Here is a 72,089-nt window from a genome sequence, read left to right as displayed (position 1 = left end):
AATAGTTAAGATCACTCCAGTATGGCTAAACATTGGTTGGGTTCCCTTTAACCCAGACTAGGAACTCAGCTAACTGTCTAAACTTGGACCAAACAGACCATGTTCGAGAGAATTGTTCTTCCCTTCCCACTTGCCGTGCCATCATACCTTCTAGATCTTTAGTAGAGAGAGAGAGAGAGAGAGAAAGACTTGTAAAGCGCAACACATGCGAACTGAATCGCCTCTGGGCGCTGTATCCATTTCATGGGTAAGGAACCCCTTGACCTCAGAAGAGATGGGTTTTAATCTTGAATTCAGTCAATGACGTGAGAAGGTGCGTTTTTGGGCCTGGTGGTCTATAGCAAAGTAGCATATGGACCGTATCTTGGGGATTTGTTTGCAGCTGCAGAGTGAGGGTTTCCATGAATGGAAGCGAGTTTTGAAGGACTGGTTTGGTGATCGAGAGGTGAGTCTTGTGGATCACCGCCAGGCCCCCCCCCTCTTTGACATACTCTGTTTTGCATTTGAATGTGATAATTTGCTGGCACCAATTCTGCTAGAATGGTGTTGCAGTCGGCTGTCAGCCAGCTTTCTGTGATGAAGAGGCAGTCTAGATCGTGTTGAAGGATGAAATCATAGATTTCTTGTCGGTGTTTTACTGCCGATCTTGTGTTGACCAAAGCGCATAGTATGCGCTTGGGCTGGGGTACCTGCGCGTAGTTTTTGACTGTTGATCATCGATTGATTCTCAACAGTCGCTCATTCCTTAGAGCTTTTTTGGTGACAACTGGGAGTATAGAGGCAAATGGTTTTAGTTCCCAGATGGTTTCTGCAGAGTATTTTAGGTAACCCATGGTCGCAGAAAAAAACGCAGGGAAGTAATGTTGATTGGGGGGGTCTTATATGGTGATGGGTGGAAGACTGTCCAAGTGAGCCGTCACTCGTTGAGTCTTCTCTCCCCGATTGGTCCAGAGGAAGGGGAAAAACCCCAGGCGTGCTGTGCCAATCTGCAGCGATCGGGGGAAAAATTCCTTCCTGACCCCTTAACGGCGATCGGTGCAACCCTGGATCAATTGGCTAGGGGGGTGTGGGAGTCCTGTTTTTTTGTGCTGTGTCTGCAGCAGCCGAGAGCTGGGAGGACCCTGCCTGGCTGCACTATCCCTGGGGAGAGCCGACTCGTTTGAGAGCGTCCTGCTCTCACTATCCCTGGGGTGAGCAGACTAAGATGAGAGCGTCTGCTGCACCGCTGAATGTATATATCAAGAGTTCCAACTTTATTAGCTGCAAGCTTGTTCTGGATCAGTGATTGAAAAAAATAATGAAGACTCCTGTCTTACCTCCTGTTTCAAACTCCTGGTTTTTAACTCAGGCATTTTTGATCAAAGAATGCACTTCTGGTCAGAGAGTCCACATGTGAAGCCACCATCAACTGGGAGCCAGCTCCTCTGGGAGCTTGTACAGCCACTTTATACTCACCTGTGCAGACCTGTGAACAAACACACACCTGTGAACAATTAAACCCTCCCCTTAATTAGCAGAAAGGAAAAAGAAAAAAAAACTGTTTAAAAAGTGTCAGAGAAAAAGAGGGGAAAAAAATCTGCAAGCAGAAGCAGATGATAGCAAACTCCTGGTTTTTAACTCAGGCACTTTTGATCAAAGAATGCACTTCTGGTCAGAGAGTCCACATGTGAAGCCACCATCAACTGGGAGCCAGCATAGAGTCCATTTCAATTGCCCATTCCCCCAGGGAGGGTACCGTTGTCAATTTCCAGTGTCGTGGAATAACTGCTCTGGCTGCAGCAAGGAAGTGTATAAGTACATCCTCTTTTGCTGTTTTTAAGGATCCTGGAATCATGGTTAGGAGAGCCACCCTGGGTGATGCGTGGGTATTTATATCCACTATTTTTTCATATAGGTCAAAAATATATTTCCAGAACCTTCTCACCGGGGGACATTCCCACCAGATATGGAACATATTTCCCTTTGATTTATGGCAACGCCAGCTTATATCAGATATATCCTGGTTAATTTGATGCATAGTAGACTGGCACCTGTACAATCTACTCATCAATTTATATGCCTTCTCTTGCGTTCTTGTGGCTATCGACCTTCTATGGGTCAAAATAAAGCTTTTTTGCCATTCTGATATGGTTACAGGCTCTTGAAACTCTTTTTCCCATTTCCGTGTAAACGGAGGGGGCTCTGAATGATTTGATAAAAGAAGAATAGAATATATTACAGAGATCAAGTGTAATATAGGTTCTTCTTGAAAAAGCAAAGATTTGAATGCAGTTGGTTTAGCATAGATTTCTTGTTTTAATGAGATTGATCGTATATAGCATAAGGCTTGATGTCTCTGTAGCCATTTCGCCGGATTATGAAAAGTTATTATGGAATAAGAGTCTTCCATTAAGGATGGATCTGACTGAAGAACTTGAACAATTCTTCTGTGCTCCTGTTTATACCAGGGGCCAAACGTATTTGAGTATAATGCTGGTAAAAAATCCGGCGTTCCAAAAAAGGGGGTTATGGGACTCAATTGTTTTGATTTTCTATAGGTGGATATAACCTGATCCCATATGTGTAGTGTTTGCCTGGTAAGATATGCTGGGATTGAAAAGCCCTTTCGTAGAATATATGAAAACCAAGGAAGGGCGCAGAGATCCATAGGATTTATATGACCTTCCAATTGTACCCATAACTTGGATGCGGAGTGGTGGAACCAGTCGGTGATACGTGTTAGTATGGTTGCTTTATGATATATGGAGATATCTGGTAGCCCTACCCCACCCTTGTTTTTCGGAAGGGATAATATCCCAAAGCTGATTCTGGATTGAGTTGAATTCCATATGAACTTCGAAAATAACCGATGGATTTTACGAAAGTATGCGGCCGGGAGATGGATTGGGATCGCTTGAAACAAGTATAGAAAGTGGAGAAGTATATCCATCTTGAGAGTATTAATTCTACCAAACCATGATAATTTTTTAAATCCATAAGATGTCAGGGTCTTTTCAATTTTATGGAGCATTGGAAGAAAATTTAGGGAGTATAATTTTGATGTTGAGGCTGGGATATTAATCCCGAGGTAGCGAATTGACTCCGTACAGGCCCTAAAAGGGAAATTCTTCGATATTCGCTTCATATTTGTTTGCGATAGGGATATATTGAGAAGTTCAGATTTATTATCGTTGACTTTGAAATTGCTGACTTCACTGAATTTCTCAGATTCTAGAAGTATTGAAGGAAAGGAAATTTCCGGTTTTGTTACAAATAGTAGCAGATCATCTGCAAAAAGAGACAATTTTGCGTGTAGGGGGCCGACCTGGAGGCCCATTATATTTTCGTTTTGTCGCAGTGCATTAGCCAAGTGTTCCATCGTGATAACATAAAGCAAGGGAGATAGGGGACAACCCTGGCGTGTTCCATTAAAACTAGGAAAGGCAGAGGATAGGGATCCATTCACCCTGATTCTGGCAGTTGGAGATAAATATAGTGACATAATCTTTGCCATCATATAGGGACCTATGCCTATCTGTTGAGGAGAGGATCGCAGAAACTTCCAACTTACACGATCAAGCGCCTTTTCGGCATCAACCATTAACATGCAAAGAGGAATTTCTTGAGTGCGGGCATAGTCCGTCAGCAGGAGGGCTTTGAGCGTGTTATCTCTAGCCTCTCGACCACTGACAAAGCCAACCTGGTCTAAATGTACTAACTGGGGCAGGAGTGGTTGTATGCGACTAGCTAAAATCTTAGAATTTTTTTTTACATCTACCCCAATTAGAGATATAGGTCTGTGATTTGCACATAACGAAAGATCTTTATCTGGTTTCGGAATAAGTGAAATATGTGCTTCCATTGTTTGTGTAGGAAAGTTAGACCCATTCGATATGGAGTTAAATACCTTAGTCAGAAAAGGAGCAAGAAGATAAGAGAAGTGCTTATAAAATTTAAGCGTAAAGCCATCAGGGCCTGGACTTTTACCCGCCGGTGTGTTAGCGATAGCATTAGTGACCTCTTTCTCCGTTATTGCAGTTTCTAATTCTTCTACAGTGTCTTCATCCAGAGACGAGGTATCTGTTATATAAGATGCCACATTATCCTCCTTAGTGTCAGATGAACTTAGAGATTGGTGTGCAGATATATTATATAGAGATTGATAGAAATCGCTAAATGTTTTCATAATTAAAGAAGGTGATGATATAATTTCTCCTTTTGGTCCCTGAATCTGTGGGATAAAAGTAGAGGTATGGTGTGGATTTAGAGATCGAGCCAACGATTTCCCACATTTATCACTAAATTTGTACTGATACAGTGCCAGTTTACCCTCATATGAGCGAGTCGAAGATTCATATAAATTGCGCAAGTATGTCCGGGCAGAAGTAACCTCCAGTAAAGTTTCTATCGTATTTGAACGCTTATGTTCTGTTTCTAAGGTTCTAAGGTTGAACCGCCGTTGTAATGGCTGCTAATCGCTTCTTTCTTAATCGGGCGCCTAGTTGGATAAAAGACCCTCTCAAGACTGCTTTTAGGGCCTCCCATTGAATAGGAAGGGCAGTAGAGTCTAAGGCATGATCTGCCAGGAAATTTGAGATAGTTTCCGCAATATAAGTAGAACATTCTGGGTTTACCAAAACCTCATCATTCAGACGCCACGTCCATTCTCTGGTTGAACCGAAGGAATTTTAAACGTCAAAAAAAGAGGTGCGTGGTCTGACCAAACCATAGTGCCAATATCACAAGTTGGTGACCAATCAAGACAGTTATGGTCCACAAAAAAATTGTCAATTCGACTATAAGATTGATGGAACATGGAAAAATAAGTATAATCTCTTGATTTAGGATGCAATATCCTCCATAAATCTATTAAGTGCTGATCGTAAAGAATACTCTTCAGCATCTTCAACTTAGATAATTCATTATCTAAGTTGAAGATGCTGAAGAGTATTCTTTACGATCAGCACTTAATAGATTTATGGAGGATATTGCATCCTAAATCAAGAGATTATACTTATTTTTCCATGTTCCATCAATCTTATAGTCGAATTGACGTTTAAAATTCCTTCGGTTCCAACCAGAGAATGGACGTGGCGTCTGAATGATGAGGATACTGCAGTTCTTGATGAAGATGTATCCAACTGCGGGTCCATTGGAAGATTAAAATCGCCCCATTAATGAATCTCCCCTCTATGAAACCAAAGAGTATCTCCAGATATCTCATCGCTGTTTGACTTTGATTAGTATTTGGCAGATATATGTTAGCCACTGTAAATTTGATTCCCCACAAGGAAAACTTAACAAAGCCAAACTTTCCCTGGGGGTCTGCAAGACAGTCAGTTAAATCAATAGGTAACGTTTTGTGAAAAGCAATAGAAACTCCCTTGGTCTTCTGGTCAAGATTAGTGCTATGAAACCACCGATTGAAGTATCTGACAGGGCAATTGGGGAGATAATCAGTCTAAAAATGCGTTTCTTGTAAGAGAAGTATATTAACTTTATATTTATGCATTTGATACAAAATTTGTCCTCTCTTGGAGGCTATATTTAAGCCTTTAGCATTATAAGAACATATATTCAATAGTGGTTGATTGACCATTGTAGTAGCCATAGTGGAGAGAAGAAAAAAGAAGAGAAAAAAAAGGGAAGATGGCAATAGAGGGGAATATAGGGAATATAAGGTAAGAGAACCCTCCAAAAAAAAAAAGGAGAGTTCATATAAAGGGAAATCCTATTGTACTTACAAGAACGTAGTACACTGTGTGATACGTCACACAATAGGCACCAATGTGCCTGTCCTATGTAGGAAGTAAGAGAAGAAAAAGAAAAAAAAAGAAAAAAAAAAAAACAACAGGAAAAAAAAGAATGATGGGACCACAAGATGTGTTCCTTGCATCATAACAGACATAGTAACATCATTAATAATGGGATACAGAATATAGCCAGTCAAATCTCTAATTATTTGGATAACTAGATATCATGCCTCATATCTGCCGACTCCCCAGTTAATCAAAATATGTTAAAATACCTTTTAGGGCATATTGTTTTCTATTTGAACCCCCCCCTACCTTTCATCTGTTCACATATACAGTATGCATGTACATATTCCCACATATTCACATATTCACCTATACGTCTATATATGCCCACACATATGTACTCAGGAACCCACCAGGTTTTGGAAAGATAGATCCCTTCCCCTTCCTCTTCACTCTCTCCCCCCCCCCAATTAAATGAATATCAGATCAACACTTCTTGTTAATCTCAAAGTGAGTCATAATGGCTCTAACAAATAGGGGAGAGGGTAGAAAGGTGAAAGAAAAGAAAAAAAAACAGGGGGGAGGGGAGGAGGAAAGGGGGGGGCTTATATAACGCATTTATTCATGTATCTAGTAGATGAAGTAAATCTTGTCTTACCCGTCGCCATCCTGTCTTTCTTTAGCGCTAGAGCCTGTTACCTGGAGCCTTATATACTTGTTTAGTATTGCACCAAAAAGACAGAGGAAAAAATGTACATCCTGACTGCAGGTCCCTGTAGCTAGCAAAGTAAACCAACATACACAAAATAAGACATACATTTTAGCCAGAGCATCCCCCCCCCCCCCCCCCCCCCAAAGCAAACTGTAGAAAAAAAAGTAGGGGTTCATGCAGAACAGAAATAGAAGAAATACAACCCTAACACAAACTTTCTGTTCATTCTGCTAGCAGGGGATTATAATCCTGCTGGCAGGAAAAAAAGGGAAACTTTGTGCATGGAAAAGCCTCTGAAGGAGGAGCTCCCTTACAGTAGTGAGGCAACATGACACTAGGCCTCACCCTAAGTTCTTCTTCTAGAACATGACATCCCCTCTGGAGATAGATCAGTGTGTTGGGCCAGCCTAGTCAGTGGAAAACAGAGACAGCAGTCCTTCACTTGCTTTCCATCTCTGTGGCATTCAGGCTGAACAGTTTACATTAGCCCATTCACAAGAATAGATGGGGAACAATCTCCCGCCAGCGTGGCCGAGTGGCGTACAAAAAGTCCTGCCTCCCGGACCCGGCTCCTATGACGGACATCACACTTGTCCAATGCCAAGACCGCGGGATGCGTGACGTCCATCATAGGCTCTGCCACGTCCAGAAGGAGGCGGGAATGACACTGCAGCTGCGCTGGCCACTGGGAGATTCCAGCTAAGGCGATCACTCTGTGTAAATGGGCGGGTGGCTCTTCTAGCCTGGCTCTGGCTGTCTAGTGCCTGCAGGGCTTTCTGAGTGGTGGTGAATGCCAGGGCCTGGGATGAGTGTACTCGCACACTACAGGTAAGGCTGAGCACTGAGAAGCAACAGTCTGTATATGTCAGATAGTTCAGTCATGTATGTCAGGTAAGTCAGTCATGTATGTCAGTCAGGTCAGTCATGTTTGTCGGGTATGTTAGTAATGTATGTCAGATAGGTCAATCATATATGTTAGTCAGGTCAGTCAGGTATGTCAGGTAGGTCAGTATGTTAGTCAGGTCAGTCAGGTATGTCGGGTAGGTCAGTTATGTGTGTCGGGTAGGTCAGTCATGTCAATCATGTATGTCAGTGTACGTCAGGTATGTCAGTGTAAGTCAGATAGGTCAGTGTATGTGTCAGGTAGGTCAGTGTATGTGTCAAATAGGTGAGTGTATGTGTCAGGTAGGTCAGTGTATGTGTCAGATAGGTCAGTATGTGTCAGGTAGGTCAGTGTTTGTCAGATAGGTCAGTGTATGTGTCAGGTAGGTCAGTGTATGTGTTAGATAGGTCAGTGTATGTCCGATAGGTCAGAGTATGTGTCAGATAGGTCAGTGTATGTGTCAGGTAGGTCAGTGTATGTGTCAGATAGGTCAGGGTATGTGTCAGATAGGTCAGTGTATGCGTTATGTAGGTCAGTGTATGTCTCTGGTAGGCTTAGTGTATGTGTCAGATAGGTCAGGTAGATCAGTGTTAAGAAAGTGAGCCTATCACCCTCCCGAGCCCATCCCCGACCACCCCACCTCACTCCCCCCTCCGGCTTTACCTTCAGGCTGAAGCCCCTGGTCTTTTTCCCACCTAGCAACACCCCTGCCGCAGAGGCTTGGGGACATTTATGAAGTACTAGATGATGTCTCTCTCCCATTTGGCCCAGGAATCTTCAATAATGTCCTTAATGTCCTGAGGGACATAAGGATAATACTGTCAGGGCTGGGTTCAACCCCTCCTTCTCTGAGCTGGCCGCTCAGCTGTTGGTTAATTGCTAGCTCCTATCTCTCCACAGTGACTCACCTATTGATAATTTCCTGCTCGTCAGTCCTATGCTTAAGCCATCCAGCCCAGATGATCTCTGCCTTCGCCTGATCAACATCACAGAGATTATCTCCTACATTCCTGTTACAGACTTGCTTGGATGCTGTCTCCAGATCCTGCTTGATTTTCCGCTATGCTGATCCCTGGCTTCCTGATTTTCTGGCTTGTCTGACTATCCATTCTGGTTACCGAAATGTGGCTATGTTTTGACTATGTTTGTTCTATTTACTTTTTTTTTTATTAAACAAGTGTGATTTAACTGTACTTCTGTCTCTGTCTGATTCATGGTTTCTGACAAAGGCCCCCAGTCAAGTTCTGTCCTCTGCTGCACTTCCCTTTGTAACCTTGAGAATCTTGGAATTTCCGTGGCTTGCCTTTCCCAGGTGCCATGGATATGCAGTAATGTTTGTCTGTCAGCTTACCTCTCCTCCGTGTGTTCAGCTTTAGAGGCCAGCCACTCTCACCTAGCTGTTAATTAATCTCTCCTCAAAGCATGGCTCCACCCCAGCCCCTATCAGAGAACTCTATATTAACCTATGCACTGCAAGCCAGCCCTGTTGATCAATATTGTGTGTTTAGCTTTTATGTTCGACTTGCTGTGTCTTCTACGTCTGATTTCAGTTACCAATCTTGGCTTGTTCTCGACTATCCTTACCTGCTTGTTACCCCAACTTTTGGCTATCACCTGACTATCCTTACCTGCTTGTTGCCCCTGACTTTTGGCTATCTCCTGACTATCCTTTGTTGTCGCAGTCTATTGCTTCCACTGTAGTGAGCTTGGTGACCCTGGGGGCTGCGACCTGGAGCCAGTTTCAGCACAGTCCATCCTCACCACTGGAGGCTCTGGTGAATACCTGCTGGCTCTTAGACTCTGCGCCCTGGGGAATATATGCTCTAGCTCCCAGTGGGATCTGTGTTGGTGCTCCAGTGGACCTGCCTCCCTGAACCTCCCAGAGTTCCATTCGGTCGGTCCTAGGGTCCACTACCTTAGCGGTGCACTCCTGACTCAAATGGAGTGCATCTGTCAGCTGGCCTTAGATGAACTGACACCATGGAGGACACAGGCCATGGGTGACCTCACTGCCCACTGCCTGTACTCAGCACTTCTGGCCTGGGTTGTAGATGGTCTGTTCTGGAATCGTCACCAAACACAAACAGGAGTCTGCATGGATCTTTCAGCCCTGTTGTTGCTGATGTATTCTAGTTTAGAGTTCAGGAGCCACTTGTTTCCAATTAAGCACAATTCAGCATCTAGCAACAGCATTTGTTAGATAAGTATGTTCATCAACCAGGGGGAGTCAGTGGGAAAAGGGAGTACTAAAATGAAGTGAGCAGGGTCAAGGGAGATGGTGCTGTAAAACGTATGTTTATTATCTCTGACCATGGACCCAAAGGGTCTTATATTATTACAGTGTCAATATACAGTATCTCACAAAAATGAGTACACCCCTCACATTTTTGTAAATATTTTATTATATCTTTTCATGTGACAACACTGAAGAAATAACACTTTGCTACAATGTAAATTCATGTGTGTACAGCTTGTATAACAGTGTACATTTTCTGTCCCCTCAAAATAACTCAACACACAGGCATTAATGTCTAACCTGCTGGCAACAAAAGTGAGTAAACCCCTAAGTGAAAATGTTCAAATTGGGCCCAATTAGCAATTTTCCCTCTCCAGTGTCATGTGACTCATTATTATTACAAGGTCTCATGTGTGAATCAGGAGCAGGTGTGGTAAATTTGGTGTTATCTCTCTCACTCTCTCATACTGGTCACTGGAAGTGCAAAATGGCACCTCATGCAAAAAACTTTCTGAGGATCTGAAAAAAAGAATTGTTGCTCTACATAAAGATTGCCTAGGCTATAAGAAGATTGCCAAGGCCTTGAAACTGAAGAGGATTTGATATGTATTGGGGAATTTTTTAAGTGTGTTTGTTGATTTTATATGAATTATTACAAGAATTTTGGAAATAATGTTTCAGCCTTAATTTCTGTGTACCCTGAAAGTCCATTGACTGATATTTATCGTTTCCATATATTTATGAGATGTGGTACCTCTATTATGTTCCTACTTACCCACCAATATTGATTACTTTGATTAATGATATAAATACTATTTGTTCATGCCTTTACCTAAGTACTGTATATCTGATTAATCTTCCAAGACAGGACTCCAAATCCCCTACCTAGGTGACCTGCATCAGGCGCTGTAACAAATTTGCATGCTAATAATTATTGGCCCATAACAGGACTACAATTGGGAGCTTATAAGGACTATAGTCACAATAAGTAGTCTTACATATGACCTTCCATAAAAAAGATTCTTTTTAAAATAGAACTGTGGTAGACTATGGAGATTTAAATATTCACATATTCAGTAAGCTTGAAAAATGTATCATTGATCTCTGTAGCTGCAGGCACTGCGGAACAATTGGAACATATAATTCTCAAAGTTCACAAGAGATGCAGTGAAGTAGCTTAAGTTGGGGTCTCATAACTCTGCTCTCCTCTCTTTGGATAAAAAAAAAACATATGATAACAATAGAAGATAAAATAACCCACATATGAGTAAGCTACCTACCGTATTTATCGGCGTATACCGAGCACTTTTTTGCCCTGAAAAATAGGGCAAAATCGTGGGTGCGCGATATACGCCGATACCCGCTTCCGGCACTTTGTTCGAACCACTGCGCCGACATATACCGAGCGCAGTACACTCGGGTATAGTCAGTAGGCTCGGCTCCTCTCGCGGTCACGTCGTGTGCGTCCTGTGCGTCGTTTACGCCGAGCCTGGCCGACTATACCCGAGTGTACTCCGCTAGGTATATGTTGGCGCAGTGGCAACACAGCGCGGGAATCGGGGATCGAGCATGGATGGCCGCAGAAGAACGCCGGACCGGACGAGGCCGCCGATGGACGCGCTGGACGACGGGCAGGACGCGCTGGACGACGGGTAAGACACCGACGAGGGGCATCCAAACTGTAAGTATTTTTTTTTTTTGCAGGAATCTTCCTTCAAATTCGGGGGTGCACGCTATACGCCGGGGCGCGTTGTAGCCCGATAAATACGGTACATTGCGGCTTTAAGAGACAATATATTTCACTGTACGGACCTTTTCAAGTGAAAGAAACAACCCAGAGTAATGATGGGCAAATGGCTCAAACCGAGCATAAGTTAGGGTCAAACATTGGCTGTTCAGAAGTTCTCCGAACAACCAAATAAAAAGGTCGGTCGACCAATTGTTTGGCCCGAACGACCACAATGCACTGTGCCACCATGGCAGTGCAGTGCATTGAAAGCCTGGATTGGCTGAAGCAATAAAAGCATCACGCAATCAGGGCACAGAGCACTGTCAGAGCCATGATTGGACACTGTCGTGATGACTGCATCCAATCATGGCTCATAGCTCTTAATCCCGCCCCACACTATGAAAGTATACTTTCTATAGTAGCCATTTTTATAGTGGCGTGGAGAGAGATAGAACAGGGCTCTGTTCAGTGCTATTAGACAGTTAGTGTGCTATAGTGTACTATTCTGATTCTATTGTCAGTGTGAGTGTAGTGCGACCATTTATCTTAAAAATCGACAGTAAATATTAATCTTTTTTAATTAACCCTTATCAATAAAGTGGTTTCACTCATCATTTCTAAAGTAAAATTCCTAGGTCAGTGGCTTGACTTTCACCCTAGTCCAGTCCATTAAAGTTGTAAAGGCAGAAGATTTTTTATCTTAATGCATTAACATAAAATGCCTTCTGTGTGTGGCAGCCTCCCCAGCACCCCCTATTACTTACCTGAGCCCCCTCTCTGTCCAGTGATGTCCATGAGTCACTTGGCCATCTCTGACTCTCACTCCTGGTTGGTTGAGACACAGCAGTGTGTTCATTGACTCCTGTTTCTGTCAATCAAATTCAGTTAATCAATCAGGGGGCAGGGGCCGAACGGCAGCTCTGTATTTGAATGGACACACAGAGCTGCAGCTCGGCACACTGCTGATGCTTGCTGTGGGGGCACTCGACAGAAGGGACCCAAGAAGAGGAGGATCCAGGCTGCCCTGTGCAAAACCATTGCACAGAGTAGGTAATTTTGACATGTTTGATATTAAAAAAATTGAATTAACAATCACTTTAAATAAAAAAAATGAACACTTTTTTATATACAATTGTGTGTTGTGGTCTGGTCTGGGGCTGGCCTAGAAGAAAACTTAGAAAGGTTTATATATTTTTTTTTTCACTTTCAGCAATTTTGACATTTTAGAAGTCTATTGCTCTTAATGCAGCCCTACAGGTGAGCTTTACCCAAACACGCCTTGTTGTCTCTCACACACAGAAAATCCAATTTAAAAAAAAAATCTGTATTAAGACATTTTTTACAAACAACAGATGAAAAACCTTGCTTTGGAAGTATGAGTATTATTAGTGAGACAGGAAGCATAGAAAAAATAAGTTACTCAACATAGGATTCCAGAAGTACCAAACCATTGACTCATTGAATTATTGTTAGTATTGGGTAACAGAGCTTGTTTTCAGAAAGAACAAATCCGGGACTTTAAAGATATCAAACTTTAATCATAACATTTCTAAAACCATTATTTTATTTATCTACAACTCCATAAATTTGTACAGAAATTCCATAAAACATACATAAAAGAATAGAGAATGTTTATTGTTTTCTAATACCACAATTAAATATATATTGTGGCAGAGCGTTGCCTTGCCAGGGTCTAGAAAGAGATTTATGACCCAGAATTCTCAACCAAGTAGGTTGAAGGGCTCTAGGGAACTTGTATTATGAAGAGGAATCTGGCTTTTCAGTCTCCTCAGTGTTTGGTAAAGTCCATTTTGAAATCTCCAATACTGGGTCCAGGTATTCAGAACAGCCAGCACACTAATTGGTCAGATGTGTGCTGGGATGTTTGTAGTGATCTGACCATGGTTCTGGGATTCACCCTGGCAGACAGAATGTCATTGCCCAGAGGTCAGGAGAGCTCCACCTAGGAGAGAGGTGGGAGCCAGTGCAGCAAGAGGCTGCTAGCTGTGCGCACTGAGTTGGTAGGTGACCTGTCTGTGGCAGACAGACAAAGGTCTAAAGGGTAAGGCCAGAGCAGGAGTGCTGCATGTTCAAGCCTGAAGGCTGAGTGATCGTTTGTTTTGAAGCAAAAGTAAAATGCTGAAAACCCCTGTGAGGGAAACCTGTTTTTTGTTTGTGTTTGCTGAACCTTCTTTTAATAAAAATGGGCAAGAAAAGCCCTTAAAAAGAAAAAGGCAGTGACCTTAAAAGCTCTACATTTGATGCTAGTTCTCACATATATATATATATATATATATAGTTGTGCTGATAGGACTACCATTTTTTCTCCCTCTCTTCCTGTCTTTATTGGTTACCACTAATGAAGAAGTTTACATACCCTGGCAGAATTTATGATTTCTTGGCCATTTTTCAGAGAATATGAATGATAATGTCAGGGTCCCAGCTCTGCTGGCCTCCGTGCGGCGCACATGCACGGTAGATCTGCGCTCTGGTGCATTCCCGGGCGTGCACGAGCGCGTGCCCGGGCGCGCACCTTCTCTGGGCCAATCAGAGGCATGACCGCCCTATTTAAACCAGCCCCTGTCTTTAGACAGGTTGCTGGTTTATCATCAGCTTGTATGTGTTCCTGTTGCTGTTCCTCTGTGCCTTTGACTCGGAATTCCTCCCGACTCAGCTCTCTCCCGGAACTTGACCTTGGCTTGCCTCTGACTTCGCTGTGTTCTCCTAACCTTGACCTTTGGCCTGTGACCCGGATCTGCTGCTATCTCTTGACCCTGAACCCTGGCTTGCACCTCGGACTTGTCTCTGCCTGTCCTTTGAACTTGAACTGTACCCGCATTCCGGACCAGTCTCCATTTGTCTCCTGTCTCTGGCTGCCGCCCTGCAGGATCTGCTGCTGCCTACCACAGTCACCATCAAGTTCTGCTATCCTGCTGGCACCGGTACCTCCTTGTGCCTCTGCCTCCTGTCTCAACTTCAGGGTGCGGGCACGCTGGGTCGTAAAGATGAGCCGCCCTCAGCATTTCGGTCTCGGTGAGTACTTGAGTCCTGATAGATAACATGGAAAAAGACAGTGAAATATGGGGGCAAAGGGGACAGTGGGACTTTATATGAAATGCAAACTTAGGGCAAGCTGAATCAATCAATAAAGGAAAGCAAGATATTTATTGGTGACAAAAATTGAGCATAGTGCATTAGATGATATACATATTAAATCAATAAATATGATACAAAGTATGATAATACATGATTAATGAATCACATAATAGAAAAATTGAAAACATAGTGTTCATACTAGCACATGATTAATAATGATATTGGCAGAATACCCAAAATGTGTACAACCATAAAAAGTATTGTATGAAATTATTTGATGACTCCAACATTTCAAACCCATGTTTTACACATGATACCTATGATACAACATCAAATATAAAAGTCTGATGTGTTTCGTGGAATTGTATCCACTCATCAGGAGAAGCTAGTTGGGAATACCTAAAATAAATATAAAAAATTCTTCATTAGCGGTAACCAATAAAGACAGGAAGAGAGGGAGCAAAAACTGTAGTCCTATTACTCATACCTGTGGGGTATATTGTATAATAATTGTAAAAAAGAGTAGATGATTTTGTTGAAGCTTGGAGGCACCAGAGGATGATAAACAGACCCCCCCCTCGGGAGCTGAGGCGGTAGTAATGCGGTGACCGGGCAGGACAATCCAAGTGCCAAGAATGACAAGAAATGCATATTTGAACCCAACGCTATAATGATATGTAAAAACCCATGGGACTTTTGTAACAAATATTAGAGAATAACATAATGAGCGTGAGAGTAATATGGTAAGAATGAGAAGAAAGAAGGTAGAGGAATAGAATAGAGTGAGAGAGTGAAAGTGGGAGACAAAGAATAAAACACCCTATATTGTAGATAGAAAATAGAAAAAGACAAACTAAGAAGGGCAAAGATAAATCAAAGACAATACAGCAGTATACGTGACCTGAGGCTAGGAGTGAGGCAAGGTTAAGATGATGTGAGAGTGCCAAGGTGGGTGTAAAAGTGATTACCATAGAAGTGAATTTGACAGCCCACCCGCCAACACAACCACGCCAATGTCACACTCAGGCGTGATGTGAAAGAGGAAAGGAAGTGACCACGTAATGGCGAACATCGCCTATAAATGGGCTCCCGATGCCTCCATCACATTGCACGCAGATGGCTGTAACCAACATCAGCATGTGGCGTCAAAATGACGTCAATCGTGCAGGCGTATTGGGCGTGGCATTGACGCGCACCGGGTGAAAGCCCCCAGACTTCAACCAACAAGATAGAGGGAGTGGGGGTAGCCATGGTGCACACCACAGCTCCCGGGGTGAATGATTTGAACATCCCCCAAGTGCTGATCTCAAAGCAATCTATCAAAAGAAGATAACACAAAGTAGCGAGTAACCTGTACTGGCACTTGATGGATATCAAAAGCAAAACACGGAATATTAAAATTGAATAAGTATGTGTTTCAATCCCTGTTTCGTTAGGATAAAAGAAAGAAAGTTGTGACTTTATTTGAGACCATGCCTGTCCAGTACACAGGTCTCCATCCTTAAGTATATGGAAAAATGGGAGCAGTGGGACTTTATATGAAATGCAAACTTAGGGCAAGATGAGTCAATCAATAAAGGTAAGCAAGATATTTATTGGTGACAAAATTGAGCATAGTGCATTAGATGATATACATATTAAATCAATAAATATGATACGATAATACATGATTAATGAATCACATAATAGTAAAATTGATAACATAGTGTTCATACTAGCACATGATTAATAATGATATCGGCAGAATACCCAAAATGTGTACAAGTATTGTATGAAATTATTTGATGACTCCAACATTTAAAACCCATGGTATACACATGATAACTAAGATATAACATCAAATATAAAAGCTCAACATGTTTCGTGGAGTTGTATCCACTCATCAAGGAACAGCTAGTTGAGAATACCTAAAATAAATATAAAACATTTTTCATTAGTGGTAACCAATAAAGACAGGACGAGAGGGAGCAAAAACTGTAGTCCTATCACTTGTACCTGTGGGGTATATTGTATAATTGTAAAAAAGAGTAGATGATTTTGCTGAAGCTTGGAGGCACCAGAGGATGACCTCCCCGGGAGCTGAGGTGGTAGTAATGCAGCGACGGGGCGGGACAATCCAAGTGCCAAGAATGACAATAAATGCATATTTGATTAAATGATAACATGAAAATGTTTCTTTCACCCATGGTTAGTGTTTGGATTAAGCCATTTATTATCAATCAACTTTGTTTACAACTTTTAAATCATAATCACAACAGAAACTACCCAAATGACTCTGATAAAAAGTTTACATACCCTGCTGATTTTAGCCTGATAACATGCACACAAGTTGACACATGGGGTTTGAATGGCTATTAAAAGATAACCATTGTCACCTGTGATCTGTTTGCTTGTAATCAGTGTGTGTGTATAAAAAGGTCATGAGTTTATGGACTTCTGACAGACCCTTGCATCTTTCATCCAGTACTGCAATGATGTTTCTGGATTCTGAGTCATGGGGAAAGCAAAATAATTTTCAAAGGATCTGCAGGGAAAAGGTAGTTGAACTGTATAAAACAGGAAAGGGATATAAAAAGATATCCAAGGAATTGAGACTGCCAATCAGTAGTGTTCAAACTTTAATCAAGAAGTGGAAAATGAGGAGTTCTGTTGAAATCAAACCACGGACAAGTAGACCAACTAAAATTTCGACCAAAACTGCCTGGAAAATTGTTTGGGATAGAAAGGAAAAACCCACAAATAACTTCAAGTGAAATACAGGACTCTGAAAACATGTTGTGTGACTGTTTCAAGATAGACAATAAGGAGGCACTTGAAGAAAGATGGGCTGCATGTTCCAGTTGCCAGAAGAAAGCCATTACTACACAAATGTCACAAAGTATCCCGCTTACAATACGCCAAACAGCACAGAGACAAGCCTCAATACTTCTGGCATAAAGAAAATAGGACCTTGAAAGGGGATTGACCATGTGTATGCTGAAAAGGATTCATTAAGGTTTATATGTTTCTGGTGAAGCAGGACTTAATGTCTTGGATATGATACATATGCAACAACTAAAGTGAATGTCTGGCATACAGTATATAGAGCTTTTGTTGGAAGGGAACAGTCCACCTAACCTGTGTATGTCCCTTACAGTCCCCCCCCCCCCGTGGTGGTCTGGGATACCCATATAAAATACTGCACATGTACACTAACTGATGTATATGTTATGTAGCACTATTCTTTTCTCTCTCTGCGGCTACTGAAGTATGATGGTGCCACCTGTATAGTATTTTAGAAGCAGAGTCTTCATAATCTGTGTGATCAGGACAGGATCTCTAACACGCATAGTGCCTCCTCTCAATTGGGGCTTGTGAATAGAAAGTGAAATCCCAATTAAGAAATATATCTTCACATAGACAGTAATCCACACAGCATAGCATTTGAAAGTACATGTATTGAAGAAATAACATTCAGTGAACCATCCAACATAAAGTATTTTCCAAACAGGAACATGAAATCATTAACAGTCTCTATGTACCGTATTTATCGGCGTATAACACACGTCGGCGTATAACACGCACTCCAAGTTTAGGAGGGAATTTTAAGGAAAACATTTTTTAGGAGGGAAGTTTAAGGATAAAAAATTACATTTAAATGCCCATCAAGGAGAGAGGCGCATGCGCGGACGGCGGAGGTGGATGTTTCCCTGAGCTGCTCCGCACACCCCCGGCACATATAGCTACCTTGAGCGGCTCTCCCAGCGCACCCATCCGGCTTTACTGCTCACCCGTGTCCCTGGACGAGACCGCGATCTGCCACATGTCGAATCGGCAGACCGGGAGGTCTCAGGGCGGCTGTCGCAGTTCCACTCGAGCAGCGGGTAAGGATTCCAAGATGGCGACGGGCTCCAGCTCCCACATGTCTCCGACGATCGGAGGCAACACAGTGTCCCAGTTTTCACAGCCTCCGAAGCAGAAGGCAAAGCTGAACCCCCTCGCACAGGGAGGCTGTGTCTCAGGCTCCTCTACATCCCCTCCAGCTGCAGGTGAGAGCATAACCAATCCCTGCATGTCTCTAAGCCCTGTCAGCACTTCCTCTCAGGCTGCAGCCCTGTCTCCAGGCCATGAATCATATTTCTCCTCGGTTATAGATAAGGAGATGGCTGATATTATACTTAGCCAAGCTAGCAGCCATGACCCTATATTGGACAGTTCTGCTGACCCCTCTGGGTCCCCCCCAGCTCAGCCTCAGTACTCAGGAGATCCTATAATCCTTGCCCGTTTTGCTGACTTATTACAGAGGGAACTGACTAAAGCTACTGATAAATTGTCTGCTGAGATAAGACAGGATTTCCAGGAAATAGGCAGCCGCTTGGAGAGCATTGAATCAAAGGTGGATGACACTATCCATAGAGTGTCCCAAAATTCCAATATGATCACGGATCTGCAAGATCGCCTTGAGGAAGCGTACACGAAAATTGATGACCTTGAAAATCGCGCTAGGCGCTATAATTTCCGTATTAGAGGTCTTCCGGAAACTGAAAAGGACATTTCTTCCAGTGCTTATGCTCTTATGCAACTTGCTGTCCCAAATGTTGACGAAATTCATATGGAGAAAGATCGTATACACAGAGCTCTGGTTCCTCCAAAACCCGATGGCCCACCCAGGGATGTGATTGTGAAACCCCATTTTTTCAAGGTCAAAGAGGCGGTTATGCGCTATGCCAGGGATCATCCAGATCTCGAAATCAACGGTTATAAGGTTCAAGTTTTTGCTGATATTTCTCAGGCCACAATCCAAAAACGACGATCTTTCAAGCCTTTGCTCACTCCCCTGATTGACCGGAATATCCGCTACAGATGGAACTATGCTTTTCGGCTGCAGTTCACCTATAATGGCAAGTCTTATTCGTTCTCAACCTTCAATGAGGGCGAAAATACCCTCCTGAAGTTAGGTTTCATCTCGCGCAGCCCGTCACCTCGGAATCAGCATGGATCCAGCAGCTCTCCTCCACCGCTTTCCCCTCTTTGGTCCTTCCAGTCGAAGAAGAATTCATCAACTTCCCGTCGAGTGACCTGAGGGTGGTACTGTCATTGCTGATGTTTTTCCCCCTTTTTTTTTTCTTTTTTGCAGCGGCTTCTCCGAGGTCTAAATATAGACATTAGTTGCTGTATGTGTTCTTCTGCCTGCCTCCCCCCCCTCCCCCCCTTGTTTTAATAATTTTTTGTTTCTTGATTTTTGTTTTTGTTTTTTGGGGGGGGGCTGGTATGTTTTATATACTTGAATGCTATTTGTTACCACAAATGTTCGAGTTTTGGTGTTGCATTATACTCAGGTATTCTGAAATTGGAATTTGCCTGATATGTGAACTGTTTTATAGCAGGTTTTTTGTTTTTGTTTTTTTTCTACTGATTTTATAGTTGGTCCATTCTATCTACGATGGGTCTGGGCCTTTAATATCTGATTTCATGTTTGTGCCGGGGGGGGGGTCTATGCACTCTCTCTATTGGTAGGACTCTTTCCATTACCTGGTTTTGGCAAAGACTCCTCCACCCCCAGAACTTTTGTTCTGGGACATTATACTACTGGTTCTTATATGATTGTAATGTCTTGCTTTTTTTCTAGATGCTACTCGGAGCCGGGAGCTTCCTGGCCTGAATATCCTCTTTCTTTCTTTTTCCATTACTTTTTCTTTTTCTCTTTTTACTTTGTATTCTTGAGGGTCAACCAGAGGTCTGCCCAGTCCCTCTGGATTGTTCGGATTCCGGAAGGAGGGGTGAGTTTACATTTTGATACTTTTGTTGCACTTTTTTCATGCCAATTTTGTCCGCCTACTTTCCCATAATGTCCAAGGTTTAGGGTCTCCCTCCAAGCGTATTAAGGCTCTCACACACTATAGATCAGTAGGGGCAGATATCATTGCCCTACAGGAGACTCACTTTGGCCCTTCTTTTACCCCACGGTATATTGATAAAAGTTTTCCTACATGCTATCTTGCCAATGCTTCGGAAAAAAAAAAGGGGAGTGGCTCTCTGTTTCTCCAATCGAATTTCCTTCACTGATACTAAAGTCGTTAGAGATCGGGAGGGACGGTACCTTTTAGTAAAGGGATATCTGGGAGAAAATTTGGTAACTTTTTTGGTTTATTATGCTCCTAACACGAATCAGGTGGCGTTTTTCCGTTCCCTCCTACAAACTTTGGCCCCTGAGTTTGAGGGAGATGTTATTTTGGCGGGAGATTCTAATTTGGCATTAGATCTTATAATGGACAAATCCCACACAGTCTCTTTCAAATCCCCTTCTAGACAAAGTCGTAAGTTTGCTCAGTTGCTGTATCACTTTGACCTTGTTGATGCCTGGAGGGAAGCCAATCCAACCTCTAGGGATTTTTCCCACTTCTCGAGGGCCCATAATCGTTATTCTCGCATTGACCATGTTTTTCTCCTCTCGGGACTCCTACCTAAATTACGCTCGGCCAAAATAGTCTCCACTCCGTGGTCTGACCATGACCCGGTTTTACTGCAACTTTCTGACCTAACGACAAAAATAGCTAAATCACATTGGCGCTTGAATGAATCCCTTCTCAGTAATGAATCCTTCTGTCTGGATATTTCTATTCATTTAAAATCATATTTTGAGTTCAATAAAGCAGATGATACTTCCCCGGCAATTAACTGGGCCACGCATAAAGCGTCAGTTAGAGGGTTTCTTATACAGCTGTCCTCCAGGATCAAAAAAGCACGGGAAGAATTGGTTGCTACTAAAACTAAGGAATATGAAACTATTGCGACCCTCCATAAACAATCTCCTTCCCCTGTCTTGTTGACCAAGCTTGAGCAAGTGCGATTGGAACTTAACATCTGCCTCACTACGAAAGCGGAAAAACAATTGCGCTGGTCTAACCATAGGTTTTTCACCTGGCGTGATCGCCCAGGATCACTATTAGCGCATAAACTTACTCCTAGATATTCTCATTCGGCTTTGCCAAAAATACGGCTTTCAGGGGGACATATTTCCCAAAATCCCGAAAAAATTCTTCAAGAATTCCATAGGTTTTATGTTGATCTTTATGGGCAACCCCAGGAGGCTTCTTCCTCATCTATCAGGGGGTTTCTGGGGAGTCTATCTGTTCCCTCTATTGAAGAGGCACACAGAGAACTAATGGACCAGCCTTTCTCTTGTGAAGAGATTAGCGATACTATTAAGATGCTGTCACTCTCTAAATCGCCAGGACCGGACGGTTTACCTAATAAATACTACAAGAAATTTTCTGAACAATTAGTACCACATATGGCCCTTTATTTTAATTCTTTGCAGAGTGGAGGCGTGGTCCCTTTTGATGAGAATAGGGCTTTCATTAGCGTTATACCTAAACCCAATAAGGATTCTACAGATGTTCTTAACTATCGTCCCATCTCATTAATCAATTGCGATTTGAAGGTTCTTACGAAACTCTTAGCCTTACGCCTGAACACATTTTTGGCAAGATATATTCATAAAGATCAGTCGGGATTCATTGTTGGGCGCCAAACACTAGACCAAATTCGTAGAACTATAACGTTGATTTCAGCTGTCCGGTCTAATTGGGATTCCCCCCTATCTCGTGAGCTTTTACTTCTATCATTGGACCTTCACAAGGCCTTTGATAGTGTAAATTGGAATTATTTATTTACTACTTTAGAGATTTTTGGGTTTGGCCCCAACTTTTTATCCTTACTGAAAACTTTATATGGATCCCCATCAGCTCAGGTTTCGATAAGGGGTTTCAAATCATTGCCAATTGATATCAAACGTGGTACGAGACAGGGTTGCCCGCTTTCACCTTTACTTTTCGCTCTCGCTATCGAACCCTTAGCTATTGCAATCCGGTCCCATCCTAACATTTCTGGTATTAGCTGTGGGCAACAAGTCCATAAATGTGCATTGTTTGCTGACGATGTTCTCATGTATATTACCGATCCTAAAGTTACCCTCCCCCACTTAATGTCATTATTAGATCAGTTTTCTGGACTCTCTGGTCTCTCCTTAAACCCTAACAAAACAACGGCCCTTAATGTTTCCCTTCCCCACTCCATAGTGCAGAACCTTAGGGATGATTTTCATTTTCAATGGGCACTACATTCTCTCCCTTATTTAGGGGTTCAAATAACGTCCTCTATTGAGACGCTTTACAAGGCTAATTACCCCCCTTTGTTTAAAAAACTGAAAGATGATCTTCGAAGATGGGCTGACTATTCTTTATCCTGGTTTGGCAGGATAAACTCTGTCAAAATGACGCTCCTACCCAGATTACTTTATTATTTTCGAACTCTACCAGTGGCTATCCCGAGAGGAGACTTACAGTGTCTACAGGCTGAGGTTCTCCGCTTTATATGGAATAATAAGAGATCTCGGCTGAGCAAACAGACTTTATATGCCCCAAAAACAAAAGGAGGTCTGGGCCTCCCTAATTTGCAAAACTATTTCCAAGCTGCTCAGGTGGCTCAATTAGCTTATACTACAGCGGCTGGTCCCACGCCCCTTTGGGTCTCGATTGAGGCGCTCGCCTGTCATCCTCTAGCTATAGGAACGTTGATGTGGCTTCCCAGTCGACTGCGCCCTCCTATTTTATGCCCTTCTTTATCACATTCATTGGCGGTCTGGGACAGAGTACGCCACCGGGCATCCTTAGCATCTCCACACACTCCTTTAGCTCCTGTTTTTTGTAATCCAGAGTTCCCACCTGGTTTGGCACCACAACCATTTCATTGGTGGTTGAATAAAGGATTGCTTAGAATTGGGGACTTTCTTAATGGTCATCAGATACATTCTTTCCAACATTTTAAGGATGAGTTACAGGTACCTGATAGTGAATTGTTCCGATTTAACCAAATAATATCTTTTGTCAGACGCAAGCTCAATCTTGTTACAGAACCACTGGCTCTCACACCATTTGAGTTGGTTTGCCAGGCAAAGGGGCTAGTAGCAGGACGGGTTTCTGTGGTCTATACGTCCCTCGCCGAACCAAAATCAAAGCTCCCTTATATGAAGCATTGGGAAAAAGATCTGAATATTGTTTTTGAATTGTCAGATTGGCAAGATATGGCTTACAACTTATCTAAAATTTCTATCAATACCACGTTAATCGAAGCCAACTATAAAACTCTTTTACGGTGGTACTTGGTACCGACTCGGGTGGCTAAAATGCATGTATCTGCTTCGCCTAATTGCTTTAGGCATTGTGGTCAATTGGGGACAATGTACCATGTTTGGTGGCAGTGCCCTACGGCGATCAGGTTCTGGATCAGGATTTTTAATTTGATACATTCAGTGACGGGGGTGAATATCCGTAGATCCCCCGAGATAGCTTTATTTCACAGATTGCCTGATGAGGTGCCCAGGACATCAGTGAAATTAATCCTGTACATTTTGCTAGCGGCAAGAATCGCAATAGCCCGTCAGTGGAAACAATTGAGTATCCCCCTGGATTTTGTTAAAAATAAGGTAAATTGGATTATGGTAAATGATAAACTCACGCATATACTCCATAATAAATCGGAGAAATTTGAGAAAATTTGGGACCCCTGGATTCAGTATATTTCGGTTCCCCAATGAGCTCTGAGTTGACCCTCTTCTGCTCTTTTATTCTCATACCCTTTTACTTTTTTCTTGTTCTTATTTTTCCTCTCTTCTTATTTTTAATTTATTTCCTTCCTCCCTCTTTCTCTTTCTTTTCTTCCTTTAATGCTTGTTGTGTTTGACCATACGGTATACTAGGTCATTTTGGAATCTTATCTGATCTTTTGACTCTCAGGAAACGGATAAAGATTCCTTGTCATTTATTGCATGGTATTGCTCATTGACTCTTAATTTACTTGTGTTAGATTGTATAATGGTGCCCAAGCTCCTATTGGGGCTTGCGGTGATTTTGGCCTGTCTCTATTTGGGGCTAATTTTCTATTTTTTTTTGTTTATTGTATCTCTATTTACAAAGCCTTAATACTGTATTATGAATGGAATCGCTATTATTTTTATTTTCTGTTTTCCTTCATTGAAATGTTATTTGTCTAACGAGTGGCCTGTGTATGCCGACTATTCTGTTCTTTTCTTCAATAAAAATATTGAAATATAAATGCCCATCAATGCAGCCTTATCAGTGTCCATCTGCAGCCTTGTCCATCGTTGCAGAATGATCAGTGTCCATCTGCAGCCCTGCCCAGTGTCCATGCAGCTTTGCCCAGTGTCCATGCAGCCTTGCCCAGTGTCCATGCAGCCTTGCCCAGTGTCCATGCAACCTTGCCCAGTGTCCTTGCAGCCTTTCCCAGTGTCCTTGCACCTGGAACGTTTAAAATTACCGCCGCAGCACAAAGATAGACAGAACTGGATGTCCTGTGTACTCGGCTGTACTCGGCTCCTCTCACAGTCCCGCCCCTTGCCCAGGCTCCTATGATGGACATAACACAGGTCCAATGGCGGGACTGGTAGTGACTTTGAGCGGAGCCAAGCCTAGCCGAGTACACAGTACACTCGGCTATGTGTATATCGGCGGAGGCGATCACTCCTCTTCCTCTCACAGACAGCGGGGATCGGCGTATAACACGCACCCAGGATTTCCCCCTGATTTTAAGGGGAATAAAGTGCGTGTTATACGCCGATAAATACGGTATTTCTCAGTAAGGTGGATCTGCAGCAGCAGCACTTACTCAGTCTGTATTATCTTAGCAGCCATTACTGTTCTATCCTCGCATGCCTGTCTCTCCACCCACTTACCCACAAGACCCCTTGCCATCCTCTGCTCTTCTTGATGACCGCATCCTTGGTGAGAGAGCATAGCAACCATATTACAAAGGGGAAAACAAACACTGCATAACACTTGGTAAATGGGCAAAGAAATTTTCACATCACTACAGTTATATTTCTATATGGTCTGAGTAAGCAGGCAAGATCTGTGAAACACATAACCATTCCGCAATTTAAATATCAGTGTCTTCTGTATGGCAGAATCTTAAAGCGGATGTGCCACTAAACAAATATATTAAAAGCCAGCAGCTACAAATACTGCAGCTGCTGACTTTTAATATAAGGACACTTACCTGTCCTGGAGTCCAGCGGTGATCGCAGCAGATGACGAGCCGATCGCTCGTCACCCTGCTGCTCCCCCCTCCATCCACGGTGAGGGAACCAGGAAGTGAAGCGCTCCGGCTTCACTGCCCGGTTCCCTACGGCGCATGCGCGAGTCGCGCTGCGCCCGCCGATTGGCTCCCGCTGTGTGCTGGGAGCCGAGTGTTCCCAGCATACAACGGGGGACGGACGGGAAGCGGAGAAAAAACCCGTCCTTTGCCCGTATCGTAGGGCCGGAAGTGGGTGCAGATACCTGTCTGTAGACAGGTATCTGCACCCCCCTCCCCCCTGAAAGGTGTCAAATGTGACACCGGAGGGGGGAGGGTGCCGATCAGCGGGACTCCACTTTAGAGTGGAGATCCGCTTTAAGTTTTAAGTCTGTGCAATTTATATTTTGTAACAATTTTGTTGAATACTAAAGAGTAGTAATAATTGCATGGAAATATATATATATATATATATATATATATATATATATATATATATATATATATATATATATATATACTGTATATTGTTGTGATACTGGAAAACAGCAACCATTCTTTATTCTTTTATGTATATTTTATGAAATGGATACAATGTGTTTTTACAGATGACCCACCTCATTTTCTCTATCATTGGCATTTACTTACCAGTTCCTCATACACACTTTTCTGCTCCATGCTGTGTCTTCTATTTATTAAATACATTTCTCACTTCACCATTTTCCACCTGAGTTGCCATTTGTTGCTTTTATGGATGCACAATGCAGGTCTCTCCAGATTATGATCTTCATATTTTTTCCTTTTCTTCATGCTTCACTTTTTCAACCTAGCAGAACCTAAAATGTGCAAATTGAGTGGTACAATGAAGGTATGTATTGGTATTCTAGGCCAGTGGCCTGTGATCAATTAAATTAAAACACTGGTTTACAAAAATAATGTTTCTCGTTACTTCATAAAAAATAAAACACCCTGAAAAGGGGGACCCAGCTGTGCTAAGAGGCACATTACTTTATGAGAGCAGGCAAACATTTTCTGGTCAAAGTATCAATCTATTATTCAGGCCTATTTTATTATTACATAGGTTTTAAATTATTATGAACAGTGACTGGTATTGTTGAGCACAGATGAGGAAAGTAAAATGGGAAAAATGTTCTGTTTATGAAAGTGTTTTGCCATGGAAACATTTTTACAAATGATTTTATTGTATGTTATATTGTAGATTATGTGTGTTTTGGTGCTACATGTTAAAAACCAACATATTTGCAAAGCTTGTCCTCAAATTCAACCTGTCATGGATTGTCGAAGTGTTACATATAAAAAATTGGGAATATATACTTTTTTGGATCCATCATTGTTATAGGAAAAGTATGACTGTTTAGACAGCTCACCCCTTATGGTATTAACTATGGATTCATAGCTTGCATAGGGTCAGTACCCCTTCCATTAACCTACAAGTAAATAAGAACCAACACTGTTGTTCTTTAAACTTGACCCCTGATAAAGTGTTATTACACACACATCTGGTTGGGTTGCAAAACCCATTCTCTGATTGCTGAAATCTACATAATAAAAAGTTGATTTTGCCATGATTCTTTCTCCTGATGACATTCTTGCATTAGTTCCAGTGCACAGTGCTGCTGGTAAGTGGTGTTTTTTTTGTAAGATGACTAGCAATGCCATTGCACTGACATAAATTAGCAGGGATGATTGGAGGGTTGAAGTATGCCACCATAAGGACATAGACTTTTCACTTTTAGGTATTTCAGATGATTAAAATCTTCTTGGTGGATTCAATGTGGCCTATTCACCTTGATATACAATAGTTACTCTATGCCCTTTGCAGGCAGTTTCACAGTGCATGTGTTCTTTGCATTACTGGCCTGGCAGCAGAAAAACATATGTGCAACTGTGAAAGTTTTGGACTGTATCTGTGCCAATATAGTATTCTCTATATCTATGCAAAACTGATGGTGTCTGTATACAGGACCCCCCAATCTATTGATACCCCAACCAATCCACTAATAAACACCTATCCAGCCCCACCCCCACAGCCACTGGGTCTAAGCACATGGCATCAACACTCACTGTAGGCTCGGACACCAGCCAATACTGAATATTTTTGTTATAGCTTTAATGCCAGAAGGCACAATGAGGATTACTGTAGAAGTGAGCATCAGAATTACTTCCAGTTCTAGTGGTTCTTGTTATCAGGATAGAATGTGAATGAAAATCTCCTGAATTAGGACAGCCAAAAGGATGAAAAGTCTAATAGGATTCTAGCCCTCTCCACTCTGGCAAAAAATATAAACATTTTCCTGCACTTCCTGCCCTGAATAATAAACATGAAATTATGGTAAGGTGCACATAAAAAAGGCAGAACAAATGCAAGAAAATATAAAAAATTCACAGCAATATCTGGCCAGCACAAAAGTAATCATCAAAATCATCAATTTGCATTAGAAATGGGTTTTAGTTGCATACATTATGTAATTACTGTAATTTTTTACACATATACAGTACTGTTGAAAAATTGTAGGCAGGTGTGAAAAAATGCTGAAAATTAAGAATGCCTATAGAAATAGAAATGTTAATAGTTTATTCTCATCAATTAACAAAATGGAATGTAAATGAATGGAAGAGAAAACCAAATTTAATTAATATTTGGTGTGACCACTGTTTGCCTTCAAAGCAGCATTAATTATTCTAGGTACACTTGCACACAGTTTTTGAAGCAACAAGTAGGTTGTTAAAAACACTTTGGAGAACTAACCACCGATCTTCTATGGATTAAGGCTGCCTCAAATCCTTCTGTCTCTTCTCAGACTCAATGATGTTGAAATCAGAGCTCTGTGGGGGCAAACCCATCACTTCCAGGCCTACTTGTTTTTCCTTACACTGATAGTTCTTAATGATATTGGCTGAATGTTTGGGGTCATTGTCCTGCTGCAGAATAAATTTGGGGCCAATCATACGCCTCTCTGATGGCACAGCATGATGGATGAACATGATAGGTATAAATGTAGCGTTAGTGATAATCGGAAGCACTCAGTGAACTATGGGTAACTAGGAAGAAAAATGTAACTAAACAGTCCATATAAATTAATGTATGTGTAGCGGGGTCATCCTGTCAGAGTCTAATGACAGGCCATCCCCGCTGGAACTTTATCCACGCTTGTAAATATGTAAGATACCTTTAAGAAGTTGTGCATTGTGGGACTGCAAGTAGCAGGAGATATGGACTCCATTGACTCTTAGGAGAAACAGACTACACTTCCCACAATGCCCTGCATGTTTGGAACATGTGACACCTCCACACAGACTTATAGGGGAGGTTATTTAAAGTTAGGGAGGAGCTGATTTCTCTCTCTCGGAACCTGTCTTTTCTCTTCTGTGGAGCTGTGTAGAGCTCCACAGCAGTGCTGCTAGGCCTGAAGCCTGGGCCTGGACTTCTCAGGAAGATTAACCATCTGGAGGGAAGCAAGACAAAGAGTGCCCAGCTCGTATGGCAGGAGACCGGAGAAGCCGCCCAGCTGACTACTGAAACAGTGGGAACCTGATACCGAGATCTCGTGCTGCGGAGCAGTGATTGACCAGAGTGCCTTTGAGAGGAATCCAGGTCTGTTGGGTGAGAGAGCACATGCTCAAACCTTCAATCCTTTTTCCATAGATAGACAATCTAATACCACCCCACAGGCCGGAGACACGTGTTGGCCTCCAGCTGAAATTTAGAGGCCTGTTACTGTTTATAGTTGTTATACAAAAGTGACTGACACTGGCTAGCGATCAGTTCACCAACGTTTGCTGTTCAGGATACTTTGTTTGATTAACTTCCTCTTATCATCTACCACCTGTGGATTATAAATTTAACGTGCACCAAACGGCGGCAACGTGATTTTAGCTGTTTGCAGGATCGCTCGCTAGAGGGAGCTCACGAGCACAGACTGTGTACTTTAGTTTAGCTGAATGGTACCATTCTTTAGTATAGATCTGTTTCTTCATAAATGTCACTTGCTGATTTCCGCAAGGGCCCTTGCAGAATCATATTGAGTCATTACCTAACAGTTTGTGATTTAAATCTATGCTTGTTTCTTAAGTTCACATAAAGTAAACTTATCCTTTCTTATTTAAATATATCAACTGTGTGAAGTGTATTTTCTCGTCTGGAGGGACCATCCATAAAAGCAGGTAATACTATTGTTATATTGTCACTGCATGTTGTGTGCCTGCTATTGTGACCCCAGCCAAGCAGAGGCCACAATACCTTACCCACCAGACTTCTGATGTGTCAAGGGAGGGTTCGAGACAGTTAAAGAGTAGATCCTAAATGAACCAGCGGCTCCTTCGGGGGTAGCACTACGCGTAAAAAAGGACGTGATATAGCAATAAATGTCTATCAATGTGATATAAATAAATGCTATAAATCAAAGAGCTGCGTAGATCATCATGGGACAAACATTCCTTCCGACTGGTCAAAATGGTATAGGTTTTATTGTAATAAAACCCCCAAAAAAATGACATAAAAGTGATCACAAAATACAATAAAATAAATAAGATAAAAAGCAATATGAGGAGCAGGCCTTTTATGTCATTATTTTGTTGGTTTTATTTAGGGCTGTGGAAATTAACTATTAATTCATCGATTAATCTTTAATTTTTTTGATCGATCAAATTTTTTTTGATCGATCAAAATTCTTTTGATTGGCACTCACCTCTCCGCCGGCTTCCGGGCCTTCAGGGAGTTCCGTCGGAGATCTGGTGACCTCACGGACACCGGCGGGGCTTGCCGTGTCCATCTGAAGGACTCCTTTGCTGTGCCTTCATATCTGCATGCCGGTGGGAGCTTACTATCTGCCACACGCAAGGGCTGTTACACTTCCCTCTATCAACCTGGAATTCTACAGCCATCCACTGGGAGTTGTGATAGTTTCCTTCACGGGACATTAACATGCCGACGGACTGATGTTAACCTCTCCTCATCTGGATTCAGCAGTGGTATCATCGTACACATTTTTATGCCAGTATCATACTTAGCTACATGTTTTATGACTGCTTTTGCTACCGTTTGGTATTACTCGCACCGTTTTTACAGTTTATGTAGCTACATCTATTTTATCTCCAGTGCAATATTTATTTTGTTACCTACTTGAAGACTATAAAAGTTTTAATGCTATTCCCAATCAAGCTCTGCCTTGGTGTGTTTTTTGTATCCTGCTATCCATTTTTCCAGTGGTTGGTAGCTGCACTGGGAATCAGCCTGCAAGGAGATCAGCTAAAAGTAGTTGGATTTGTATGTGCATTATAATTAATCGGAATTAGTCGATTAATCGATTTAAAAAAAACGATTAATCAAACACAACAATTTTAATCAGTAACAGCCCTAGTTTTATTACAATAAAACCTATACCATTTTGACCTGCACCATTTGGAGCACTGTTTTTCTTTTTTCCCTGCATGACTTGCTGGATACATTTTTTTGGAGCTTCATTATTGTGCTTTGTCATACCCTTTTTGGGTGTTGTCTCTTTCATCATCTAACACCTGCTGGAAGTAAGAGGTTTCCCTGTTCCGTTGGGTCCATTCCTACGATCCAGATTGATACTCATCCATCAAGGATCTCCCAGCCAAGGATTGTCGGGTCCTTATAAGGCCAAGTGTGTGGTTCCTCAGAGTCATCTGACAAGCTGAGTCGATCCTTTCCGGGATTTTCAGGTAGACAGGTAGATCCTCTGGATCTGGTAAGCGTATTCCATCTACTCTACCCAGTCGGAAGGAATGTTTGTCCCATGATGATCTACACAGCTCTTTGCTTTATAGCGTTTATTTATATCACATTGATGGACATTTATTGCTATATCACTTCCTTTTTTAAACATTTATTTAGATGGACTGTTTAGTTAAATTTTTCTTCCTAGTTACCCAGCGTTCACTGAGTGCTTCCGATTATCACTAGTGCTATATTTAAACCTATCACTCTTTCAATGTTGTCACATTGTTGTGTAGCAGCTCACTATTTTAGACAAATGCATTATTTTTTTATTTTTTCATTAAGGATAAACATATGCTTGTATTTCTCAACACCGAGGACACTAGCGATCTTGACCAAATCTCTAGATTTGCAGAAATACAGCACCAAACTTGCAAGAAACCTCCACCATGCTTCACTGTTGCCTGCAGACACTCATTATTTTACCACTCTCCATCCCTACGGTAAACAAACTGCCTCCTGCTACAGCCAAATATTTCTAATTTTGACTGATCTGCTGACATTTTTATGCACCCTAGTTCTTATGTTTTTGTGCATGGTTGGGTTGCTTAGCCTTGTTTCCAGTTTTTGCTGCAATTCTTCCATGAAGACCACTTCCAGACAGAAAGATGGGTGTATCTGGTTCCCACTGGTTTCCACCAGTTCTGTGCTTGTGGCACTGCTGGACATCTTCTGATGTCGAAGTAAGCATGAGGTGTCCTATATTTATTTTCGGTGTGTGTGTGTAGTGAGGAAAACCTCAAATGAAAAGATGTACACCAAAGGATTTGGCTTCAAACTTGTGTGTCTCTATTTTAAAAAGTTACAGCCAATGTTTTTCAGGGTGCTTCCACTTCTTTAGGGGTAAACATATCTCATTAAACCACTTAGGAGATTATGGGCTACATTTACAAAACAGTATCCACCGCTTCAAGATCTGTCCTAATACTTAGCATAATTTTTGAAAAATGTTTTTGCAATTCACTAAAAAAGCTACTATAATAGCGCATGAGCTATTTTATGAGGTGTTGCAATATTTAAGTAGTGGAAGCTAGTGGTATTTTAATGCTGATGGTTGCTGATGACAGAGAACAACTGGTTGCTAAGGAGCCGACAGCCTTAACAATCATGACTCATCTGCTCTCAGTGTGATTCCCCGCTGACAGCAGAATATAAACAAAAGAAATGCCAGCATTAAATAAATTGGAAAAAAACTGTGTGAGGATCCTCCCAATCCATACCAGGTCAGGTTTGGTGTTGATTGTGGGGGGAACCCCATGTCAATTTTTTTTTTCAAAAATGGCATGGAGTCTCTCCTAAAATCCATACCAAACCCTTATCCAAGCATGCAGCATGGCAGGCCAGGAAAAGGTGGGAGCAAGTGAGCGACTCCTCCTTAACCATACCAGGCCACATGCCCTCAAGATGGGGCCCCCTCCAATGCACATTGGTCCCATGTCGATAAGACCAAGGGCACCTTTCTCACAACCCTGGCCTTTAGTTGTGGGGGTGGGGGGATGGCTTAGTGGAATTTGGAAGCCCCCTTAACAAGGGGGGCCCAGATCCTTGCCCCCTCTATGTGAATGAGTATGGGGTACATAGTTTCCCTACTCATTCACCAAAAAAAGTGAAAAGTAAATAAAACCCATATTATAGAACTACACTGCGCACAAGCGGTTAAAAACATGTAAAGAAAATTCTTAAATGAAACTATGTGAAAGAAGTGCTAAATGTGAATTTACCAATTGTAATGTAGCTGCCTCCTTAAATAAAATCAAAACGCCAAACTGTTGTTGATATAACCTTACTATACAGACCATATGTGGCACATTAAAAATACAATACCATGTGATATACTAAATCTGTGATATAATTGTACAGAATATTTAAATGATAAAAAATAAATAAAAAAATCTCAAATTATTCTCAATATAATATAGTCCACCCGATTAAAATGTGTGGAAAATTCCACCATTGGTATGCACAAATCTTCCACAAAGTATTATCCACTAGGCTGTGCTCGTGATCACCGCTCCCAAAAGCATAATAGGCTTCACTAGTAGGGAGGAGCTTTATGTTTGGGTCGAACATTGGCTGTTCGCCTGTTCACCCGTTCGCCAAATAGCAAACAATTTGGGGTGTTCGCGGCAAATTCGAAAGCCGCGGAACACCCTTTAAAGGCTATGGGAAAATCAAAAGTGCTAATTTTAAAGGTTAATATGCAAGTTATTGTCATAAAAAGTGTTTGGGGACCTGGGTCCTGCCCCAGGGGACATGTATCAATGCAAAAAATGTTTTAAAAATGGCAGTTTTTTCGGGAGCAGTGAATTTAATAACGCTTAAAGTGAAACAATAAAAGTATTCCTTTAAAATTCATACCTGGGGGATGTCCATAGTATGCCTGAAAAGTAGTGCATGTGTCCTGTGTTTATAAGAGGTCCCTGCACAAAATGACATTTCTAAAAGAAAAAAGTTATTTAAAACTACTTGCGGCTATAATGAATTGTCGGGTCCCGGCAATACAGATAAAAGTCATTGGAAAAAAAAGGGCATGGGTTTCCCCCCCAGTCCATTACCAGGTCCTTTGGGTCTGGTATGAATATTAAGGGGAACCCTGAACCAAAATTAAAAAAAAATGCATGGGGGGTACCCCCAAATTCCATATCAGGCCCTTCAGGTCTGGTATGGATATTAATGGGAACTCTGCACTAATTTGTTTTAAATGGTGTAGGGGTCCCCCCTTAAAATCCATACTAGACCCTTCAGGTCTAGTATGGATTTTAAGGGGAACCCTGAGCCAAAATAAAAAAAAATGGCGTGGGGTTCCCCCAAAAATCCATGCCAGACCCTTATCTGAGCATGCAACCTGGTAGGCCGCAAGGAAAAGAGGGGGGGACTCCCTCCTGAACCGTACCAGGCCACATGCCCTCAACATGGGGAGTATGTCCCCATGTTGATAGGGACAAGGGCCTCATCCCCACAACCCTTGCCCGGTGGTTGTGTGGGTCTGTGGGCGGGGGGCTTATCAGAATCTGGAAGCCCCATTTAACAAAGGGGACCCCCATGTCCCACCCCCCTATGTGAATTGGTAAGAAGTACATTTACCCCTACCATTTCACACAAAAAAGTGAAAAATATGTTAAAAACCACATTACACAGCTTGGGATAGGTCCTTTATTAAAAATAAAAAATGTTTCCAGCGATGTAATCCAGTCTCGATCTCCAGCGATGTAAATCCATTCTCGATCTCCAGCGAGGATACAACGCTGACACAATCCTGCCTCCACTGGAGGCACCCGACAAATTACACGCTCCAGCCTGACAGCTCTTATATAGCTGTGCGGGTGACCCCTCCCCCTCTGACGTAACAGGGAAACACCAGGGTTACCCAGTGACATGTATGGGTGACCCCGCCCCCCTCTGATGCAGTGAGAAACCTGACAATTCATTATGGCCGTGAGTAGTTTTAAATTACTTTTTTTCCTTTAGTAATGTTATTTTGTACAGGGACTGTTATAAACATGGGAAACATGCGCGACTTTACAGGCATACTATAGACACCCCCCCTAGGTACGAAATTTAAAGGAATATTTCACTTTTATTGTTTCACTTCAAGCATTATTAAAATCACTGCTCCCGAAAAACGTCAGTTTTTAAAACTTTTTTTGCATTGATACATGTCCCCTGGGGCAGGACCCAGGTCCCCAAACACTTTTTATGACAATAACTTGCATATTAAAGGGGTGTTCCAGCCTTTTTTAAAGTTTATTAAAAGTCAGCAGCTACAAAAAGTGTAGCTGCTGGCTTTTAATAAACAGACACTTTCCTGCTCCACGGCTCCAGCGACGAGCCAACCGGGGCTCCGCTCCTCACCCCCCCTCCCCGGCCGGTGTTTTCATTCCTAGTGTTGGCACCCGGCAGTGACAGCTTTCGGCTTCACGGCCGGGCACCCACTGTGCATGTGCGAGCGGCACTGCGCATGCACGAGCGGCGTGGCGCCGTCCGATTGGACAGGTGCTCGCCTACAGGGAGGGGTTGCAATAAGGCAATTAAGCTAATCGCCTTACCAGCCCCTTGGCGGAAGGAGGAAGTGGGACAAGAAGTCCCCTTCTCCTGAAGCCCCCACTCCCCCCCCCAAAAAAATTACATGCCAAATGTGGCATGTAAGGGGGCGAGGAGTGGGTTAAGTGGAAGTTCCATTTTTAGGTGGAACTCCGCTTTAACCTTTAAAATGAGAACTTTTGATTTTTCATGTTCGTGTCCCATAGACTTTAATGATGTTCGCGTGTTCGAATGAATTTTTTGCCTGGTCACATATTCTGCTGCAAACCGAAAAACGGGGGTGTTTGGCTCATCCCTACTCACTAGAATGAATTGCCTCACATCAAAGCTGATCAGCAAAATAAGCTATATTAATGTGGTTCTCACCCGATATTCAATCAATCCTCATCTGCCGCATTTTGATACCAATTTTAAAATGGCTTATCTCCCAATTAACCATGAAAAAGAAGAATTTGAAATGTGCAATAGCGTAAAACACTCTCACTCTCACAAAATGTATTTAAACTCTTTTAAAAACATATTGTAAAAGAATACATTACGAGCATTATCAGTGGACCTGCTTCCCATCAGTGAGCTGATTTAAGTGTGATAATGTCACTTTCTGTTTATGTGCAGTAACCCAATGACACATTTCATACACTGGCCTTATGATGAAGTCTACACAGAGCATTACCGCATATAGACAAACATTTGATCCCATACTCATTCACAGGATCTGAAGGGCACCCTTGTAAAATTTGCCCTTGTCCTAATCAAAACGGGGACATGTTGCTTTGAGGGGGATTCCCGCCACCAAGCACCCCCAACGTTGAGGGCATGTATCCTTGTGGGGTTCAAGAGGGGAAACACTTGCTCCGCCACCCCCTTTTCTAGCCTGCCGAGCTGCTTGCTCTGATAGGGGTCTGGTGCGGATTTTGGTGAGGGACCTACACCATTTTGTTTAAAATGTTGGTGTGGGGCTCCCCTCAAAACTCATACCAGACCTGGAGGTCCTAAAATGGATTGGGACCCCCAAGCTGTTTTTTTCTTTTAATGCCGGCACTTCTTTTGTTTACATTCTGCTGTCAGTGGGGAATCCTGCTGACAGCAGATAAGTTGATAAGCTGACACGGCAATCGCTGGCTCCTTAAGAACCAGCTGTTTGCTTGCAAATTCCTTGCATTTCTTTCTTTTAGACTCATTTGAATCCTAGACTTTATTTGACTATATTATGCAATATTTTCTGATCGTTTTTTTTTTTTTTTAGGTAAATACCAAATAAATGGATAGTGAATCAACATTTCAGCATCACATGTGATATTTGGGAAAATTGTGTCAGATCACCTAAATACCACATGCATTCTACTTTAGTGAATGGAGCCCTTTGTCCAAGACTTACAGTAGTATTGGTATTCTTGTATCTCTCTCACGTGACAACCACATCTTACCTTGCATATGATGTTTGTATTTACTGTTCATTTCTGCTTTTGACCTAGTTTTATGACAATTGAAAAAAAAGATTTTTGGGTGTGTAGAGATTAGCAGAAGAAGCATCTTAAAAGTAAGTTTTGCATGAGGTTTAAACCACTAACACTTTAGTTTGAAAACCTATCAATTTAAAAGCCATGTCACAGTGAAATGTCAGTAGGACCCGCAGAGTTGATTGCATTGCACGCCTATGTAATATTTGGATTTAAAAAATGCACTACATCCTTTTATTTGTCTATAACACAACAAAAAATAGCCATCCAACTTGTCGAATGCTTTGAATGACAGCAGCATTTTAACAGATACCCTTTGTTTTATCATCATTGCTTAGATAAACACAATGGAATACACTGGAGCACTGTTTAGCATGTTTGTGCAAGTAGTCTATGATAATATAAGACTTACCTTTATATTATTCCATTTTTTTTCTCCTCTTGCCATGCTAATTATTGCATTTGAAATATTTTTGGGGGTTATTATTAAGTAGGTTTTATGGCATAAGCATAGGATGTTATTGAATTCACAAATAATGATAAAGACGGCAATGTGTTGTAAAAAGAATCATTTACATTTTCAGCCAGCAGATGTACTTTCTCAGAGACATCTAATATAATGGAATTAAGCAGTTTAACCAGCAGGGTAGAATGGACCATTTCAGCTCTCCAACATCAATAATGACACAGTAACACCCCTGAATAAAGAGGCACATGAATCTCACAACAATTCACATCCTGTTTTTAGATTTGTTTGAAGTTTTGCAAAGACGGAAAACAATGTAAAATATATTTCAACGCATGGTAAGCTTCTTTGTTTTTTAGCTTTGTAGGTGATGTTTAGACATTGCTGTAAAAACATGAAATGTACTTGAGATGTCTTTTGATTCTGCCATCAAGTTATATTACAAAGAGCTGAATAATTCACCAAGTAGAAAGTGATCGGCCAAATGCTGTCTAACCCGATCAAACACAGGTCAATGCCAGCTAAGCAGCCTTGTGAAATTTCCTCCTCTGTAGAAACTAAATGCTTAGTAACTGCAGAAAGCCTAGAATTGAGACACAATTACACTGCCATTGTTTAAATAATCAAACTGTGACCTCCAAGGTTAAATCCCATAATTGGAGTGATACTTCAAAGCATAGCCCACCTTTTCACTATTTGGTTAGGAAAAAACGACTGACTACTGTGAAACAGTAAAATGCGATCATTTCAAACAAGTGAATTACAGCTACATTCTTGTATTCTGCTCCATTAAATCAACATAAAGAATATACATTTTTCCTCGTCATTGAAAGAAATAATTTTTTATGGAATATGCTTAGTGTATATTGTATACAGTATACCTTTACATTACTTGTGGTTAGACAATACAATACATATTAAATTTATATTAGAGTCAACAAGCTACCACAATTATGTTATAAGCTTTTTTTAGAAAGTATTTAAACAATGCCTTTTGGGGCGTTGAACTGCCATGCTTATGAGTAATTATTTGGATCAGAAATCTGTTTTCTTGTTGAGGATTTAAAATGAGTAAAAATGTAAAATAGTTAAAAATGATGGGCAGAGTGTTGTCATTGTCATTTATATATCTATATATATATATATATATATATATATATATATATATATATATATATATATATATATATATATATATATATATATATATATATCTTTATATACAGTACTCGGAATAAATTAATACACCCTTTTTGAAAAGTAAGATTTTAGACAATATCTCAACGAACACAAGAATAATTTCCAAAATTTGGGGTTTTATAGAATATTTGTTTAGCTCATTACATTAAAGTAAGGTTAATAATATAATTTTTTTTATTACAAAATCTTACATTTTACTCAAATTAGTTGATGCAAAAATGAATGCACCCCACAACAAAAACAATGACATCTGGTATTGTGTATGACCTTCATGATTTGTAAAGACAGCACCAAGTCTTCTAGGCATGGAATGAACAAGTTGGCGACATATTGCTACATTTATCTTTTTCCAGTCTTCAAGAGCCTGGATGCTGAATGGAGAGTGATGCTCAAGTCGTCTCTTCAGATTTCCAATAGGTGTTAGATTGGGTTCAGATCGGGAGGCATACTTGGCCACTGAATCACTTTCACCCTGTTATTCTTCTTCTGAAATGGCCTTAGATGTGTGTTTTGGATCATTGGCATGTTGGATAAGTGCATAAAGACCAAGGGCATGGAGTGATGGTAGCATCTTATCTTTCAATATAGAGCAGGACATCTGTGAATTCATGATACCATCAATGAAATGCAGCTCCTCAACACAAGCAGCACTCATGCAGCCCCACAGAAGGACACAGTCACCACCATGTTTCACTGTAGGCACCATGCAGTTTTCTTTGTACTCCTCAACTTTGCGATGCCTTACAGTTTTGAAGCCATCAGTTCCAAACACAATTATTTTGGTCTCATCACTTCAGAGTACAGAATACCAGCAGTCTTATTCTTTTTCAGCATGGGCCCTGGAAAATTCTAATGTAAATAAATAGTGCAGCGCTCAAATGATATAAAGTGTCAGTCCAAGTATAAATCAATGCAGGGGAAAGTTGATAGGGCTGATAGAAGACCTCCACCACAGCTTCAGTGTGAACATAGACAGAACACACCACACCACCGTGCTAATAATCTGCTTACCAGATGGTAAAGGCAACAGGCGTTATAACCATACAATGCAGAGGGTTAATCAGGAAACGATATTCCAAACCAGATGGATTGATCAGCATAACATCAAGAAATTCCAAGACTCGGACAATGGATGGAAATATTGTGCAATCATCACATGGAATTAACCAATGAAGAGAACAAAAGCAACAATAGTGAAGTCTGTAAGGTAAAACATACAAACATTTATTGTAGTCTACTTACAGGTGTACAAAGATCATCATGACATAAAAAAAAAACGTGGCTCTCAAAGTGCTTGTAAAGTGCTGGCAAATTCTAAGCTGGCTTTTTTGTGTATGGGCTTTAGGAGAGGCTTCCTTCATGGATGATACCCATGCATGCCACTCCTCTGCAGTGTATGCCATATCGTGTCACGGGTAATGGTCACCCCAGTTTGGCTTTCAACTTATTTAGCTAACTGCAGTGAACTTGCATGCCGATTTTCTTCAACCCTTCTCATCAGAAGACGCTCCTGTCGAGGTGTTAACTTCCATGGATGGTCTTTGTTAAATTTTTGTATTACTTTTGCTACAGTATTCTGACTGATATGTAAAGCTTTGCTGATCTTCTTGTAGCCTTCACCTTTCTTGTGTAAAAAAATAAAATAAATTCTTTCTCAGGCCTTGTGACATTTCTTATCCCTGTGGTGTCATTGCTAACAGCATGAAATGGCTAGGGGTTTTCTTTGTTAAGTAACGCCCTATTAAAATTAACTGTCTGCTGCACACCTGTTTAATGAATAACTCACCTGTAGTTGAATTCTTGTTACTTAGTATTTTGTTGTCTAAAATTTTCTTTTTGCAATACGGTCATGAATGAATTTGTTAGGAAAAAACTTTTTTGTGTGTGCAAATAAACAAATATTGGATGCAATTAATGGCCCGCATTTGTGGGAGTATTTTGTAGTATAGTTTCCTATATAAAATGTTGATTCTGAAATGAAAGACATTTTTTCGGACAAATTTGTTGGTGTGTACTCATTTATGCTGAGCACTATATACTGTATATATGTACTGTATATGTATGAACATTTTTGATTAAGGCATTTTTCCGTTGAACCCACCTTAAAGGCAATGGGCCAGATTCAGGTACCTTTGGCGTATCTCTGCGGCGACGTAACGTATCCGATTTACGTTACGCCACCGCAAGTTTTTCAGGCAAGTGCTTTATTCACAAAGCACTTGCCTGTAAAGTTGCGGCGGCGTAGCGTAAATCACCCGGCGGAATTCAAATTTGGCGGGTAGGGGGCGTGTATCATTTAAATAAAGCGCATCCTCGCGCCGAACGAACTGCGCATGCGCCGTCTGTAAAATATCCCAGTGTGCATTGCTCCAAATGACGTCACAAGGGCGTCATTGGTTTTGACGTGAACGTAAATGACGTCCAGCCCCATTCACGGACGACTTACGCAAACGACTTAACTTTTTAAAATTTAGACGTGGGAACGACGGCCATACTTAACATTGGCTGCGCCTCATATAGCAGGGGCAACTTTACGCCGGAAAAAGCCTAACGTAAATGTTGTAACTTTACTGCGTCGGCCGCGTGTATGTTCGGGAATTCACGTATCTAGCTAATTTGCATACTCGACGCGGAAATCGACGGAAGCACCACCTAGCGGGGCAAAAAAAAATTGCAGTTTAGATCCGAAGCCTGTCGGATCTAATGGATATCTATGCGTAACTGATTCTAAGAATCAGTCGCATAGATACGACGGCCCAGATTAGGACTTACGACGGCGTACATGGCGCTGCGCCGTCGTAAGTCCTTTGTGAATCTGGGCCAATATGTGCTGAAATTCCTATAGCAAGAAAGACATAAATATGTGGGCCCACAATACAGAACCCACACCGTGGTGGCTGATATCCCTAGTACAAGAGAGAAGCAAATATGCAAGTTCATAACACAAAACCTGTGCAACATTCTTGCACCTCCTCCATGTTGAAAATTAGACAATATAGTCATTATAGCCAATCTGATTCTGTTTCTGCAATGTGGTTATTGCATTTTTAAGCTATCATTTATTTCTATATATAAAATGTTTGGGGGTTCTAAGTAATTTTCTTGCAAAAAAAACTGAGTGTCAAAAAGGGGCCAGGTCTTTAAGTGGCTATGGTTGCAAATGTCATTGTGTACAGTGAAAATGTAGTAAAATGTGTATATATACATACATAGAAATACAATGCCATCCTTTTACCCAAACATGATAAAAACAAATACATGAGACGCGTTTGACTTACTGATTCCTAGATGCATCTTTCCTCTTTCAATATTTTCTCCTTTTGAATTAATGAAAAAAAAATATTGCAGCTGATTAAGTGATGACAAATGTTATGTGACTGCTGACTGCATTTGTATACCTGTATATAATTATTGGTTTGTACCTAAAGCCTAGCTGCTAGTAGAAAATATACTGACCTAATGATTGAAATAATTAATGAGACAGAGACAAGCTCTCAGAAATGTGTGTGAGATTTCAGCAATTTATAAAGAAAAGAGAAAATGAAAAAGACCTTTTATTTCTTAGGATACATCAGCATATCAACCATTAATCTTCATAACCTACTCCTTGTTACGATAACAGTTGCATAGAATATTTCCTGAATGTTGGACAGAAATAGGCCAGCTTCCATATCATACTTTACCTAAAGACAGCATTGGACAAATTATCATTATTTATTTGTACATTTATTATTTTTGACATAGACTTTGATTCTCTGAGTTTCTTCCTGCAGAGAAATTAGGCCTGAAGAATGAATGTTCATTGATGGTCTCTAAAAATGAAACAAGGATAATTTAAAGTAGATAGAACATGTTTTCCATTTTTGCTGGACAGCATTGAATGCGGATTTGTTAAAAATGTTGCCATTAAAAACAGGTATTTTTCCAGCTTTTTATATTATGAAAAAGTTGAATAAAAAATAGTCCAAAGAGTAATAAGATGACTTACACAGCCTTCAGTTGCATAGCTAAATTTGCAGTCTGGTGTCAGCGGCTATTTAGCCACAGCAATTTTACAAACTTGATTCACACTATACAGGTATTAGGGATGAGCTTCGAGTCAAACTCATGTTCGACTCGAACATTGTCTGTTCGGCGAACAGCGAACAATTTGGGGTGTTCGCGGCAAATTCGAAAAGCCGCGGAACACTCTGTAAAAGTCTAAGGGAGAAATCTAAAGTGCTCATTTTAAAGGCTAATATGCAAGTTATTGTCATAAAAAGTGTTTGGGGACCTGGGTCCTGCCCCAGGGGACATGTATCAATGAAATTTTTTCTTTAAAAACTGCAGTTTTTTCAGGAGCAGTGATTTTAATAATGGGTAAAGTGAAACAATAAAAGTGAAACATTCCTTTAAATTTCGTACCTGGGGGGTGTATTGTATGCCTGTGACGTAGTGCCTGTTTCTCAGCTTAGAACAGTCCCTGCACAAAGTGTCATTTCTGAAGGGAAAAAAGTCAGTTAAAATAACTCACTGCTATAATGAATTGTCGGCTCCCGGCAATACAAAGAAAAGTCATTCATAAAAAAAAAAGCATGGGGGTCCCCCCCAAATACAATTACCAGGCCCTTCAGGTCTGGTATGGATATTAAGGGGAACCCTACATCAAATTTAAAAAAAAATGACGTGGGGTTCCCCCCAAATATCTATTCCAGACCTTTCAAGTCTGGTATGGATTTTAACCACTTAAGGACCGGACCAATATGCTGCCTAAAGACCCAAGGTGTTTTTACAGTTAGGGACTCCGTCGCTTTAACAGACAATTGCGCGGTCGTGCGTCGTGGCTCCCAAACAAAATTGGTGTCCTTTTTCCCCCACAAATAGAGCTTTCTTTTGGTGGTATTTGATCACATCTGCCGTTTTTAGTTTTTGCGCTGTAAACAAAAATAGAGCGACAATTTTGAAAAAAATGCAATATTTTTTACTTTTTGCTATAATAAATATCCCCAAAAAACATATATACATTTTTTTTCCTCAGTTTAGGCCGATACGTATTCTTCTACCTATTTTTGGTAAAAAAAATCGCAATAATCGTTTATCGGTTGGTTTGCGCAAAATTTATAGCGTTTACAATATAGGGGATAGTTTTATTGCATTTTTATTTTTTTTATTTTTTTTACTACTAATGGCGGCGATCAGCAATTTTTTTCGTGACTGCGACATTATGGCGGACACTTCGGACAATTTTGACACATTTTTGGGACCATTGTCATTTTCACAGCAAAAAATGCATTTAAATTGCATTCTTTATTGTGAAAATGACAGTTGCAGTTTGGGAGTTAACCACAGGGGGCGCTATAACATTTAGGGTTCACTGTGTGTGTGTTTACAACTGTAGGGGGGTGTGGCTGTAGGACTGACATCATCGATCGAGTCTCCCTAATAAAAGGGATCACTCGATCGATGCGCCGCCATAGTGAAGCACGGGGAAGCCGTGTTTACACACGGCTCCCCCCGTTCTTCAGCTCCGGGGAGCGATCGCGACGGGGCGGCTATAAACGAATAGCCGCGCCGTCGTCCCAGATCGCTCCCCGAGGCTTACCAACCGCCGCATGTACCGGGGGGGTCCCGATCGGACCCCTGACCCACGTCAAGCAGAGCACGTACAGGTACGTACATGTGCCTGTCCATGCCATTCTGCTGACGTATATGTACATGAGGAGGTCGGCAAGTGGTTAAGGGGAACTCCACCCCAAATTTAAAAAAAAATGGCATGAAGTTCCCCCCAAAAATCCACACCAGACCCTTTATCTGCGCACGCAACCTGGCAGGCCGCAGGAAAGGAGGGGGGGTGAGAGAGCGCCCGCCCCTCCTGAATCGTACCAGGCCACATGCCCTCAACATTGGGAGGATGCTTTGCTTTGTCCCCATCATGTTGATGGGGACAAAAGCCTCATCCCCACAACCCTTGCCCGGTGGTTGTGGGGGTCTGCGGACGGGGGACTTATTGAAATCTGGAAGACCCCTTTAACAAAGGGGGCCCCCAGATCCCGCCCCCCTATGTGAATTAGTAATGGGGTACAATGTACCTCTACCATTTCACAAAGAAAGTGTAAATAATTGTTAAAAAAAACACAGACATCGTTGGGAAAGTCCTTTATTAAAAAAAAAATATTCCAGCGGTGGTAATCCACTCTCGGTCTCTGCTTCAACGCTGTCAGTATCTTGCGATGGGTGGTCTCCTCTCCGGGGTCCAGCGATGAGAAGATCTCCTCTTCATCCAGGTCCATGATCCAGAGATGAGATTTCCATCCAGCGAACGCATCACCAGGGCCTGGTACGGTTCAGGAGGGGGGGGCGCTCTCTTCCCCCCTCTTTTCGTGTGGCCTGCCAGGTTGCGTGCTCGGATAAAGGGTCTGGTGTGGATTTTTGGGGGGAACTCCACTCCATTTTTTTAAATTTGGGGTGGAGTTCCCCTTAAAATTCATACCAGGCCTAAAGGGTCTGGAATGGATATTTGGGGGGGACCCCAAGTAATTTTTTTCTAATTTGAAGCAGGGTTCCCCTTAATATCCATACCAGACCTGAAGGGCCTGGTAATTGAATTAGGGGGCACCCCCATGCTTTTTTTTTATGAATGATTTTTTTCTGTATTGCCGGGAGCCGACAATTCATTATAGCCGCGAGTGATTTTAACTGACCTTTTTCCTTCAGAAATGACACTTTGTGCAGGGACAGTTCTAAGCACGGGAAACAAGCGTTACTTCACAGGCATACTGTATACACCCCCCTAGGTACGAAATTTTAAGGAATATTTCACTTTTGTTGTTTCACTTTAAGCATTATTAAAATCATTGCTCCCGAAAAACGGACGTTTCTAAAACTATTTTTTGCATCGATACATGTCCCCTGTGGCAGGACCCAGGTCCCCAAACACTTTTTAGGACAATAACTTGCATATTAGCCTTTAAAATTAGCACTTTAGATTTCTCCCATAGACTTTAACAGGGTGTTCTTTTGCTTTTTTCGAATTTGCCGCGAACACCCCTAATTGTTTGTTGTTCGCCGAACAGGCGATGTTCGAGTCGAACTCATTCGACTCGAACTCGGAGCTCATCCCTATTCCCTAATTGTAAGGCACCCGGGGACGATGGGATCCCCATGGAAGTATATAAGCAACATGTGGCTGTCTTGCTGCCGCATTTGCTCCAGGTGTTTAACACAGCTCTGGGGGCCGGAGAGCTTCCGCCCTCCATGGCAAAAGCGAATATTGTACTGCTCCTTAAACTGGGCAAGGATCCATTTGAACCAGGTTCTTACAGGCCAATTTCATTCCCGCAATGTGACATAAAGATCCTGGCGAAGGTGCTAGCAATGAGGTTGAATACTGTTATAACTTCCCTTATACATGGCGATCAGGCAGGGTTTATGCCGAATAAATCCACTGCCATTAATCTGCGGCGGTTATTTTTGAATATGCAATCCGACGCGGACAATATAGGAAGCAGGGCTCTGCTGTCCTTTGACGCCACTAAGGCCCCGTACACACGACCGGATCTATCCGCTGGAACTGGTCAGACGGACCAGTTCCAGCGAACAGATCCTGTCGTGTGTAGGCCCGAGCGGACAATTGTCTGGCGGATCGGACAGTTTCCAGCAGATCAAAATTTCTTAGCATGCTAAGAAATCTATCCGCTGGAAACCTGTCCGTCGGACGTGTTCGGTCGTCTGTACAGACTCACCGGACACGTCCGACCGACCGCCATCCCTCGAATGCTTCATACTGATTCGACGCATGCGTGGAAGCTTTGAACTTCAAGGCCGCGTCATCATCGACGGAGCGGCCACGCCCCACGTATTGTTTACACGCAGATTTCTGTCTGATGGTGTGTACAACCATCAGACAGAAATCTCCGGGCGGACATGAACAAAGTGTTCCGCGGCTTTTCGAATTTTCGAATATTCTAGTGCTAGAATAAAAACATAAATAAACTCAAATTAATCAAATTAAGTAAAATATGTGTCTGAATATATATACTGTATATATATATATATATATATATATATATATATATATATATATATATATATATATATATATATATATATATATATATATATATGTATATGTATATACAGTATCTCACAAAAGTGAATACACTCCTCACATTTTTAAAAATATTTTATTAAATTTTTTCATGTGACAACACTGAAGAAATTAGATTTTGATACAATGTAAAGTAGTGAGTGTACAACTTGTATAACAGTGTAAATTTTCTGTCCCTCAAAATAACTCAACACACAGCCATTAATGTCTAAACCGCTGGCAACAAAGGTGAGTACACCCCTAAGTGAAAATGTCCAAATTGGGCCCAAAGTGTAAATTTTTGTGTGACCTCCATTATTTTCCAGCACTGCCTTAACCCTCTTGGGCATGGAGTTCACCAGAGCTTCACAGGTTGCCACCGGAATCCGCCTTCACTCCATGTCCTTAGTCTGCTTGTCTTCATGAAACAGTTTTCAGGCTTTCTTGTGCATCATTAGAAGAGGCTTCCTTTTGGGACGACAGCCATGCAGATCAATTTGATGCAGTGTGCAGAGTATGGTCTGAGCACTGACAGGCTAACCCTCCAACCCTTCAACCTCTGCAGCAATGCTGGCAGCACTCATACATCTATTTCCCAAAGACAACCTCTGGATATGACGCTGATCCTATGCACTCAACATCTTTGGGCGACCATGGCGAGGCCTGTTCTGAGTGGAACCTGTCCTGTTAAACCGCTGCATGTTCTTGGCCACAATGCTGCAGCTCAGTTTCAGGGTCTTGGCAATCCTCTTACAGCCTAGGCCATCTTTATGTAGAGCATAATACACATGGCGTCTATGGACACCAAGTGTATGGCACAGGAGTGCGCCTGCAAGGTAAACCCCTCGGGAGAGAGCTTCCCAGAGGGGCTTATTTAATGAGGGGAGGAGCTGCGGGAGCTGTCGCGGGACTCCAGAAGAGGACAATCGGGGCCACTCTGTTTAAAATGAACTGCACAGTGGAGGTAAATACGATATGTTTGTTATTTAAAACAAATCTTGAACCTTTAATATCACTTTAAAGATGTTTACATTCCTTGTGACAGCAATAAAAGTGGTAAAAAGGGGCGTGGCTTGGCTGGGGATGTAGAAGGTCGCACGTCCTAGGAGCTCCGCCGAGAATCCGTCCGATTATCCTTCTAACTGGCCCCCCGAGGCTTACCTTTGATCCCGCAACATACCTCGGCTCCCCCGGCTGCTCCGAGCGCCCTTGGCGACTTTAAATCCGGCCCTGGAACGATGTCTCGGCGGAATCCTGCAGGCTGCGCGGCTCCGGACCACACAAGCCAAGATGGCGGTGCCGCGCAGTTAGCAAAGGAGAAGTACAGGGCGGCTGCCCAGAAGTTGTTCTCCCCCGATCAGTACCCGGGAGCTGCTGGAGGTCCCCAGGGATGCCGAGGACAACCGCAGTGGCTCCCAGTCGGATGCCGACGACACGGTACCCCTGGAGGATCCGTCTGCTCCGGTGCTGCCATGGAACGCAGTGAGTATCTCACCGGGGTCCCACGTGCAAGGCACTGTGGAGGCCTTGGGCTCGGACGGGCCCGAGCTCACGCTTAGAGACATGTTCACCGCAATAACAGCGTGTAATTCCTCGGTGACACATATGGCAGCTGAGCTTAAAGGGGTCAAGGCAGAAATGTCGTTTCTGCGCCAAGACATGCAAAAACTGCGAGACCGCACTACTGATGTGGAGGGACGCGTGAGTGTACTGGAGGATGACTTAGCCCCCATGCAACGGGAGGCTCATGCCCAGCAATTAATGGTCGCCAAGCACGCGGCAAAAATCGATGAACTCGAGAACAGAATGCGCCGCAATAATGTTAGAGCTATTGGGATCCCTGAGAGGATGGAAGGGAAAAATCCAGTGGCATTCATAGAACAATGGCTGACAGAAAAGTTTGGCAAGGAATCATTCTCAAATATGTTTGCTGTGGAACGCGCGCATCGTGTCCCTTTGAGGCCTCTACCCCCTGGGAATCCCCCCAGGGCCTTCCTGTTCAAACTCTTACAGTACAGGGATAGAGATGTCATTCTGTCTAAGGCGCGCACTTTGGGAGATGTTCTAGTGATGGACAACTCCAAGATTTCCCTGTTCCCAGATTTTTCAGCAGAGGTGCAAAAACAGCGTGCCCAATTTAATGAGATTAAGAAGCGGTTGCGCTTCCTGGAATTGCAATATGCCATGCTTTATCCTGCCCGGCTGCGAGTGGTAGCCAGAAATGAAGTACACTTCTTTGAGAGACCTGCTCAAGCCATGCAGTGGATGGATAGGGAGGAACGCTCCTTGCGGGAAGATTTGGGGAGAAGACGCAGAAATGATTGACTGTCCCCTATCGGGTCTGTTTTTGCTAGTTGCGCTTTCTGACAGCGGGGATGAAGCACTGTTCTATTTCAATCTCCTAACAAGGCGGAGGACTATTTCCATGGGAAGTGCCTACACTGTTTGAATACGTTTTGAGTCATCCTGACAAAAGGTCTGCTGATCGTGGAGGCCTTTGAGCTGGCTAGTGAACTTAGCCTCCTGACAATGGGTCCCTCGTGGATGGGGTGGTTCTTCTTCTGTTTTTTGATTCTTTTCTTATTTTTGACTTTTTTGAGTTTAAAATGCGTCCTGTTGGACGGCGTACTTACAGTCTGCCTAACTTTTGCTTTCACAGGTTATGCCCAGTTTGCACGGACTTGGTTATCAAAGGGATATTCTGCTATATGCCGTAATACCTACAGTATTAGAAGAGTGCTTTTACATGATTTTATTTGCATTCCATATTATTTTTTCATAGTTTTTTTTGGGCCAGGACAGGAGGTTTTTATTTTCTGGGGGGGTTACCATGGTCTACTCATTTTTACAGGTGTCTCTGATGTGTCTGATATTACTGTCTATCAATATCAACAATGGCTACTAAGTGTGTGTTGACTAGCTGGAATGTTAGGGGCCTAGGAGATAAAGTGAAGCGTCTTGCAGTGGGTCATGTACTTAAACGTCTGGGTTCCTCGGTGGTGTGCTTACAAGAGACCCATATGATTCAGGGTCAGGAGTCCCCGTTCTCATCTAGACTATATGGCAATCAATACCATTCAACCTTTTCTTAATACGCCAGAGGGGTTAGCATACTCATTGGCATAAATGTCCCGTTTGCTCTTACCTCTTCTCTTATAGACCCGGGGGGTCGTTTTGTTTTTTTGCACTGTGCGTTAAATGGCATACAATGCATCATAGCTAACGTGTATATACCGCCCCCCTTTTCGGTGGATGTTCTTAAGACCCTGGCTACCTTCCTGTCCCGACGCCCGGGGGTCCCTGCTCTTGTAGTAGGGGATTTTAATAATTTTCTATGTGCTAGCCTCGACAAGTTTTCTCCTGGGGCATCGGCGGCCACCCCGAGAGGGAGCCAGATGCCTTTCGCTCGGCTTCTGCAGGAGCTGGGTTTGAGGGACGTTTGGAGGCTTAGCCACCCACGGGAGAAATGTTATTCATGTCATTCAGCCTCACATAGGGGTCTTTCTAGAATTGATCTGGGCCTGGGTAACGGTGAGATGCTTCCCCTGGTCTCGTCTGCGAGGTATGAGACCAGGTCTGTTTCCGATCACTCACCTCTATGTGTCGAATTGCTGACTTCTAACATTGTTAAACGAACCTGCTGTAGGCTCAATCCGTTTTGGATGTCACTGTTCCCAACCCCTGATCCTATCCGCACTGAGCTAGTGAATTTTGTCAGGGTTAATAGAAACTCCACTGGGCTTGGTGTAATGTGGGATTCTCTTAAAGCTTATCTGAGGGGTCAATTTATTAGATCTATTAATTCCATTAAAACTGTGACGAAGTTCTGGGAGCAATTTGTACTTCGGGAGGCTGAGAGGGCTGAGTCAGCTTACGTGGACTCCCCCTCTGAGAATACCGAACGGGCGTGGAATGAGGCGCAGAATATGGTAAAACATGTAACTCTGAATAGGGCTGAGAATAAGAGGTTTTTCCTCCAGCAGAAATACTTTGAAGACGGGGAGGGTACTGGTCATATGCTGGCTATGATGGTGAAATCGCAGAGGGGTTCGGCCCATATAGAGTCAATTAAGGATGTTTCTGGGACACTAGTGTCTTCTCATGCGGAGGTATTGTCCACATTTAAGGATTTCTATGCTGATGTGTACTCTTCTAAGGTCTCGCCCACGAGAGAGGAGATTACTTCTTTTTTGGATCAGTGTCCTCTCCCGCGCCTGTCGGCCGTTGAGGTGGCGCAATTGAATGCTCCACTCACGGTGGATGAGATGCTGGATGCCTTAGCGCTCTCCTCTCCTGGTAAGTCTCCGGGCTCGGATGGCTTGCCGGCGGAGGTTTATGGGCGTTACTCAGATGGTCTGATGTCTCTTTTGAAAGATGTGTTTGTGGATTCGTTCGAGCGAGGCTCACTGCCCCAATCTATGAATGAAGCCATAATAGTATTATTACTGAAACCGGGTAAGAATGCCCAGAGTGCTGATTCTTATAGACCTATATCATTATTGACGACTGACGTTAAATTATTGGCTAGAGTATTGGCCACCAGATTAGCCAAGGTCATAAATAAGCTCATACACACAGATCAGTCGGGTTTCATCCCTTCCCGATCCACGGGCATTAACATTAGGTGTCTTTTTCTTAATTTACAGATACCCGCCGATAACGAAGGCCAGAGAGCGATACTTTCTTTAGACGCGGCCAAGGCCTTTGACAGCGTCGAATGGCCTTATTTATGGGAGGTCCTGGGTCGTTTTGGATTGGGTGACAACTTTGTGCAATGGGTATGCCTACTGTATGCTGCCCCCACGGCCAGGCTTCGAGTGAATGGGGACCTCACGGACCCCTTTCCTTTGTATAGAGGCAGGGGTGTCCCTTGTCACCCCTGCTTTTTGCTCTGGCCCTCAAACCGTTGGTGGCACTAATTAGGTCCTCCCCCTCGATAGCCGGATTCCAGAGAGGCGACTGTATAGAGAAAATTTCACTTTACGCAGATGATACTTTGTTGTATCTGGGAGATGTGGATACATCCCTCACAGCGGCTATGGAGCTGATCCAACACTTTGGCTCCTTGTCAGGTTTTTCAATTAATTGGAGCAAATCCGTTCTGTTACCCGTTGATGGCCCGATTGACTCTTTACCAGAGGTGGCAGGGTCCTTACAGGTGGTTACTTCCTTCAAATACCTGGGGGTTCAGGTGTCAGTCAACCCACAGAGATATTTAGAGGAGAACCTCTTACCCCTTTTCAAACGCTTACAATCGACGTGTAATACCTGGTGTAAACTCCCGTTGTCAGTGATAGGACGAATACATTTAATTAAGATGGTATGGGGCCCCCAACTCTTATATATTATGCATAACTCCCCTCAGTGGATACCTCGTCGCTGGTTCACCCGGATAGACTCCCTGTTTCGATCATTGATTTGGAAAAAGAAGGTTGCCCGCATTCGACTGTCTACATTGCAATATGACAAAGACCAGGGGGGAGCAGCGGTCCCCAATCCTAAATTTTATTTTTTTGCCTCCCAATTACAGCATTTGTGTGGTATGGGGCGAGTTAGCGACAGTGACTCCGTTGACAAGCTGCTCCGAGTGGGATCGGGGGATGCGTCGGTTTTGGCGTGTCTGGAGGCGGGGTTTCCGCATCTGCCACGGGCGGCGCCCACTGTGGTCCTCTTAGGAAAACTGTGGACTACGGTCAAGTCAACTTTGGGCGTCTCGGGATTTTTAGTGGACACTCCTTTGTGGGACAACCTGAATTTGACGGAGGTCTTCAAACTTGAAGGCTTCCTATCTTGGAAATTGGCGGGGATTCAAAATATTGCCCAGATTTACCATAACAATGTACTTAAATCGTTTCAAGACTTACAAAATGAGTTTGATCTACCTAGACAGCAATTCTACAGATATTTGAAACTCAGGCATGCCCTTCAGGCCCAAGGTCGGATTTCTGTCCTCCAACTATCTAGTCATAGGCTGATCATAGATATATCTACTGGCAAAGATAAAAAAGGAATGATATCCCAGGTATACTCCTCCCTTCTGTCGTCTATACAGAACTCAGCGACTTTACCATGTAGGAGAGGCTGGGCGGAGGACCTGGGGGACATTGACGGGGAGACATGGGACTCTTGTTTGCAAGCAGGTCCTTTGACCTCAGTTTCACAATCCCATAGATTGTCTCACCTGTTTCTGTTGCACAGGGTCTACTGCACACCCATTCAACTGTTCCGTTGGGGAAGGAGGGATTCCTCTCTGTGCCCCAAACATTGCGGGGAGGAGGGATCGCTTATTCACCTAATGTGGCGCTGCCCCAAATTGCATCGGTTCTGGAGGAGTGTCACTGAGGTTATTTCCTCGGTGTTCCAGGTTAGGGTCCCGTTGGACCCCAAGGTATGCATACTAGGCGCTGTTGACGAAGAGGTATATCCTCCACCGGTTAATATCGCAGTGATTAGGCTTTTATATCTAGCAAGGAAACAGATAGCTAGACTCTGGTTGTCCCTGCACGTCCCAACTAAAAAACAATGGGTCGATCAGGTAAACCTCATTATTGTAAGGGAGCACTATACATATCAGCATAGAAATGCATCCAAACAATTTACCTCCATCTGGCAGCCCTGGTTGGAGACGCCTGGATTAGCACCTCCGAGACTGGTCATGACTCGGTTGTTGCAGATGTAGGTGGTATTCTCCCTCAGGGGTTAGTACCTGTTTGTGCATGGCAATTTTTACACTGATGGGCATTATACTGTGGACACGTGAGATTATATTATTGATGGGTGGTGGTTCTGAATGTCTGGGCAGACTGTGAAGTGCAGAATTTCAATGTGGCCCGTTGGCCTAGTGTTTGGTCTAGTGGAGGGCAAGGCGTCTTTTTGCCTACCCGACCCTGTGTTACTTTAGTTATTGACAATGTATGGTTTTTGTATCTTTCTTGTGCCTCAGTGCTGACATGCGTAAGCTACTTGTCTTTCAGTGACGGTATTCTGTGCATTTCTCATGTATGCTGATTTATATTTCTGTATCTGAATTTCTTTTATTTTTGGCACAATAAAACATTTTTCTGATTTAAAAAAAAAAAGTGGTAAAAAAATTAAAATAAAACAACAGGGGTGTGGCCTGGACCGGCATGTGAGAGGACGTAGCTCTCACAGCTCCTTAGCTTGATCTGTGACCGATCTTCCCTCAGCCAAGTTACTGACCTTCCGCTGCTATATGCTGCAGCCCACTGATCCCGGCATCTCAGCCGAACCTCCGCCAGCCCTCTGCACCAGGGGAATGGTCCGAAAAGGGCTCTTTGATTCGGGTCCCGATTTCCAAGATGGTGCCGCCACACTCATAGTGAAGGGCACCCCACGAGGCGCTGACAAGATGAAGGAGCACGGTCCTAAATCACAGAGGCCGCCGAAAACACAGGGTAAGGAGGCGCCCAAGGACATGATTTATTATACCCAGAAAATGAATGGGCTCACGGGGACTGATGCTGCAGGGCACTCCAGGCACATTGAGCCTAAATTGACTGGGACACAGGCACAGATGGCCACCTTAGCTGAGCACAGTGAGAGTGAGGAATAAGATCTGGCTGATTGTGGGGCCCAAAGCACTAATGGCACAGATGCAAATGGAGCTGCTCAACCCACACTGGCAGATATCCTCAGGGCGGTTAATCTTGGCAATGCCTCAGTGAATACCATGCGGGAAGAATTGTCGCTGCCGCGACAGGATTTACAAAAAATGAGAGAATGCACCACGGCCGTGGAAAGCAGGGTGAGCGAACTAGAAGATCATTTGACCCCCATAGAAAGAGAAGCCAAACTGGCGAGGGAGACCACTGAAAGGCCTGAGTATTTTGAGAACCGCCTCAGGAGAAATAATATACGCAATGTGGGACACAATTTTTTGAGTCGGCCAAGGATGCAGCTAACTGGCTTGACTGGAACGAGCAGGCCCTGAGACGGCAAAGACAAGATAGCGGGGAGGAAGGATAGTGGTGCCCTGGCCCATGGAGGGCTCCTGAGCCGGCCATGGAAAATATGGAGTTGTGTTATGGTGAGGAGACTTTGTATTACTTTTAACCAGGTGACCCCTGGCTGAGGGAAGTTATACTGCAACAGTTCAAGACGAGAGCTTCAGAAATCTTAAAAGTGGATCTACAATACCTGACTTGTTTTGGCTCCCTGAGTTTGTCTACAGGGCCTTGTGCCTGCTCTGCCTGGTTGGCAGGGTTCAGAGCTGAACAGTTGGTTTGTATCCTCTTTTTTTATTTTTTTTCAGTTTTTTGATGGGTGGTCTTTCAGCATTACTTTTGCAATGGTTGGTATGAACAGTCAGTGTGCATTTCTTCCGGAATTTTCCAGAGGCCAATTGTTCACCAGAGTCTGATGGGGGTACGCTTGCCTACTATTATTTTTTATTTTTGTGAATAGTGGAGGTCCCTATAGTATAGTGGAATGTGAGAGGACTTCACTCTCCACTTAAGAGAACAATGATACGCATGTGCCTTAAAAATATGAGCTAACCCTCACTTTGTATCTGCATTGTTCTTATGGATTTGTACCACCATCTATTTTTTCAATAAAAGTTTGTAAACAAAATAAAAATAAAAATGTCACCCAGGGATTTTTTGCTTCCAGGAAACACATCTGACGGTGGACACTGTCAGTTGTCTACGGTACATTTGGGTGACTAAAGCGTACCACTCCACTCATACCTCCTACTCTAGGGGGGTGAGTGTCTTGGTACATGGCTCCTTGGACTATCAGGAGCTGGACAATAACATCGAACCCGAGGGGCGATATGTGTTTCTTCATTGCAGGTTGGGAGTTTTAACGTGTACACTTGCATGTGTGTATGTGCCCCCCCTTTCATGGCGGCGGTGCTGAGGGCCCTGATCTCCTATGTGGATAGTAGGCCCGAGGTGCCGCTGCTGGTGATTGGAGACTTCAATTGTTGCTTGGACCCCACGCTGGATAGACATCCAGCCATAGGAGCCTCTGCCCTCACCAGGGGAACCCCCCTGGTGCGGTTGTTGCAAGAGGCGGGCTGGGTGGATGTCTGGCGACACGGGAACCTGGGGGTTAGACAATATACATGTTTTTCTAAGTCTCATGGTAGTTTGTTTAGGATTGACCTGGGGGTGGGAAACACACGCATGCTCCAGTACATATCCAAGATGGAATATAGGCCCTGCAATGTATCTGATCATTCCCCATTAATAGTGCATTTGGTGGTCTCCCAGCCCACTGAGCTCCCTAGAGCTCCTTGGAAATGTAATGCTTTCTGGCTGAAGTTATTTGAGTCCCCTGAAGCCATAGAAGAGAGAGTGCGTGGGTTTTTCATTAACCAGGACCCAGAGGGTTCTTGTATGGAACAGTGGGAGGCTTTTAAAATGTTTTTGAGAGGGATTTTGATAACAGAAATTACCATGGTTAAAAAGGCCTCATCTGCTTTTGTGATGGAGCTGAAGGAGAGGGTGGAGGATTCTGGAGCAGCAATATGTTTTGGATCCCTCTGACTCAGCCAGGGAGGAGTGGCAAGCAGGCATTTTTTGAGGAAGAGAAGAAAACTGGATGTATGCTTGCTCGAATAGCGAATTCACAACAGAGGTCCCCTACCATAGGGGCAATAAAATCCAAAGCTGGGCCCATTGTTAACTCACCCAAACTTATTATGCAGGAGTTGGCGGGGTTCTATGAGGAGCTGTACTGCCCTGGCGCTGCCTATGCAGGGGAGGATCTGGAGCAGTATCTGAATGGTTTGACATTTCCTAGACTAACGGCAGAGCAGAGGGTGGGGTTGGACGCACCCCTCACAGTAGAGGAACTTCAGGAGGCGGTGGGACTGTTCCCTAATAGGGATGAGCCGAACACCCCCCTGTTCGGTTTGCACCAGAACTTGCGAACACACCAAATGTTCGTGTGAACTTTAGAACCCCGTTAAAGTCTATGAGACTCCAACATTTGAAATCTAAAGTGCTCATTTTAAAGGCTAATATGCAAGTTATTGTCCTAAAAGTGTTTGGGGACCTGGGGTCTGGCGTGGGACATGTATCAATGCAAAAAAAAGTTTTAAAAACTGATGTTTTTTTCGGGAGCAGTGAATTTAATGATGCTAAAAGTGAAACAATAAAAGTGAAATATTACTTTAAATTTCCTACCTAGGGGGAGTGTAAAGTTAGCATGTGAAATAGCGCATGTTTCAAGTAATTAGAACTGTCTTTGCACAAAGTGTAATTTCTGAAAGGAAAAAAAAGTCTTTTAAAACCGGACTTGCGGCTATAATGAATTGTCGGCTCTGGCAATTCAGAGAGAATTCATTCATAAAAAAAATAATAAAATAGCGTGGGGGTCCCCCCAAATTCCATTACCAGGCCCTTCAGGTCTAGAATGGATATTAAGGGGAACCCCGCCGTCAATTTAAAAAAAAAATGACGTGGGGTTCCCCCCAAATATTCATTCCAGACCCTTCAGGTCTGGTGTGGATTTTAAGGGGAACTCCACCCCAAATTAAAAAAAAATGGCGTGGAGTTCCCCCAAAAATTCACACCAGACCCCTTACCCGAGCACGTTAACCTGGCCCGGCCGCAGAAAAGAGGGGGGACAGAGTGCGCCCCCCTCTCCTGAACCGTACCAGGCCACATGCCCTCAACATGGGGAGGATGTCCCCATGTTGATGGGGACAAGGGCCTCATCCCCACAACCCTTGCCCGGTGGTTGTGGAGGTCTGCGGGCGGGGGGCTTATCAGAATCTGGAAGACCCCTTTAACACAGGGGACCCCCAGATCCTGCCCCCCCCCCTATGTGAATTGGTAATGGGGTACATTGTACCCCTACCATTTCACGAAGGAAGTGTAAATTGTTGGAAAAAACACACACACACCGTAGAAAAAAGTCCTTTCTTATATAGGGGAGGCGGGGCCACCCGTCACATGACCCCGCCCCCTCTGACGCACCCTCTGCTACGTCACTGTGGAAGCCCAGTCTTCCCTCTTTTTGGGCTTCCCCAGTGATGTAGCAGAGGGTGCGTCAGAGGGTGCGGGGTCACGTGACAGGTGGCCCCGCCTCCCCTATACAAGAAATGTCACAGCTTCAGCCACGTCATTCACTGGGCTGTGTCCAGCGAGAGAGGAGGTTGGCGTGGCTACACTCTGGATGGATGGATCTTCTCATCGTTGGACCGGAGATCACCGACCGTTGCTGGATACAGACAACGTTAGAGCAGGAAGCTATTTATAAAGGACTTTATGTGTATGTTTTTTCCAACTATTTACACTTCCTTCGTGAAATGGTAGGGGTAAAATGTACCCCATTACCAATTCACATAGGGGGGGCAGGATCTGGGGGTCCCCTTTGTTAAAGGGGTCTTCCAGATTCTGATAAGCCCCCGCCCGCAGACCCCCACAACCACCAGGCAAGGGTTGTGGGGATGAGGCCCTTGTCCCCATCAACATGGGGACATCCTCCCCATGTTGAGGGCATGTGGCCTGGTACGGTTCAGGAGAGGGGGGGCCGCACTCTTTTCTGCGGCCGGCCAGGTTAACGTGCTCGGATAAGGGGTCTGGTGTGAATTTTTGGGGGAACTCCTCGCCATTTTTTCTTTAAATTTGGGGTAGAGTTCCCCTTAAAATCCACACAAGACCTGAAGGGTCTGGAATGGATATTTGGGGAAACCTCACATCATTTTTTTTTTAAATTGACGGCGGGGTTCCCCTTAATATCCATTCCAGACCTGAAGGGCCTGGTAATGGAACTTGGGGGGACCCCCACGCTATTTTTTTTTTATGAATGAATTCTCTCTGAATTGCCAGAGCCGACAATTCATTATAGCCGCAAGTCCGGTTTTAAAAGACTTTTTTTCCTTTCAGAAATGACACTTTGTGCAGGGACAGTTCTATGTACTGGAAACATGCGCTATTTCACATGCTAACTATAAACCCCCCTAGGTACGAAATGTAAAGTAATATTTCACTTTTATTGTTTCACTTTTAGCATTATTAAATTTACTGCTCCCGAAAAAACAGCCATTTTTAAAAAAAAATTTGCATTGATACATGTCCCCTGGGACAGGACCCAGGTCCCCAAACACTTTTTAGGACAATACATTGCATATTAGCCTTTAAAATTAGCACTTTAGATTTCTCCCATAGACTTTAACAGGGTGTTCTGTGGCTTTTCGAATTTGCCGCGAACACCCCTAATTGTTCGTTGTTTGACGAACAGGCGATGTTCGAGTCGAACTCATTCGACTCGAACTCGGAGCTCATCCCTATTCCCTAATTGTAAGGCACCCGGGGAGGATGGGATCCCCATGGAAGTATATAAGCAACATGTGGCTGTCTTGCTGCCGCGTTTGCTCCGGGTGTTTAACACAGCTCTGGGGGCCGGAGAGCTTCCGCCCTCCATGGCAAAAGCGAATATTGTACTGCTCCTTAAACTGGGCAAGGATCCATTTGAACCAGGTTCTTACAGGCCAATTTCATTCCCGCAATGTGACATAAAGATCCTGGCGAAGGTGCTAGCAATGAGGTTGAATACTGTTATAACTTCCCTTATACATGGCGATCAGGCAGGGTTTATGCCAAATAAATCCACTGCCATTAATCTGCGGCGGTTATTTTTGAATATGCAATCCGACGCGGACAATATAGGAAGCAGGGCTCTGCTGTCCTTTGACGCCACTAAGACCCCGTACACACGACCGGATCTATCCGCTGGAACTGGTCGGACGGACCAGTTCCAGCGAACAGATCCTGACGTGTGTAGGCCCGAGCGGACAATTGTCCGGCGGATCGGACAGTTTCCAGCGGATCAAAATTTCTTAGCATGCTAAGAAATCTATCCGCTGGAAACCTGTCCGTCGGACGTGTTCGGTCGTCTGTACAGACTCACCGGACACGTCCGACCGACCGCCATCCCTCGCATGCGTTGTACTGATTCGACGCATGCGTGGAAGCTTTGAACTTCAAGGCCGCCCACGTCGCCGCGTCATTGTCGACGGAGCGGCCACGCCCCGCGTATTGTTTACGCGCGGATTTCTGTCTGATGGTGTGTACAACCATCAGACTGAAATCTCCGGGCGGACATGTCCGCTGAAAACGGTCCGGCGGACCGTTTTCAGCGGATTGTCCGTCCGTGTGTTACGAGGCCTAAGGCATTTGACAGCATTGATTGGAATTACTTGTGGGCAGTGCTGGCACGATTCGGGTTCGGTGACACGTATATAGCATGGGTATGCCTACTTTACAGTCGGCCGGAGGCTGCTATCAGGGCCTTTGGGTGTCTGTCCCATGGCTTTGCGCTGGGGAGGGGGACAAGGCAAGGCTGCACGCTGTCCCCTCTCCTCTTAGCATTAGCCATTGAACCCCTGGCTATAGAGAATAGAGCTAGTCCGAGCATTGTGGGGCTTTGTTATGGCCCCCTGCAGGAGAAGGTGATGCTTTATGCAGACGACACCTTGGTTATGCTGGGGGATACTGACTCGTCCCTGCGGGTGGCCATGGCAACAATTAAGAGGTTTGGAGTGTACTGTGGCCTACAGATCAACTGGTCAAATCTGCCCTATTGCTGCTGGATGGGGAGGCCACACAAACGGTGACTTCATCCTGCCCCATACCTTTCTTTAAATACCTGGGGATCCATGTGACAGCCAAGCCGAGAGATTTTAGCCACCTGAACATTTCCCCCCTGCTCCAGAGGTTTAGAGAACGGGTCAAATCGTGGAACAATCTCCGCATCTTGGTGGCAGGCAAGGTGAACCTGGTAAAGATGATTCTAATGCCACAATTGCTTTACTGTCTTCACAATGACCCGGTGGTGATACCTCCAAATTTTTTCCGAATAGTGAACTCCATCTTCCGATCTTTGATATGGAAGAATAAGCCGCCCAGGATTAAATTGGAGCATCTTCAGAGGCCCAAAGACAACGGCGGGCTGGCACTGCCCAACCCGTGGTTGTACTACCTGGTGGCGCAGTTTCAACACCTGGTGGGGTGCTTCAGGAGTGAGCTTGCTGGCTCCTCTCGGGCACTAATGGTTCACACAGTGGGGGATAGACCCATCCCCATGGCACTGGAAGCCTTGGCTTTTGCCAAACAGAATAAGAAATATCCTACGTACAATCTCATACAAAAAGTGTGGAATAAATGCAAGTATATTCAACAGGCTGATGGATACACTGAATATGGCCCCTTATGGCTTAATGATACTTACACAGAGCTGGATAAACTACAGATAGGGACTGGGTGGAAACCATATGGGATCACGCATGTCAAACACGTTTTTAGACACGGAAGGGTTAGATCATTTGCAGATCTGCAGACGGACTATGGGCTTCCGTCCTTAATGCTTGTTCGGTACCTGCAGCTCCAGAATGCAGTAAGGGCTCAGAGAAGGTCCTCTGAGTGGCATTTGTCGCCAACCCCAGTATTCAGTCTCATTGGGGATGCTGTGTCTTCGAAGGGATTTATCTCTCAATGCTATGCCTTCCTATTACAGAACTTCTTGGGGTAGCATCCAATACCGGTGAGGGAAAAATGGAAGAGGGATGTGGGCCAACTGGATGGAGAACAGTGGGAAGAGATATTTCAAGGGGTGAGCATTTGTTCACTGAATGTGGCCCAGTGGCTCACTCAATTATATATCATCTTTAGGGTATATTATTTGCCGCATAGATTGCAGTTGATGGGGATGCAAAATGAAGATACATGCACTAGATGTAAGCGTGACCATGGGGATCTTATCCATCTCCTGTGGAGATGCCCCAAACTGCATAAATACTGGGCCGAGGTAGTGAGTACTGTCAACTCGGTATTTGGGGTATCTATACCTGTGGACCCCAGGGTATGTCTATTGGGTGTATTGGAGGAGTATGTGGTGGAGGTGTACACAAGGGGGGCTGTTCATAGAGTGCTATTCCAGGCTAGGAAGTTGATTATGTTTTACTGGAAATCGGAGAACCCTCCGATCTCAAGGGAATGGATTGTTAAAATAGGAGATATGCTACGTATGGAGAAACGTATCTACTAATACAGGGGGAGTACACGGAAATATGAGAACCTTTGGACTCCGTGGCTTTCCCCGGTGGTCCTGGTCATGGACAGGTTGTTGGGACTGAATGTGGGATGGATAATACAGCACGGAAATTTGAGGGTAGTAGAAGTGGTGACATTGTAGTAATAATAATTCTGCTGTATTCTGTTTTTGATGGCTATCTGTATGGTAATTTTTCTCAATGTATCATTGTCAAACGCTGTATACCACCTTTTCATCAATAAGAAACTTTTTGTTGGATAAAAAAAAAAAAAACACAATGGTGTAAAAATACAAAAAAAAATTATTATGATTACAAAAACATTAAGAGGGCACCCATACCCCCATGCTTGCACGTATAGGTGAACATGCACGATGGACCGGCACACACACAAACAGCAATTGTCCCACACATGTGAGGTATCAAAAGAATGTCAGACCATAGGCAGTAACTCTAGAAAAAACACTATACCTCCTCTGTAAATCTAAAGTGGGAACCTGTAAGGGCTTTTAAAGCATCGCCTATAGATAGTAGGCATCTGCTATACCCCTCTGCCAAATTCTCCATTGGCTGTCACTCAACCATCACATTAAATTCAAGTTACTAACAAATACTTACAAAGCCATCCACAGCCTGGCCCCAGCTACATCACTAACCTAGTTTCAAATTACCAACCTAATTGTTTTCTTCGCTCCTCCTGCTCTCTAACTCTCTTGTCACCTCATCCCTGAAAACTCATCTCTTCAGAGAAGCCTATCTGGCCCCCACCTACCAACTGTACATTTGTTTTCTCCATCAGCACATACCCCACAGTTATTTCCCCTTGTAACTCTTGACGGGACATGCACAATTTTAAAGATTGACATGTTTAATATCAATTTTAAAGTTTGACATGTTTGGTATCTTTTTACTAGGTGTAACATCATCTTTTATATGTCTGTTTTATAGTAGTCCAAACAATCATAGAAACACCCATTTATATAGGCACCTAATTCCAGACAAAAATATTGGAATTGTAAAGGAGAGGAAAAAAGGGATATATTGCGGTGCGATGGAATTTGCGGTAATGATGAGAAATCGTCTTATATTATAAAAATTACAAAATGATTTTTATTGAATACAAAGATAGAACATTTAAAATCTATGGTCCAATCAATATCATAAATATTAGTGGTCATCAGGTAACAAAATAGCAGTTTAAACCTAGCAGAAATCAAACATTCCCGACATGTTTCACGAATTTTGTTTCTTCTGGGGAAAGTGATATCCATTTTGGTAATTGCAACTAAGTGAGGAAAAACATTCAATTAGCCATATAGAGTCACATGAGGAAACTACACGGATACAACAAATGGGCAAAATGTATGAACACAGTATATGAATGAGGAAGGGCTCTAGTGCTCAAAGTGCAGCACAGTTAGTACATGCTTACCCACAGATACCCGCTGGACCAGGCTTTCGACAAATCTCAGAGGCATTGGTCCAAAATGTGAAGTCACTCTTAGATGGAAGAACAAATAGTGTTCCGAGGTGAATCACAAAAGGATGCTAGATAGGGCCAATATGCGATAAGTGGATCAGAAGAAATGTATATAATAATAGTAATAATAATAATAATAATAATAATAGTAATATTTATGGATATACTTACAAAGGAGAATAAGGATTGTATAACAGTGGAGAGGAGATGCGATAATGGCGTCTATCACCTGCTGGCTCCTTAGAGGGAGGGGAAGGGGAAAGAGGCTTGCATGCTAAATAGAAAAATCTTTTTTTGGGGGGAAAAAAAACAGAAAAAAACTGTTTTAATTGACTGCCGCTTTCCTCCATAAGAGGCAGAAAAATGCAGTAATAGATTGAGTTGGGTAGGTAAAAATTCCGAAAAGAAGTTGATAGAGGCAGCCTAAAAGCTTTATATCTATAATTATATATTATAGGCACTCAAGATTGGGAGATAGGTATATAAATAGACATATTAGTCACACCAAAGGGGACTAGATGTGTGTTGAATCTCCCAGGAAATAGAAATTACATAGACGCAAACGTCTCTTAATTACAATGCACTACATATGTTAAAGCTTTACAGTAGATTTACGTGGAACCCATACTAATAGAGTTTGCAACTAACAGGACTATAGAAGAAAAAAAAATAAAACATTTAATGAAGGGATTGAAAGGTTGGAGTTTGTAGAGAAGATAGCCTTGATAGATAGAATGTACCTGCCGCAATGCCTACTGACGCCAGCTCCCTCACACCGATCGCATACACAGCCCACCGCTCTCTGCACACAAGGTGCCGTGAGAGCTGGGACATGTAGCGTCCTAACTTGGCATCCGACGTAATGACGTCATCAGACGCCGAGCAGGCCAATCAAAACCTATCGCGTCCGCTCGTCACCCCGGACAACCATCTGGATCACAGGATCCATCAGGCAGTTCGTCAGCAGAGCCGGATGCTGTGCCGCCATAAGTAAACAAGGAGTAACCATGACGAACACAGAAACCGATCATCCACTGGATACTAAAGTAAAAAGAAAGGGGGTATAATGAGAATGGAAAACAAACCCAAAATGTAAAGGGGCAGATTGAAAAGGCCTATAAAACAATTGCCAATTGTATAGTGTGGAAATGGGGCACAACGGTGACACATCGGCACAATAGGCAGAATGAGGGAGATGCCTGGAGGACAGAATACTCCCCAAGTGCCCTTGTGACCAAATCGGGCACTAAACGAGTGAGATCACAGCCATGCCACAGAGAAGGGGCTAGCGCCGGGCAGGCATGGGGAAATGAAGGGAAGCAATACAGGGGCTAGACTTCCAGACTATTAGCAGTCAGAAAGCACCCTGCTGGTCGGCTAAGGCACACTAGAGCCATTTACAAAACAATATTATATGCTATACATTATTTTAATACAGTGACATAAATCATATAATCAGAGTAATTAATTTCAATTCTATATATCAATTTCTTAATTGCAAAAATGTATTTGTAACATACAATTAAATAAGAACCAAGTCATCAAGACCTGAGGAACCAAAGAACAATGAAAGGTACATATAAGGAAGGGTGGAGCAACGAAGAAACAAAAGAGAAAATTAGGTAAGTTGAACATGGGAACCTGGACACCGGTCCCCTAGCACGGATAGAGACCAAGGAGAGATACATGGACATAGCACAGTCATACTCTCAGCATTTAAAAATATTTCACAGAAAAGGTTTAAAGCTTACATTTTCATTAAAGCCCGGATAACAGGTCGCTGTTATTTTCTTTTTGAGGATTGGTCTGATGCGATCCCTAATCCTCCTATTAGGGATCACATCAGACCAATCCTCAAAAAGAAAATTGTTACTGCTGTTAGCAGGCATGTCGCCACCTACCACAACTTTGACCCTAGTGTGATCTATTTTGTGGCTCTTGACCATATTCCACCGGACTCAAGGGGAGGCAGTGTTGATTCAGCTCTGCTTCAACTTGAAGCTCGGTGGATTTATGACCTAAAGGCGACCTGTTATCCCGGCTTTAATGAAAATTTAAGCTTTAAACCTTTTCTGTGAAATATTTTTAAATGCTGAGAGTATGGCCACGTACACACGGTCGATCCAAACCGATAAGAATGGCCCGACGGACAGTTTTCATCGGTTCACCGCAGAAGTGGCCTGATGGTCTGATGTGCGTACACACCATCAGTTCAAAAACCGATCGGGTCAGAATGTGGTGACGTAAAACACACGACGTGCTGAAAAAAACGATGTTCAATGATTCCAAGCATGCGTTGACTTGATTCTGAGCATGCACGGGTTTTGAACCGATGCTTTTGTGTACTAACCATCGGTTTGGACCTATCGGGCAGCGGTCCATCGGTTCGATTTTAAAGCAAGTTCTAAAATTTTTGACCGAAGGACAACGGACCGATGGGTCGTACACACGGTCGGTTTGGACCGATAAAACTGGACTTCAGGCAGTTTTCATCGGTTTGGACCGACCGTGTGTATGCGGCCTATGACTGTGCTATGTCCATATATCTCTCATTGGTCTCCATCCATGCTAGGGGACCGGTGTCCAGGTTCCCATGTTCAACTTACCTAATTTTCCCTTTTGTTTCTTCGTTGCTCCACCCTTCCTTATATGTACCTTTCAGTGTTCTTTGGTTCCTCAGGACTACTAGGTCTTGATGACTTGGTTCTTATTTAATTGTATGTTACAAATACATTTTTGCAATTAAGAAATTGATATATATAATTGAAATTAATTACTCTGATTATATGATTTATGTCACTGTATTAAAATAATGTATAGCATATAATATTGTTTTGTAAATGGCTCTAGTGTTCCTTAGCCGACCAGCAGGGTGCTTTCTGACTGCTAATAGTCTGGAAGTCTAGCCCCTGTATTGCTTCCCTTCATTTCCCCGTGCCTGCCCAGGGCTCGCCCCTTCTCTGTGGCATGGCTGTGATCTCACTCGTTTAGTGTCCGATTTGGTCACATGGGCACTTGGGGAGTATTCTGTCCTCCAGGCATCTCCCTCATTCTGCCTATCGTGCCGGTCTGGTCACCGTTGTGCCCCATTTCCACACTATCCAATTGGCAATTGTTTTATAGGCCTTTTTAATCTGCCCCTTTTCATTTTGGGTTCGTTTTCCATTCTCATTATACCCCCCTTCTTTTTACTTCAGTATCCTGTGGATGATCGGTTTCTGTGTTCGTCATGGTTACTCCTTGTTTACTTATGGCGGCACGGTATCCGGCTCCGCTGACGAACTGCCTGATGGATCCTGTGGTCCAGATGGTTGTCTGGGGTGACGAGTGGACGCCATATGCTTTGATTGGCCCGCTCGGTGTCCGATGACGTCATTACGTCAGATGCTGAGTTAGGACGCTACATATCCCAGCTCTCACAGCACCTTGTGTGCAGAGAGCGGTGGGCTGTGTATGTGATCAGTGTGAGGGAGCTGGCGTCAGTAGGCATTGTGGCAGGTACATTCTATCTATCAAGGCTATCTTCTCTACAAACTCCAACCTTTCAATCCCTTCAATAAATGTTATTTTATTTTTTTCTTCTATAGTCATGTTAGTTGCAAACTCTATTAGTATGGGTTCCACGTCAATCTACTGTAAAGCTTTAACATATGTAGTGCATTGTAATTAAGAGACGTTTGCGTCTATGTAATTTCCATTTCCTGGAAGATTCAACACACATCTAGTCCCCTTTGGTGTGACTAATATGTCTATTTATATACCTATCTCCCAATCTTGAGTGCATATAATATATAATTATAGATATAAAGCTTCCAGGCTGCCTCTATCAACTTCTTTTTGGAATTTTTACCTACCCAATTCAATCTATTACTGCATTTTTCTGCCTCTTATGGAGGAAAGCGGCAGTCAATTAAAACAGTTTTTTTCTGGGTTTTTTCCCCAAAAAATCTTTTTTCATTTAGCATGCAAGCCTCTTTCCCCTCCCCCTCCCTCTAACGAGCCAGCAGGTGATAGACGCGTGATCGCGTCTCCTCTCCACTGTTATACAATCCTTATTCTCCTTTGTAAGTATATCCATAAATATTACTATTATTATTATTACTGTTATTATTACTTTTATGTAATAGCCTAGATTCAGACCCTATATAGTAGGTTTCACTACATATCATACATGTATATATATATATACTGTATATATAGATATACCAATACATTTCTTCTGATCCACTTATCGCATATTGGCCCTATCTAGCGTCCTTTTGTGATTCGCCTCAGAACACTATTTGTTCTTCCATCTGAGAGTGACTTCACATTTTGGACCCATGCCTCTGAGATTTGTCGAAAGCCTGGTCCAGCGGGTATCTGTGGGTAAGCATGTACTAACTGTGCGGCACTTTGAGCACTAGAGCCCTTCCTCATCCATATATGGGTGTTCATACATTTTGCCCATTTGTTGTATCCGTGTAGTTTCCTCATGTGACTCTATATGGCTAATTGAATGTATTTCCTCACAGTTGGAATTACAAAAATGGATATCACTTTCCCCTGAAGAAATGAAATTCGTGAAACATGTCGGGAATGTTTGATTTCTGCAAGGTTGCTTTCTGCTAGGTCTGCTTTTGTTACCTGATGACCACTAATATTTATGATATCGATTGGACCATAGATTTTAAATGTTCTATCTTTGTATTCAATAAAATCATTTTGTAATTTTTATAATATAAGACGGTTTCTTCCTCATCATTACCGCAATTTCCATCGCACTGCAATATATCACTTTTTTCCTCTCCTTTACAATTCCATCATCTTTTATATGTTACAAAAAAATTGGGTAATGTATTGTATTTTCTTGCATTAAAATAAAAAGTATGTTTTTTTCCCAAAATACAGTGTGACATAAAATGTTTAAAAACCCACCGATTTATTTTCTATGGCATCTGCTTTAAAAAAAAATATATATATAATGTTTTGGAGGTTCTATTTAATTTTCTAGTACTGATTGTTACAAGTGAAAACATAGTGCCAGAAAAGGCCTATTCCGGAAGTGGATATTGTCAAAGATAGCTTGTCATGCTTTGATTAGGTCTGCTTTGATTTCTAATGCTACATATGACCGTTTTTAATGTCATGGAAAAAAACAACGTTTTTCTCGATGTGATTCTTGTCAAGCCTGCCTTGCATACACACGATCGTGAGAAAACATGCTCGAACAAAGCCCGGAGACGTACAACACATACGACGGCACTATAAAGGGGAAGTTCCATTCGAATGGCGCCAACCTTTGGGCTGATTATGCAAATTTCCCTTCTCATAACTTGCTTCTGAGCATGCACGTTTTTTTCTCCGTCGTTGAAGTCTACGCACAACCATTTTTTATGACGAGAAAAGCGACGACGTGAAATACTACGAGAAAAAAGCAGGTTCTAATAAATTTTTAATGGCCATTTTTCTCGTCGAGAAAAATGCTCTGGAGCCTACACATGATTGTTTTTAATAATCAATTTAAAAAATGAAATTTTTCTCGTCATGAAAAACTGCCGTGTGTATGCGGCATAAATCCTGCAAAAGGGTCTCTTTGGACACTAGGGAGCTGATTTAGACAGTGTTTGGGAAGGTTGCATCTCTAAAAATATTGGGGCTTTCTCTGGGAGGGAGAATTGGCTTATTCGCACATTTGCAATCAAGAAAGAGTGTCTTATCAGAAAAGAAAATATTTTATCATAAAAGTCATGAACTGTAGAGTGGTAGATGAAGTTTTTCACTTTGGTGTATTTTGATAGAAATTTGTGTGTATTGAAGGTCCTTTTAAGCCTGGTTCAGGCTGAGAGGAATAGGGGAGAGGAGCCTACACAGGCATCTTTACATGGATCTAGAGTCAGTTTAAAGTCAACTCCTTGTCCCTTCCACAAAGCCATCTAGTCCACAGGTGTCAAATACAAGGCCCGCGGGCCGAATCCAGCCCACTAGACCATTTCATGTGGCCCTCGCACCTCTCCTGCAGCTGCATGAGAGCTCCAACCCTCCTCTGGTCCTACTCCAGACCCTTACTTTCTGCTTTCGAGCAATGCATCCAGCTTCTTCCCAGCAGCAGCATACGGAAAGGGGGGTGCACTATGATGTAAGGGAGAGTGAGGGACTCAATTTCTGATGGTGGGATGGCTCTTGACATCTAATGTAAAGGAGAGGGGATGCTCTGGACATCTAATCTTACAGATACAAACAGCCATTTTGAGGGCAATCATAATGCTGATGCGGCCCATGATGAAACTGAGTTTGACACCCCTGATCTAGTCTGTCCATAAGAGATTTGAGGTAAGAAATCTAATGGTGTTAGAGAGGTACATGATGGAAAAAATGTTGCACACCCCCATCTGAATGAAATCATAGTTGCAGATAAGTAGTTGTAGAAGTTGCAGATAAGTAGTTGTAGATAAATAATAGGATTTTACAGCTTACCTGTAAAATCCTTTTCTTGGAAATACATCACGGGACACAGAGCCTTAATTACTTAATGGGTTATGTAGTCACCACAGGTGACTGGACACTGGCAAACCCAATTAGAATTGAGTTCCTCCCCTATATAACCCCTCCCAAATGGAGAGTACCTCAGTTTTGTAGCAAAGAAAAGGATTTTACAGGTAAGCTGTATTAAAAAATCCTATTTTATTTCTCATACATCAAGGGACACAGAGCCTTAATTACTTAATGTGATGTCCCAGAGCAATGCTTAAATTGAGGGGAGGGAGACACAAATCAGAAAAAAAGACCGCAATTGGGCCAGAGGATCTATACTGCTGCCTGCAGTACACTACGCCTTAAGGCTGCATCCTCGTACCCTCTCACATCTGCCTGTTAGAACTTAGTAAATGTATGGACTGAAGACCAAGTAGCAGCCTTACAGATCTGAGCCATGGAGGCCTGGTGATGCACTGCCCATGAAGCACCAACTGCTCTAGCCGAGTGCGCTTTCACCTGAAAAGGAGGAATCTTCTTTTCTAAATTATAGGCCTGAATAATGACTTGTCAAATCCAACTTGCAATAGTAGATTTTGATGCTGCCTGGGGCCCTGTGGCAGAATAAACAGACAATCAGTCTTTCGTATCTGAGCCGTAGCTTGCAGATAAAAACTTTTTTTTCTGCTCTTACAACATCTATTGAGTGTAGACTCTCTTCCTCTGCAGACTGCGGATCTGGAATAAAAAGACGGTAGGACTATATCTTGTTTCAGATGAAATCCTGAAACCACCTTAGGTAAAAAAGTCGGGTAAGGACGCAGCAGCACCCTGTCATCATGAATAATCATATACGGTTCTTTACACGAAAGAGCCGCCAATTCCAATACCATCCTTGCTAAGGATATGGCTACAAGAAAAAACAGTTTCTTTGTCAAAAGACTTAAAGAAGCATGGTGTAATGGTTCAAAAGGTAGTCTATGTAAAACAGACAATACCAAATTCAAATTACATGGGCACGTGGGAGACTTTACCGGTGGATTCAAGCACAATGCTCCCTGAACAAAGGCCCAGACTAGGAAATAAGAGGCATGCGGTTTTTGAAAGAATACAGACAAGGCCGAGATTTGGCCCTTCATAGTGCTCAAGGCCAACTTCATATTTAAGCCCAAATGAAGAAAGTCAAGAATCCTATTAATGACATACTTCCTAGGATGCCATCTTCTGGGTTCATACCAGGAAACATATGACTTCCAGATTCTGTAGTAGATGAGCCTGGAGGCTGGCTTCCTAGCATTAACCAGAGTGAATAGGACTGGGCCTGAGAGCCCACGTTTTCTTAGAATGTGGGTCTCAACAGCCAAACCGTCAAATTTAGACTTTGTAAGGCAGGATGGAGTATTGGACCCTGCGATAGTAGGTCCGAACATAGTGGGAGAACCCACGGTCTTCCTTCTGCCATCCTTACGATTTCTGAGTACCAGGGTCTCCAGGGCCAAGCTGGGGTGACCAAAATCACTGGCTTTCCTTCCCTCTTGACTCTCTGAAGGAATCGTGGGAGAAACGGAACTGGAGGGAAGTCATAAATCAGAGAATGTAGATCCCACAAAATTGTCAGGACATCCGACCCTTGAGCAAAAGGATCTCTTGTCCTTGACCCAAGGTGTCCAGTTTTGTGTTGAAACTGGAAGCCAACAGGTCCACATCTTTGGTACCCCATTTCTGACATATGATTTGAAATATGTCAGGGTGTAGAGACCATTCTCCTGTCAGTTGCTGGCGGCTTAAAAAATCCACCTGCCAATTTTCTTCCCTTGGAATGAAGACCACAAACAGGCAAGGAATATGCCTTTCTGCCCAGGACAGGATGTGATTCACCTCTCTTAGGGCATCCAGACTTCTGGTACCCCCTTGGTGATTGATATAGGCCACAGCTGTAGCATTGTCAGACTGTATCCGAAAAGGACAACCCTGCAGTCTGTAAGACCAGACTCTGAGGGCCAGATGAATTGCCTGAATCTCCAGAATGTTGATAGATAGGAGCTTTTCGGCTCCGGACCACTTCTCCTGGGCAGATGCCTCTTCCAGAACTGCCCCCCCCAGCCTAGAAGGCTGGTGTCTGTGGTTATCATTTTCCAGGTAACCGGAGTAAAGGATCTTCCTTTTGATAGATTTTGGGGGAGCAGCCACTAATTGAGGCTCTAGCGAACCTTTGGAGATAAGATCATAGGAAGGTCCAGGGCCTGAACATCTTTGTTCCAAGTGGATAGAATTCTGCCCTGTAATGTCATTGAAAGAAACTGGGCATAAGGGACAGCCTCGAATGAGGCTACGGTCTTTCCCAATAATTTCATGCATGGACGGATGGAAGGCCTTCTTTTTGCCTTTATCACTCAGACCAAGTCTCCTATGGCTTTTGCCTTTGGCTTGGGAACTAATACCCTGCTTTGGGACGTGTCTATAATCATGCCCAAATATTCCAGCCTTTCCTGAGGCTGTAAGGAGGATTTTCCAGATTGAGGACTCAGCCTAGGTACTCTAAATACTCCACTGTGCTGTGCACATTGTGGCCCAAGCATGCAGCGGACTGATCTATGAGCAGCAGATCATCCAGTTAGGCTGTTACTGCTATGCCCCATGCAATCAGCCTTGCCAGGGCCGGGGGAAGTAT

Source organism: Rana temporaria, chromosome 4 (assembly GCF_905171775.1).
Source record: "Rana temporaria chromosome 4, aRanTem1.1, whole genome shotgun sequence".
In the NCBI taxonomy this organism is placed as follows: Eukaryota; Metazoa; Chordata; class Amphibia; order Anura; family Ranidae; genus Rana; species Rana temporaria.
This window is presented reverse-complemented; position numbering follows the sequence as displayed.